The sequence below is a fragment of the Coregonus lavaretus genome (assembly GCF_964263955.1).
Source record: "Coregonus lavaretus genome assembly, chromosome: 21".
NCBI lineage: Eukaryota > Metazoa > Chordata > Actinopteri > Salmoniformes > Salmonidae > Coregonus > Coregonus lavaretus.
In genome coordinates, this window is record NC_140008.1 from 4,943,028 (window position 1) to 5,015,116 (window position 72,089).

General features: G+C 45.7%; 3 protein-coding genes across 3 annotated transcripts; all 3 read left to right on the forward strand.

Annotated features, from left to right (window-relative positions):
• Positions 1–5,535: 5,535 nt before the first annotated feature.
• On the forward strand, positions 5,536–19,762 carry LOC311148710 (E3 ubiquitin/ISG15 ligase TRIM25-like; the record flags this gene model as incomplete). The annotated part of the gene is made up of 4 exons (XM_084185689.1): positions 5,536–6,165; positions 6,587–6,682; positions 19,268–19,501; positions 19,691–19,762. Exons 1-4 carry the CDS (start codon positions 5,569–5,571, stop codon positions 19,760–19,762), a joined length of 999 nt encoding a protein of 332 aa, XP_084041815.1. The 5' UTR covers positions 5,536–5,568.
• A 7,896-nt stretch (positions 19,763–27,658) lies between these two features.
• On the forward strand, positions 27,659–51,934 carry LOC311148711 (tripartite motif-containing protein 16-like; the record flags this gene model as incomplete). The annotated part of the gene is made up of 6 exons (XM_084185690.1): positions 27,659–28,240; positions 28,663–28,758; positions 50,458–50,691; positions 50,816–50,975; positions 51,101–51,160; positions 51,397–51,934. 6 exons carry the CDS (start codon positions 27,659–27,661, stop codon positions 51,906–51,908), a joined length of 1,644 nt encoding a protein of 547 aa, XP_084041816.1. The 3' UTR covers positions 51,909–51,934.
• Positions 51,935–65,248: 13,314 nt separating this feature from the next.
• Positions 65,249–65,882, forward strand: LOC311148712 (E3 ubiquitin/ISG15 ligase TRIM25-like; the record flags this gene model as incomplete). The annotated part of the gene is made up of 1 exon (XM_084185691.1): positions 65,249–65,882. Exon 1 carries the CDS (start codon positions 65,259–65,261, stop codon positions 65,880–65,882), a length of 624 nt encoding a protein of 207 aa, XP_084041817.1. The 5' UTR covers positions 65,249–65,258.
• Between the last annotated feature and the right edge of the window lie 6,207 nt (positions 65,883–72,089).

Here is a 72,089-nt window from a genome sequence, read left to right on the forward strand (position 1 = left end):
GAAAAACCATCACGTAAAAGCGCGTTGATCCTTCTGTGCAATCATCCTAATCCTTCCCCATTGATTTCAGATCTGCTCTCTTATTTCTACATATGTCCATCAACCGACGAAGTGTCCGGAGCAGGTGCAATTTGGACAGAGGCTCAGTTCAAGACCAAACAAACGTATAACCCCTGGCTTGTCAAGCAACATTCAAAGCTTATAATTGTAATAGCCAGTTATAATTGTAATGGCTTAGCAGATAATAACAAAAGAAGAACAATATTTACATGGCTCAAAGAGAAGGAATATAATATCTATTGTTTACAGGAAACCCATTCAACAATTCTAGATGAAGTTGGGTGGAAAAAGGACTGGGGGGCGAAATATACTTCTCCCATGGGCTAAGAAACTCAAAAGGGGTGATGATATTAATTAACAGTAATTTCGATCCGAATGTGCAAATTGTTCAAACAGATACGCAAGGTAGATAGATTATTTTAAATATGTTATTGGACCCTAAACAAATATGTCTCATTAACCTTTACGGACAAAATAATGATGATCTGAGGATGCCTCCCGCGACGGCATGACCCGTCAGAGCTATAGTGGCCTTGCCATGCGGATATCCTCGCATGCATTTGTTAACAATCTAGGTCTTAGTTGTTGAAGTGCATCACACATATCTGAATTGTCACTCGAGCTCCAAAAGAGAGACACACAGGGCAGTCACCAGGGAAGTGAGGGTGTTATTACTGCACACAGGGCAGTCACCAGGGAAGTGATGGTGTTATTACTGCACACAGGGCAGTCACCAGGGAAGTGAGGGTGTTATTACTGCACACAGGGCAGTCACCAGGGAGGTGAGGGTGTTATTACTGCACACAGGGCAGTCACCAGGGAAGTGAGGGTGTAATTACTGCACACAGGGCAGTCACCAGGGAAGTGATGGTGTTATTACTGCACACAGGGCAGTCACCAGGGAAGTGAGGGTGTTATTACTGCACACAGGGCAGTCACCAGGGAAGTGAGGGTGTTATTACTGCACACAGGGCAGTCACCAGGGAAGTGAGGGTGTTATTACTGCACACAGGGCAGTCACCAGGGAAGTGATGGTGTTATTACTGCACACAGGGCAGTCACCAGGGAAGTGAGGGTGTTATTACTGCACACAGGGCAGTCACCAGGGAAGTGATGGTGTTATTACTGCACACAGGGCAGTCACCAGGGAAGTGAGGGTGTTATTACTGCACACAGGGCAGTCACCAGGGAGTGAGGGTGTTATTACTGCACACAGGGAAGTCACCAGGGAAGTGAGGGTGTTATTACTGCACACAGGGCAGTCACCAGGGAAGTGATTGTGTTATTACTGCACACAGGGCAGTCACCAGGGAAGTGAGGGTGTTATTACTGCACACAGGGCAGTCACCAGGGAAGTGATGGTGTTATTACTGCACACAGGGCAGTCACCAGGGAAGAGAGGGTGTTAATACTGCACACAGGGCAGTCACCAGGGAAGTGAGGGTGTTCAGTGCCATGGCAGAGCAGCCAGGCCGACACACAACTCAGCCAGAGAGGGATTCAGGAGAACTCTTTCCAAGGAGTCAAACTGAATGGTGGAAGACCCAGCGACAGAGTCCTTAATCAGAGGGAGTTTTTCGAGAGCTTGGCGAGGAACATGGAGGCTAGAAGGTTCTCTCAAGGAGGACGGGCGGTGGACAATACAGGATACAGCCAGTTCATAGAGGAGCTGAAGGTGCTTTATGCTCAATACTGGCCAGAGGATGCAGGAGCACTGTATGGAGAAACAGTGATAGAATCTCTCTGCCAGAGGTTTGGCATTGACAGTCCACGTACGGTCATACGGGCCTACAGGCAGTACAGGGACACTGATGGTAATGATAAAGGAGACTTTCCAGATGGACTTAAATAGATGTTGATGGAGGTCAGCACCATCCCCATCTCCAGATGGACTTAAAGAGATGTTGATGGTGGTCAGCGCCATCCCCATCTCCAGATGGACTTAAAGAGATGTTGATGGTGGTCAGCACCATCCCCATCTCCAGATGGACTTAAAGAGATGTTGATGGTGGTCAGCACCATCCTCATCTCCAGTGCAGAAGGCCAGCAGGGATTTTCTCAAATGAATCTGATTTGCACCTCAACCCGCGCCTCTCTGCATACCTCCACCATATCAGGGCTACTCTATCTGAACCTTGTTGGCCCACCCCTGACCAAATTCAACCCAGTCCCCTATGTGAGGTCATGGATTGCTAAAGGACCCAGATGTATCACAGACACCAGGAGCAAAACAAGAGATAGGGAGGAGAAGACGCACCAGGAAATGGCCGTGTTGTGGAAGGTTCTGGAAAACTTTACAAACTTGTTCTGTACTGTGAAGTTAATCTGAATATGCGCTTCATATTATCAGATATGCAGGAGGCCTATATACTATAATATGTGTTCTGCTGTAGCATACATTGATTTATTTTATTTGAAGTATATTCTGATATCAAATCAAATGATTGTGATATGTTTGTCCTACAGTGATGTCTTGAAAAGTATATGAAATGTGAGTCTTGTAAGCCCCACCGCTGAGTATATGAAATGTGAGTCTTGTAAGCCCCACCTCTGAGTATATGAAATGTGAGTATTGTAAGCCCCACCTATGAGTATATGAAATGTGAGTCTTGTAAGCCCCACCTCTGAGTATGTGTTCATATGCATATGGAGGGTGTTCTGCAGTGACACCTAAAAATGTTGCTGTACATTGATGTCTTGAAAATTAGGCTGTAAGAAATTCAGACTTGTAAGCCCCACAGCTACACTAGAGTATGTGGGCATAGTATATGTTGGAGACAAACGCGTGGCCGACGCGTGACGGTGGCTGTGTGAGAAGCACGCCTTTATCTCTCACATAACTAGAATGACTGTGATGAGTGTGGTGGAAGGAGGCAGGCGCAGGAGGGTAATCACAGAATACAGAGTTTATTCCTCTGTTGACACACAAATGCGCTCCAATAGCGATCAACGAAACAGGCACAGGGCAAACTAACATCCCTGGCAAATACACTGTAACGGAATCCAATAATACATAGGCACAGGGGGGAAATCTACCCTGGCAACACAATGTTATGAGTAGCTCCACCGAGCTACACTACTCTCACAATTAACAATCCCCCACAAGGACAAGGGGGTAGAGGGAACACTTATACACTGACTAATTAGGGGATAGGAACCAGGTGTGTGTGATTGACAAGACAAGACAATTGTGATGATGATTGGGGCAGCAGTGGTTAGTAAGCCGGTGACGACGAACGCCGAAGCCTGCCCGAACAAGGAGGAGAGGCAGCATCGGCCGAAGTCGTGACAATGACATTCACTTTCTACGATCTCTCTCCCTCTCTGCTCTGATAGACAGGAGCCTGAACTCTCATCTCTCAAGCGTTGCACTTCATTATTTATTTAGACTATGCTGTAGGCCACCAAAATATTTGATCAACTTCCAAATATTGTTTTACAAAAGAGAGAGAGAGAGATAGGCTTTTGGCACGAGTGCATCGGCCATCACCAGTGAGGGAGCTGTGCATCATTGGGTGAGTCAGTGAAACTGGAAAGCATTTTTAGGACTATAATTTCCTCCTCATATTGTAGCCTACAATATGTGTCTCCACACACCTAGGCCTCGGCTATTGATGGATTCAATACAAGGTCGTTTTTATTGATCTCTGATTCTCAGTTTGTCAGTGTAGTCTGCCATTTCCATCATTTGTGTGGTATTAACAAATACTCTACCAAAGTCTCGTCATGTAAAATGACATAGAATTGCATGAAATGCGTTTATAAAAGGCCAACATTTTCTCGGCCATTATGCTGCTAAAAATGTCCCCCATGTGTGCAACTTCTGTAAGTGCCTCTACTCTACTGCTCTATGCCACTACGCAAATGTGATGATATGAATGCAATGCTTTATTATAAAGGATATGTATATTTTAATGCATTCCAGTACCTCAGATCCCCAGGTCACCACCCTCTCGTGCTCACTGTTTGTAAAATAAGGTGCAGGACGGCAGATTAATTCCCTTCAGTGATATTACTTGCTGACACGTTTTGGAGAAAGCTTCTTCGTCAAAGCACTATTGTAAACAGGGTTAGAATGTTACAAATACACATTGACATTGAAAGGGAAGCATGATTATAGATTCATATTTTAAATCCTCAGAATTCATACAGTATAGAACACCATATAGAAGACATAGACATATCATTACATACAGTATAGAACACCATCTAGAAGACATAGACATATCATTACATACAGTATAGAACACCATCTAGAAGACATAGACATATCATTACATACAGTATAGAACACCATATAGAAGACATAGACATATCATTACATACAGTATAGAACACCATCTAGAAGACATAGACATATCATTACATACAGTATAGAACACCATCTAGAAAACATAGACATATCATTACATACAGTATAGAACACCATCTAGAAGACATAGACATATCATTACATACAGTATAGAACACCATATAGAAGACATAGACATATCATTACATACAGTATAGAACACCATATAGAAGACATAGACATATTATTACATACAGTATAGAACACCATCTAGAAGACATAGACATATCATTACATACAGTATAGAACACCATATAGAAGACATAGACATATCATTACATACAGTATAGAACACCATATAGAAGACATAGACATATCATTACATACAGTATAGAACACCATCTAGAAGACATAGACATATCATTACATACAGTATAGAACACCATCTAGAAGACATAGACATATCATTACATACAGTATATCATAGATGACATGTATAAATCCTTCCTTTATATTTCCTGTAACACTTTCCATTACAGTAGCCTTATTACTGGCTAGGGTTACTGCTGCTAGTACAGTGTAAGAATGAGGCATCACAGTACTTTTACACCACTGTACTAACAGGAATAATTACACACCAATAAACACACTGTAATGTAAAGTGTTACATCATTCTCAATGATCAGTCAATACATACGGTATTCATTTCAGCTACAGTACATTGTATCCATTTCAAGTCCCCCCTCCCCCATTGTAGCTAATTATCTTTAACACATTGTACAGTTTTACAACCACGTATTAGTTATTATGGATGGTTATAGTTAGTGTCATAGCACATAAGTTTAAGGCATTACACAATTCATTAAAAGCATTATACATATGTACTTCATAGAAACTGTAACCCTTTATATATTCTAACCACTCTATTTAATTTATTCCATATTAAGGGCCCAAACCTAGGAACACAAATCTTAGTCTCTATTAACATTGCGTACAGTTCTCTCTCTCTCTCTCTCTCTCTCTCTCTCTCTCTCTCTCTCTCTCTCTCTCTCTCTCTCTCTCTCTCTCTCTCTCTCTCTCTCTCCCTCTAACCCCTCCCTCCCTCTAACCCCACCCTTCTGGCAGAACCAGGAAGTCCCACAAACTTTCTTCTGAGGAAACTAAACTGATCTGAGTCTCTGTGTCGTCTGTCTGTGTGAGAGTGAACAACCGTCCAAATGGCTCAGCAGGGAGTTCTGCTGGACCAGGACCAGTTATGTTGTTCTGTCTGTCTGGATCTACTGAAGGAGCCGGTCACCATCCCCTGTGGACACAGTTACTGTAGAAGCTGTATTGAGGACTGCTGGGATCAGGATGTTCTGAAAGGGGTCTATAGCTGTCCTCAGTGCAGAGAGACCTTTACTCCAAGGCCTAATCTGAGGAAAAATAACATGTTGGCTGAAGTGGTGGAGAAACTGAAGAAGACAGGACTCCAGGCTGCTCCCCCTCCTGCTCTGTGCTATGCTGGACCTGGAGATGTGGCGTGTGATTTCTGCACTGGGACCAGAAAGCAGAAAGCCCTCATGTCCTGTCTGGCATGTCTGGCCTCTTACTGTGAGACTCACCTCCAACCTCACTATGAATCTCCTGCTTTCAAGAAGCACAAGCTTGTCAAAGCCACCGCACAACTACAGGAGAAGATCTGCTCTCATCATGACAAACTGCTGGAGGTTTACTGTCGTACCGATCAGCAGTGTATCTGTTATCTGTGTACAATGGATGAACATAAAGGTCATGATACAGTGTCAGCTGCAGCAGAGAGGACTGAGAAACAGGTAAGACCAGAACTACTTGTTGGTGACTGTCTAATAAACAAATAGTAATTACAGTAGGAACTAAGGCTGTTTGAATATGAGATCACACAAATGAAATCAATCCACGGCAGAACAAATATGAACACAAACCTTGAGTATATTGGATTTGCTCCCAATGTATCACCATTTTCTGAAGTCAAACACTATTATCATTCCGAATGCCCTTTTAGGAGTTCAAAGTTCAGTCTCTACCCCTTGATACATGTACACCTACCATAAAAACTATAATCATTAACATAGCAACATAGAAAATGTCATATGGTAAAGGGACTTCCTCAAGATTTTAGACCTTCCTCTCTATGTGCCCTATGTCACATTACTATACTATTGATCTAGTGGACAAATAAAGCTTGGTAGCTCATTGAAGAGTGATTCTCCACAGAGGCAGCTGGGGATGAGTCAGCAGAAGGTCCAGCAGAGATTCCAGGAGAGAGAGAAGGAGCTGAAGGAGCTCCAACAGGCTGTGGAGTCTCTCAAGGTGAGTATTGTTGACCAGAGGAGACACACCATTTCACTTCTCTCCTCCAGTCAGAGAGAGAGGGAGAGGGGCCCCTATCCAATCCCACTGTTGGGAACAGTCTGGACCCCTGTCAGAGAATAGACTGCTTAATGTAACTAACTGGTTATGAACCCGGGTCTACTGCCGGAGAAACCATCATCTTTACCAAAAGGACATTCCCTATTGTTCTGACTGATTTAAAGTCGCAAGCGGCTCTACCTCTTCACATAACCATGAGTAACCATGAGCGACTCATGTCTGCTATACATTAACAGCGAGCTCTCTCTCTCGATTCAATTAAATGGGCTTTATTGGCATTGGAAACATATGTTACATTACCAAAGCAAGTGAAATAAATAATAAACAAATCAGAAATGAACAGTAAACGTTACACTCACAAAAGTTTCAAAGGAATAGAGACATAAAAATTAATAAAAATAAAAATCAAATGTTATAATTCAAGTACAAACAGAGTGAGCCGTGCAACAGACTGAGTTCTGGAGGTGAAATGGAAATGAATGAGGGAGAGTTAAGTGAGGTAGAAGGTGTGGTGATGAGCTCAGAAACAGAGCCTGGCATCAATGGACATGATAAAGAAGAATATGGTGCAGTAGGAGTTACATTGTTGGAGAAAGTGGATCCATTCCTTTTGGTAGATCCATTTGTAGTTTCAGGGTGGGTGGGAAAGGAGTTGGGTGCAGTTGAATCAGTGAAGGTAACCTGTAGTGGACTTGTGATATTTGTTTGTGTTTCTTCTGACCAGAGGGAGTGGGCGCTCCGTGTCACGCAACTTGGGTCAAGATCTGTTTCTTGCTTTGCTCTTAGGAACAGGGCACCATTGAAAGGAGTGATTTCTGGGGTAGCGTTAAGTGTGGAGGTGGAGCAATTGAAGATGAAGATTCCTGGTGTTTGTGATTCCCGCCGTTTGGTGCAACACAGACCTGGTGGTGTGCTTGGTGAAACATAGGAGTCACTGTCAGTCCTTTTGAGTGTTGAGTCTTTACCCGATAAAGTCATGTTAGGATATATCATTTATCCTGTTAGAACTTTGTGCCGAATCCACTGCTCTCTTTCAGGTGCAACGTTTATGGTTATGTTGCAGCAGTTTGTAGGAGGGACAGTGGCGGCTCCTGAAAAAATTCTCAGGAGGGGCAATTTTTCTGATGATTTAGGTGACCTACACACATTTTAAAAAAGATATGTCCAGCAACAACATGAAGACAGGGGCAGCATATAAGTCAATACCAGAAGCATTTATTGACTGATCTGGGGAGATGGATTCCAGTTTCTGTGACAGATTATAAATAATCTCTGATGCCTTTGTTATATTAGCTTTTGGTTGAATGTACTGTCGTAGTAAATATATAATGTTATAGCTTGGTCTGACTAAAATCTTGTGCATGACCCATTTTGTGTTGGGCGTTTGTTTTCAATCAATGCTGTTCCTATCCTATAACAATGGACAAAAGAGTCCTATCTTGTCAGCCTTGTCAGCAGGTGGCCAAGGACAACACCCACGCCATAGGTCTCTCAGTTCTTCCAACTCACGAGTTCTTGCTCTGAGGACACACACACACACACACACACACACACACACACACACACACATCATCACTGATAACACACACACACACACACATCATCACTGTTAAACACACACACACACACACAAAAATCCCCTCTCTTTAGGCTGAACATTTGAAGACAGAGAACCCGACTCAGAGCCAATGCAACAGTGGAGGGGACCTCGCCCAACTCATCAGGACCAATCAGAAGATCAGAACTACTAGATTCAACCTACATCATTTATTGTATAAAATGTCTGCACACAATGTTTTCGGGGCTCTCTTCTCCCTAAGAGTTTGACGAACGAGTCCGTGCACGCGATTCCAGATATCTTTACCTCTGAATAAACTGCCTTTATTATACCATATCCACCCTGTCCAAAGTCTCTACTTGGTCTCAGTTCTCCAGTAAACTTGTGATTATCAACAGTACACAACGGTAACAAACAATTGGGGGAACTCACGGGGCAGATAGTAAGGTTCAATGACACAGAAAGCAGTTCAATGTCGGGGTACAGAGTCGCTCTCTTACCAGGATCGCGGTCCGCTCTGACCAGGGTGAAGCCGGCCGGCTCCACTTCTCTGTCCGGGACTCTGTCATCCAGCCAAGTCTCCCAGCTGTATTGGGATTCCGCTGCCAGCAGCGTTTTCATTATTTAGTCCGTTCGTAGCGGGTATGTACACGATCAACAAGATCAGTCCAAAACCAACCACTGGAAATCCATGGTTGGCAGAATGTTTGTAAACTAAGTCTACAAATTAAAAACATAAAATAACGCCACACTGCAGATCGCAACAGAGACGCTGCTAGCCGCTATTGTCTTAGTTACGTTCATGGTGACGTCACGTATGACGAAAGCGCGTAAGTGCAAGCCCACAGACACCCATAGAGAATGTATTGAAAGCTTTGAAATGTGAAAAAAATAGATTTTACATGACAGGCTATGAGAGACTTCTGGGCGATTTTCAACCTGACTGAAATCGCCCAAAAAACAGGCGGGGACATTTGAAGCACGACTTTAGCCTGATTTGACATTTAGTGGCTGGCAGATCAGACGTGAACACTGATAACTGCTGTTGCCGTGATATAATTGATTAGAAAAAAAATCCCTTCCTTTTCCCGTTTGGCAGTGCGTCGCCCATATCGCCCTATTGAACAAGCCGTCCCTGAGGAGGGAGATTCCAAGATGTGGGAAGTGTGCAGGAGGGCATGGGATAGAGGATTGTGTAGTTTCGGTGGATAAAGTTGTGTGTGTCAACTGTTGGGATGCCCATGTTGCTGGGGATCGGAAGTGTCCGGTGCGAGAGAGGCAGGTTGAGGTGCCTAGAATCAGAGTAGTGCAGAAGGTTTCGTATGCTGAGGCAGTGAAGAAAGTAGAGGAGGATGGGTCAAGGGTGAGAGATCCTGAGAGGATCCCTGTGAGTAGTAGATCTGTGCCAGCACAGAGGGATAGGCCAACGAGTGATATATGCTTTAGTAAAGATAGCTTCTTAGCATTCATAGCAATGGTTATCAACTGTACGGCACAAATGGAACGTAAATCAAAGAAAAAAGATGTTGTGGTGGCAGCTGCAGAGAAGTATTTGGGCATACAAGATTAGACTTCAGAAGATTTGTTGTTTTGTTGTTTTTATTTTTTTATTTTTCCATGCCAACCGCCGTTAAACTCCAAAAAAGAAGAAGAAATGCTAAATTATGGCTATGTACAGTGTTGTAACGATGTCTCTGGCTCTCTCATTCCATCACTTTTACGGTAGTTGGTTGTGTGGGTCTCTGATTATGAATGGGTTGCTGACATACAGTCGTTGATGGATATTTATAGAGCTCTGATCAGGACGCCAACTGATTACTGGTGTACAGTTTATGGAACAGAGGTAAAGACTTGGCTTCAGAAGCTGGACAGAATCCAGTATATAGCTTTAAGGATATGTATTGGTGCATTTAAATCAACATCTGTATGTGCCTTACTGGTGGAGGCAGGTGAGATGCCTTTGTATGTACGGCGTAAAAAATGGTCATTATCTTATTAGGTTGAAAGGCTGTGAGGTTGAGCATCCCACTGCTACTGTTCTAGATGATTTGGGAATATACTAGTAGACAAGGCAGTGGTTTTGGTTGGGCAGTTGGAAAGCTTGCTGATGAGAGTGGTTTGAGGGAGTTGGAGGTTGGCACTTCTGTGGTGATAGGGGATGTTCCTCCATGGTTACTCCCAGACCCTGTTGTTGATCTAACCCTGGTAGAGAAAAGGAAAGATTGGTCAGAAGTCAGTGATATAGTGAAACTGGTTGACAATTACATTGGTGGAAGTTTTTATGCTTTTTTACTGCTTTTCACAGATGGATCCAAGGACCAAGATAGTGGGCTCACAGGAGCAGGTGTTTACGTTCCTGAATTTGATGTGCAGATATGTAGAAGACTAACAGATGAACTGTCAGTATACTCAGTTGAACTGTTGGTCAAAATAGTTGCCCTCCAGTGGGTGGAGGACGTACAACCTGGTAGAATTATAGTATGCTCAGATTCTCTGTCTGTATTGAATAGTTTATCATCTGGTATGGAAGGTGTGGAAGGGAATGAAATTGTAGACTAGTTAGCTAAAAGAGCTTTGAAACAAGATATAATTGATATTAATGTTCCACTGGGTAGAGGTGAGGCCAAATGTAAGATCAGAGCCATTTTGATAGATGTGTGGCAGAAGAGATGGTACTCTGAGCACAAGGGCCGACATTTATATGAATAGTTTACAGTTTTACAGAAAGGTCGATGGACCAAGATTCAAAAGTCAGATTAGGAAGGAAGAGGTGGTGTTTACTCGATTGCGCTTAGGACATTGTACATTGATCTCGTCATTACATCTGGTTGGCAAGCATGTGAATAGTTTGAGTCTGGAGGGTACGATCGATGAAACGGTGGAGCATGTGTTGTTATATTGTTGTAAGTATGTTGAAGAGAGGGAAAGATTGAAGTGTAGGGTCATTGAGGTTGGACGGGGTTGGGGGGGTTTGGAAGGGATTTTGGGGATGGGGGAGGGTCTATTAGAAGTTAGTAGGGCTCTTCTTTATTTTCTCAGAAGTACTGAGTTAGGTAGGAGGATTTAGAAATGATGGAAACCGTGATTGACCACACACTCCAGCACAGTAGGTGGCGGCATGCGCCTTTAACGTTGGTTTGTGGACCGCCATTATATCATAGAAGAAGAAGTTGCTTGTGTGAGAGTTTTGTGGTTCGTGAGGAGGGCTACTATTCTTTTTTCTTTTGGTTCTTGCTTATTTTCTGAATTTATTTTCTCATGGTGGAGGGTTTGTTTATTGGTTTCCACTGTTTATCGTTTAGAGTTGAGGGGGGAGTAGGGGTAGTTTGTTAGGGCGGCGTGATGGCCTCAACCGAGTGGAGAAGAAACGCTGTCGCTTCTGGTGCGTTCCGGAGAAAGGTGTGGAGGAAGTTTTGCTCATGGTCGGCGAACAGGTTGGAGCGGAACATCTGCATCCAGAATGAACAAGGCGGTGGTTGTGTTAATGAAAAAGGTTTGTCTTGTTGCGAGTGGGATTTTTGTGAGGGGTGTGTCGCCTCTTTCGACAAGAGTTGTGGTGGCTAATCTGCCTCCGTTTATTACGTACGAACAGACAAGTAGTTGGTTCGTTTTGGTAATTTTGCAAGTGGTTTTCGTGTGCTCTCGGCTGGGTGGCAAGTGTAGTCCGTTAAACATGTTGTCTCTTTTCGTAGACCAATGTTTGTTTCTTAACAATCTTCAAGGTTACACAGGGGAGGGGTGGAACGCAGGGTTTGCTAGCCCAGATAGTTTTCGGTGTTTCTAGTGTGGGGATGTTCGGCATAATGCTAGTGCAGACAAGGGCGACCAGCCGGCAGCAGGGGCTAGGACTAGGCTGGACACAATACATTTTTAACGCCTTTTTCTGATAAAATTACTTAATTGCATCCGCCATGGAGCCCAGTTTCATAATATTACCATATGTCCCAGATGCTTGCCGTAGGTTAGAAATAATAGGGCATGTTTCACCCTGCCAGCTCCTATTAGTTGTATTGAGCTCTGTGGCACCAACTCGCCTAATGAAAGTTCTATTCCCAGCCCATTGTTCTGCGTCACAATGCCAGCTTCACTATTGTTGGTAATGAGACCAGCCCGTATTAACATTGTAGCTTTACCTCAGGTAACTTATTATTAACAAGGTTATGACTACTTGGTGAGCAAACTCACTGTTCACCTGGGTACACGTTGTGGTGACCCACAGTGCTACATATGGTTGGTACATAGCAATCAAACATTAAACATTTTCTGGTCACAGTTAATCATATTTCTTTCAGAAAAAGGTGTATAACCTAAACAAAACGCATATCCGTCCTCTTTTTCAAGATGTGGTCGATTTAAACAGCCAGAATACATTTTTTCAATTAAGAAATAACCTTTTAATTGTTGTTATTTATTTATTGTTTCTATATTACTGCTGGGTAATTTGATATGCGTCGAAATCTGTAAGTTCGTTGGCATTGAATTGAGCTAATGCTGCGCAGGTTCACTGAGTTGTAAACTAAATGGATAGGTGTAGCTCATTGATTTATAGATCTGACACAGTTGCTACCTCAGATGATGAGCCTAGCAAGTGTTGTGAATGAGGTATGTAGTACCCACAGAATGCCACAGGGTGGAGCAAGAGAGCTATAAACCTATTCATTTTCTTTGCTTTAAATACCCTAAACCTAACAATCAATCAATCAAATGTGTTTATAAAGTCATTTTTACATCAGCAGATGTCACAAAGTGCTATACAGAAACTATAACCCTACTTATAACCTATTTTAGCCTTAACTCTAACCCCTAACCCTAATTCTAGGGTAGGGTAGCCTAGAACACGTTTTAGAAACTATTTTAGTAATAATTTTATGTTAGTAAATACCATTATAGTACTAAAAAGCATTTATTGTTATTTTTTAAATAAAACCTATGTAACCTTTTATTAGTCATTTTATGATATGTATTATTGCAAGGCAGAACACTTGATAAACAACACATTTGTTTTATTTTTTAAATATGGTTTGAACTGGGTGTGACCTAGTAACCTCTATGTGAAAGTCCAGCAATTGGCATGTCATAGGTGGGGCAGGTTTGAGACTGATCTCCAGAATTAATAAGAAAAATACACTTTATTTCTCAGCTGCCTCACCAATGTCTTTACGTGAATTAATAATTTTTTATTGCTAAATATTTCCAATAGATGGCTGCATAAGACCACAAAGCATCAGTTATAGGCTACAAGCATAAAATAGCATGCAACCAAAGACTATGTCCTATGATTTTCTAAAAAGGTCACTCATTACTTTACAGTTAGCTATATATCTCGTATTAGGCCTGTGTTGCTTTTGGGAGATTAACAAAATATTAACTCTAGCAGGTATTGAACCCCGGCCAAATAATCACTAGTCAGATGTGCTAACCTCAACCCTAGTAAACATGCATTATGACATCATCTTAATATCTCATAGATTCCAGCCCACCAATAAATCATGCAACCATCGCGGTTAGAAAATGTACCTCAACATCCCCCTCACTTGTGCTAGAAGGCAGAGTGCTCACTGCCGCTGACGGCACAAACTTTTTGCGGGGCTTGTTGAGTTGGCTACTTGTTCGAGAAGGCAGAGTGGCTCTGTGCTGGTTGATGAATTTGACAATTAATGTACTAGAAAAATACATTTTTGTCGACCAGAGGTGACTGAATTAATGTTCGCGCTTTTTGATAATCGTTATAGTAATGAGGTATAATTTTAAAACATTAGCATAAAAACAGGTAATAATAAACATGAATCATCATTATATTACTTCACAGTAATGTGTTTTCAGTCCTTCCTCTTGCGTTAGCAGTGTGGAAAGGGACATTAAAAAGCTCAGGCAGGAGTTTTCCTGTGAGGTGGAGTGGTGGTGTATCCAGGGAGAGAACTAAACTAATCTTCTGAAATGTCATTTATGCTGCCATCTATTGGAATTATTTAGCAACAGCAGTAGTACTGAATAAAGTGTATATCCTTACTAAGTGTATCCTTACTAAAGTAGTAATTGCTCAAAATTGCTAAATATAAAATGTTCTAGTTCATTTGATCACTTACAACCATAAAATAACAATTCATAGCATAACAAACAATGAAACTGACATAAACCAAAAACACCATACATTTAGTTAATTATCTAAAAAATAATATATATATTTAGATGGGTGACATTATCTGCCAAAGTAACACCCCCTTAACATATAAACAGACACTGGACACACACTGAAAATGAGCTTTTTTATATAAATCTGGTAGCTCTCAAAAGAGCCTTTACTTTGCTGAGCAGTTAGTTTTCAGGAGTGTGCTGCCTGCCTGCCTTCAGAGGAGTCTGTCTGTGAATAATGTAAAGTTAATAAGTTATTGCCACGCTTTCACAGAGGCCTAGTTTACATTTACATGTGAGTCATTTAGCAGACGCTCTTATCCAGAACGACTAGGGTTAAGTGCCTAAATCTGTCGATGTAAAAACGTAGTTAAAACGTACAAAAAAAAACATGTACTTCTGGAACTCTGAGGTTGTTACCATTGTTTCCTTTATGGGAAATATAGGTATGTCTCTTTATTTCACAAAATATCTCACAATGGTATATTTCAAGTCAGACAGAATCTCCTCTTTCTAATGACATCAGGTTGGGCAGTGTACTCTGCTGTCATCAATCGCTAGACCAGAAATAGTCAGAAGTTTAAAAAAATTCCTACTTCCTGGTAATGCAGACATAAGCACACTTTTCGTCCTAAAAACAGATTGTAGTGGTGAAATAAAAAGGTAGACATTTTTTGGTGCCATTTAGGGAAAATTGAATTCTAAGGATCATTCCAGTCAGAAGAGGCTCAGTGATGGTTCGCTTCAATTCATTTGCTTTGGCCTCAGGCTAGTGTTCCAGCTCAGTCAATGTTCTTTGGCCGTTTTACAGCCTTCAGTGAATTTTGACTTGTTCTATTTATTGAATTCTAAGGATCATTCCAGTCAGAAGAGTGTAGAGCAGGGTCAAGTGGTGGTGGTACCAGGAAGGAGGAGAGTAGAGCAGGGTCAAGTGGTGGTGGTACCAGGAAGGAGGAGAGTAGAGCAGGGTCAAGTGGTGGTGGTACCAGGAAGGAGGAGAGTAGAGCAGGGTCAAGTGGTGGTGCGCAGGCCGTGGAGAAAGCGGTGGTGGGGAGGTTGCAGCTGGGCTACATGAGCTGAGGCAGGTTTCTGTAGTAACAGAGACTCCGGTGGGCAAAGGCTTTGTGGGCTCATCCCAGGAAATATTGCCTGTCATTGGGGAAGAGGCACTGATCAGGGGGGAAGTGCAGGGAGGCAGAGACTGGGGAGGAGGACAGTACCTTGCCAAAGGAGGAGGAGGAAGAGGAGGGAGGTGAGTCTGCGGGAGCGGAGGACAAGGCGTTCTCGTTTTCAGACGGCTCATTGGATCCAGAGCTGACAGCCAGTCAGGCTGAGGGCCCAGTATATACGGTGAGAGAACTTTCTAGGTTCCTGATGGAGACTAAAGGGGAAAAATAAGGTTCTGCTGGAGTCTTATTTGATTGATCCTGGAAGGTTTGTAAGGTCAGTACAACACGTGATGAAGAATGAGGGGTTTAGTGTCCTCTCACCCAGGAAGCGGTATAGGCTGAGAAAATGGGTCATGGGTTCTTAAGGGCATGTCTTCAGAATCTGCTAAAATTGATGTTTTTTTCTGGCATGGCGGCTTTATGGGCTTCTCTACTGGTTTCTGATTGTGGTGATTTCCCTCCCACCTCTTATGGAGATTTAGATTTTTTTGCAAGAGACAAACAGTGATGTGATTAATGAAGTGTATTGGGGGTCTGGTGGAAGGGGGCGCAGGTGCTGAGCCATGGCACAAATCTTATTGCAGGGGTAGCAAAAGAGGTGTGTAAGGGTAGGTTGTTAGTGGTTAGAGCCAAAATCAATGACCTTGTCTTTGCTTTCCAAAATGTGTCTGCACCTAGTACAGGGCTCAGTTCTCTGTTTCACCAGGGCCCAGGCAGGTGTCCTATTGGAAATTCCATGTAAAGCTCTTCCAAGATGTCACTTTTTGCTCAAGCTTCCAAGGCTTTTGGGAGACGTGGGGACAGCAGAAGGGGGAGTAACTTCTGTTGTGGGGAGATGAGGGAGCCTGATGGGTGGGTAACTTCTGTTGTGGGGGAGAGGAGGGAGCCTGATGGGTGGGTAACTTCTGTTGTGGGGAGATGAGGGAGCCTGATGGGTGGGTAACTTCTGTTGTGGGGAGATGAGGGAGCCTGATGGGTGGGTAACTTCTGTTGTGGGGAGATGAGGGAGCCTGATGGGTGGGTAACTTCTGTTGTGGGGGAGAGGAGGGAGCCTGATGGGTCGGTAACTTCTGTTGTGGGGGAGATGAGGGAGCCTGATGGGTGGGTAACTTCTGTTGTGGGGAGATGAGGGAGCCTGATGGGTGGGTAACTTCTGTTGTGGGGGAGATGAGGCAGCCTGCTGTGGAGTTGTACTCTGATTTATAGAGGGCAGAACTCTGTGATCCTGGGTGTTCTCAGGTTCTGCTCACAGACCTTTCCAAACTCTCTGTCACAGAGAAATCAAATTGACATTTCCCTGGCCTTTCACAAACTCTCAGCTGCCGTCTCTCAGACGGTCTGCCTCTGATTTTTTTTTAAAAGGTCTGGGAAATTATTGGACAGGACGTGTGTTGCTACTGTACCCTACGGAGGTGGGCTGGAGGGAACCAGCATGTGCTCTGTTGAGGAGGGCTGGTGGTTTGGGTCTGGATCAGCAGCTCTTCATTAACATTTAACATTTAAGTCATTTAGCAGACGCTCTTATCCAGAGCGACTTACAAATTGGTGCATTCAACTTAGGATAGCCAGTGGGACAACTACATCTCGATCACAATAAGTACATTTCTTTAAACAAGTCAGTGCTAGCAGGTGAAATAAGTCAGGTGTTAGTTTAGACAAAAGACAGTGGTAGTAAAGGGGGGGTAGAAGGATAACTATTATACTATTCCAGGTATTCCTTAAAGAGGTGGGGTTTCAAGTGTCTCCGGAAGGTGGTCAGTGACTCCGCTGTCCTGGTGTCGTGGGGGGAGCTTGTTCCACCATTGGGGTGCCAGAGCAGCGAATAGCTTTGACTGGGCTGAGCGGGAACTGTGCTTCTGTAGAGGTAGGGGGGCTAGCAGGCCAGAGGTGGATGAACGTAGTGCCCTCGTTTGGGTGTAGGGTCTGATCAGAGCCTGAAGGTAAGGAGGTGCCGTTCCCCTCACAGCTCCGTTGGCAAGCACCATGGTTTTGTAGTAGATGCGAGCTTCAACTGGAAGCCTGTGGAGTGTGCGGAGGAGCGGGGTGACATGAGAGAACTTGGGAAGGTTGAACACCAGACGGGCTGCAGCGTTCTGGATAAGTTGCAGGGGTTTAATGGCACAGGCAGGGAGCCCAGCCAACAGCGAGTTGCAGTAATTCAGACGGGAGATGACAAGTGCCTGGATTAGGACCTGTGCTGCTTTCTGTGTAAGCTAGGGTTGTACTCTGCAAATGTTGTAGAGCATGAACCTGCAGGATCGGGTCACCGCTTTGATGTTAGCAGAGAATGACAGGGTGTTGTCCAGGGTCACGCCAAGGTTCTTTGCACTCTGGGAGGAGGACACAATGGAGATGGCGAGATCATGGAGCGGGCAGTCCTTCCCCGGGAGGAAGAGCAGCTCCGTCTTGCCGAGGTTCAGCTTGAGGTGGGGATCCGACATCCACACTGATATGTCTGCCAGACATGCAGAGATGCGATTCGCCACCTGGTTATCAGAAGGGGGAAAGGAGAAAATGAATTGTGTGTCGTCTGAGTAGCAATGATAGGAGAGACCATGCGGCCGGAGAGACTCAATACAGCAGGGGTCTCTGATTTCCATGCTGCAGTACTGAGGGCCTGGCAGCTGCTGAGGCCCACACCAGAGGGGGGTGTGGTGCCTGGGCCGTGGGTATGGGAGGAGCCCATCTTCCACAACCCACTGATCCTGTTGAGGTCCACTCATTCAGCCATCCTGCAGGGACCTTTAATGGCAGCAGGCATCAAGAGACTAGCAGACCTGCGGCTGCCGGGTTGTGGAAAACCCCCCAAGAGTCGGCACAGCAGGCGGGACAAACGTCTCTTAGGCTGCTGGAGAGAGTCATGGGGGAGGTCCAGGAGGCTCTGCCTGACCCAGTGAGGAGGGGGCTGGAGCAGCCTGAGGAGGGGCCACCACCGTTTCCACCACTGCAAGTGACAGCAGAGACTGGGGACTGGCAGGAGAGTCCGGAGCACTTACTGACTTTTAACACTCTGAGCCTGGGGGAGTTTGAGGAGGTGGGGGGTAAGGTGCTGTACACCCTCAGTGTCAAGGTTAGACACATCAGGAGCTTAGCGGGAGTGAAGGGGCATCAGTGGCAGGGGGTTGTGGGGGCTGAGAGCATGGCAGGGTATAGGTGGAGGGTGCTCTATAAGCTCCCAGTGCTGGAAAGGTCAGGGGTCCTCCAGTGGAGGGTATTACATGGAGCCCTGGACACCAATAGCTGGTTGGCTCGGGTTGACCTGGGAGTTGGGGAGGGGTGTCCGTTTTCTGCAATGACAGACTGTTCATCATCTTTTTTCTGTGTTGCCAGAGTAATGCCATTACTGTTGACGCCTTAGGGTTGTGTTTGAGTTGTACAAAATTATCAACAGTGTGGAGATGTTTCAGGAGGTATGGGGGCTCAGGGGGGCTGTCTGTACGGCTGGAGAGGAGGGGTTGGATGTACGGTTGGAATGTGGTGCTGGTTGGTGTATTGTACTGTGGTGTTGGGTACTGTATAATGTGATTGTGTGGAGGTTGTGGTGTCACGCAATGTGCTTTTAGAGGTGGGGGTGTTAGTGTAATGAGGATGGCTCATTAAAGTAACACAAGTCAGTCTATCTCTCTCTCTCTCTCTCTCTCTCTCTCTCTCTCTCTCTCTTAATAGCTCTCTGCACAGGCAGCAGTGGAGGACAGTGATAAGATCTTTACTGAGCTGATCCGCTCCATTGAGAGAAGGCGCTCTGAGGTGAAGGAGCTGATCAGAGCCCAAGAGAAGGATCAAGTGAGTCAAGCTGAAGGACTCCTGGAGCAACTGGAGCAGGAGATAGCTGAGCTGAGGAAGAGAAGCACTGAGCTGGAGCAGCTATCACACACAGAGGATCACATCCATTTCCTCCAGGTAAATAAACTGTCCTGTTACATGTGATATGAAATTAAAACTCTCAATCATTTGGTTCTGTTCTCTCTCTCTCTCTCTCTCTCTCTCTCTCTCTCTCTCTCTCTCTCTCTCTCTCTCTCTCTCTCTCTCTCTCTCTCTCTCTCTCTCTCTCTCTCTCTCTCTCTCTCTTCCCCCCCCCCCCCCCCCCAGAGTTATCAGTCTCTCTCCAGACTTACCCAGCATCGTTGTCCGTCCTCTTCAGTACTTTGGAGATGTGAGTAAGACTGTGTCTGAACTGAGAGAGAAACTAGAAGACGTCCTTAAAGGAGAATGGACCAAGATCTCCACTACAGGTGTGTTGAAAATAATAACAACATCAACTTTAGACCATCGAAAGTTCCCTACTAGTCATATACATGTGGAATATGGTGTCTGATTTGATCTCTGCTGTGCTCTAATCAAAGACAGGGTAGATACAGTATCTGACTTAACTTATTGTTCTAACTCCCCTCATTGGTCTTTGCTCTGCACTTCTCCCAGATTCCTGTCAGCTCACACTGGACCCAAACACAGCACACACACTCCTCTCTCTGTCTGAAGGGAACAGAAAGGTGACCGTTACAGGCCAAGTCCAACCATATCCTGACCATCCAGAGAGATTCACAAACTACTACCAGGTTCTGTGTAGAGAGGGTCTGTCTGGACGCTGTTACTGGGAGGTGGAGTGGAGTGGGGAGTGGGTTGATACAGCAGTCTCATATAAAGACATCAGCAGAACAGGGAGAGATGGTGGATTTGGACTCAATGACAAGTCCTGGTGTTTAGTGTGCTATAGAGGTGATTATTGTTTCATACACAATAATGTTGAGACTAAAGTATCAGGCCCTCAGTCCTCCAGAGTAGGAGTGGACCTGGATCACAAGGCAGGTACTCTGTCCTTCTACAGTGTCTCTGACACAATGACCCTCCTCCACAGAGTCCAGACCACATTCACTCAGCCCCTCTATCCTGGGTTTAGGCTCAATAATAGTACTGCTGAGCTGGTTAAACTGTAGTAGGGTCCACATAGATACTAGTCATGCTGGTGTAGTCTATAGCTGAGCTGGTTAAACTGTAGTAGGGTCCACATAGATACTAGTCATGCTGGTGTAGTCTATAGCTGAGCTGGTTAAACTGTAGTAGGGTCCACATAGATACTAGTCATGCTGGTGTAGTCTATAGCTGAGCTGGTTAAACTGTAGTAGGGTCCACATAGATACTAGTCATGCTGGTGTAGTCTATAGCTGAGCTGGTTAAACTGTAGTAGGGTCCACATAGATACTAGTCATGCTGGTGTAGTCTATAGCTGAGCTGGTTAAACTGTAGTAGGGTCCACATAGATACTAGTCATGCTGGTGTAGTCTATAGCTGAGCTGGTTAAACTGTAGTAGGGTCCACATAGATACTAGTCATGCTGGTGTAGTCTATAGCTGAGCTGGTTAAACTGTAGTAGGGTCCACATAGATACTAGTCATGCTGGTGTAGTCTATAGCTGAGCTGGTTAAACTGTAGTAGGGTCCACATAGATACTAGTCATGCTGGTGTAGTCTATAGCTGAGCTGGTTAAACTGTAGTAGGGTCCACATAGATACTAGTCATGCTGGTGTAGTCTATAGCTGAGCTGGTTAAACTGTAGTAGGGTCCACATAGATACTAGTCATGCTGGTGTAGTCTATAGCTGAGCTGGTTAAACTGTAGTAGGGTCCACATAGATACTAGTCATGCTGGTGTAGTCTATAGCTGAGCTGGTTAAACTGTAGTAGGGTCCACATAGATACTAGTCATGCTGATGGTGATGGTCCCCAGATGTGATGATTCATTCTGCTCTGTTTTTATGTACAATTATTTGATTGATTTGATCTTCAGAAGATGTTATGAATTACAATTCAATGCATTCATATTATTTGTAAGTGCAACGTTTTAATCTTATACATTTACATTAATCATGATGTATGCTGTTAATGTATGTTGGTTTGCATTCAGAACCATTGATATGTTTTCTCAATTGGTTCTCTGTCTCAATGTCATTTTCCTCAGTATCATGGAACAGGTAGTGTTACTTACTTGCTAATTGAACTATATGGGCTGGTTTCCCGGACACAGATGAAGCCTAGTCCTAGACTAAAAAGCATGTTCAATGGAGATGTCCGGGAAACCGACCCTAAATTTGGCATCTTTTATTCTCCCGTACTGCTCAGTCAAGCAACATTAAACCTGTCCAGCAGGTGGTGCTATTAACCAAACAATAAAAACATCAGCTATCTTGACTTGTCACTCAGTATATCAGTAATGTTCAGAATTGTACTTTACTATCATTGGAGATTGATGGTCTTTTTAATCCACTTTCCAGAGTCAGGAACAGATGAAGTTAGGTCTGCTACTGTTCAGTTATTAAATATGATTCATGGTGATGGGAAATAAAAAATACATCTAGTAGTAGTTTTCCTTTGCTATTTATTCCAAGGTGTGTCTTTAACTTGTAAATGGATTGTGTTGAAGCTGGCATGTGGTGTGGATGATAGAATAGAGTGAATAGAGGAGAGAAGAGAGGAGGAGAGGAGAACATAATATAGAAGACAGATAAGATAGAGAGAGAATTCATACCCAGGGGAGTTACTGACTCTGGCCCAAATGACACCCTGCTCCCTACGTAGTGCACTATGCTACTTCTGACCAGATCTAAAGTAGTGCACTACATAGGGAATAGGGTGGAGATTGGAGATTTGCTCACTGGCATTAGAATATTAGACTATCATACTGTAATGTTAGATGTTGCCTCATTCCAATATTAGAATATCATACTGCAATGTTAGTGGTTGCCTCATTAGAATATTAGAATATCATACTGTAATGTTAGTGGTTGCCTCATTAGAATATTAGAACATCATACTGTAATGTTAGTGGTTGCCTCGTTAGAATATTAGAACATCATACTGTAATGTTATTGGTTGCCTCATTAGAATATCATACTGTAATGTTAGTGGTTGCCTCGTTAGAATATTAGAACATCATACTGTAATGTTAGTGGTTGCCTCATTAGAATATTAGAATATCAACTGTAATGTTAGTGGTTGCCTCATTAGAATATTAGAACATCATACTGTAATGTTAGTGGTTGCCTCGTTAGAATATTAGAACATCATACTGTAATGTTAGTGGTTGCCTCATTAGAATATCATACTGTAATGTTAGTGGTTGCCTCATTAGCATATTAGAATATCATACTGTAATGTTAGTGGTTGCCTCATTAGAATATTAGTTTTTTACAATCACTTTGGCACTAATTTCAGAACCTTGACGTCATTTTTCAAAACTCTAGACACAAAAGTCACAACCAATGATCAAAATGCAAATTTTTCAAAACTCTAACACATTTTTCAATTGCTTGGATACAATACACATAAAACTAAGATCATTTGTTCATTTAACAAAAATCACCTGTTCAATATGACACAACGTAACATCAAAGTACTACTATTTCAAAAGGCAATTCACACATTGCATTTCAGATGAGTGTCTATTCATTTCATTACAATTATCCAACTATCAATTGATACAACTGCTCAAAATGATAAGTAACTTTTGCATTACTCTTAATGCATAGTTGTATGGAAACAGACAAACAATATTCCATGTTTAGATCATGAAAGTTTCAAAGTAACGAGATTCATTGTCACCAATTAGCGTGGAGCATGAACCAATTAGACTACATTATCTATGGATGTAATATTTAATCATCATTCTTTATCAGACACCGTTTCTATGGTCCCATGTACCACCTTTTCAGACTATTTACAGTATTGACAGTACTGCACTGTATGGATACAGGCCCTTGTAATTGCTTATCCAATTCTGCCAACTCGTTACTGATGATTGAGTTCACTTTGTGGAACGAGTATATAAAGAATTGATTGGGATCCACTTGCAACACCATAGCGATACGTACTGTAACATGGAGCCGGCAGGTGATCCAGGTCTCAATAGAGGTCAAGCAGTGGTGGGAGGAAGACGTGTTGGTCAAAGGAATGGCAGGGGACAAGCACCACTTCTGAGAGGTGTTCGTGGACCTCGTTTGAGAGGTGTGGGGGAACGTGGTAGAGGACAAGGCCACGGACCAAGACAGCGGCAGCAACAGTAAAGAGTGCAATGAAATCCGAGCAATAGTTGTAGACCATGTCATAAATCATGGCATGACAATGAGTGAGGCCGCTACAATGATACAACCAAACCTCAGAAGGTCAACCGTGGCCTCAATAATCAGAACTTTCCGCAATGAGAACCGGTAAGTCGTCAGCATGCACTAAACATTATGCTACTCTCAATTGTCAAATGACTGCATACCAATGTGTATCACAGAGTAGGTGATGTGACCAAGTGTCTTCTTACTGTAATGTTCCCTGTAGAATTGAGACTAGGCCAAATAGGGGAGGCAGAGGCAAAATTCTGACTGACCAACAAGAGCAGGCTGTGGTCGATTTGGTTCGGGCCAGAAATGATATTCGCCTTACAGAAAATCGCCAGCATATCTTTGACAATGAAGATATGTTTAACAATGTGGAATCCATAAGTTTGCCGACCATTGCACGCATGCTGAAAAGGCACCAGGTGTCTTTAAAACAACTTAACCATGTGCCTTTTGAAAGAAATGCAGACAGAGTGAAGAAAATGAGGACTGAGTATGTTCAGGTATGTTCAGTTTCAAGATGACTGTTGTAATAAAATTCCCTAATAATTCTACATTGTACAGTAATCAGTAAATCTCTTTCCAAAATGTATTTTTAGAGGGTGATGGAGCTGGATGCTGATGACAACCATCACAAATTCATATATTTGGATGAGGCAGGCTTTAACCTGGCCAAGACAAGGAGAAGAGGTCAGAATTTCATTGGCCAGCGGGAAACCATCCCAAGTACCTGGACAACGTGGGGCCAACGTTACCATGTGTGCGGCTATATCAGAAGATGGTGTGGTGGGACGCAGACCTCGTATTGGATCATATAATGAAGCTCTCCTTAACCTTCCTTGATGAGCTCGATCAGGTCTGTAGAGCTGATGGTGTGACCTATGTCATTGTGTGGGATAATGTCAGGTTCCACCATGCTCATATGGTGCAAGCATGGTTTCAGGCCCATGCACAATTTACCACCCTGTATTTACCCCCATACTCTCCTTTCCTTAACCCGATTGAGGAATTTCTCTCCACATGGAGATGGAAGGTTTATGACAGGCGCCCTCATGAACAAGTCACTCTTCTCCAGGCCATGGATGACGCATGCAATGACGTCACGGCAGACCAGTGTCAGGCCTGGATTCGCCATGCCCGAAGGTTTTTTCCAAGATGTTTGGCTAATGAAAACATCCATTGTGATGTAGATGAGAACCTGTGGCCAAATCCACAAGACAGAGTTGATGAAAATGTAGAAGTACAGTAATCACTCCTATGTTTTGCTTTTTACAGTACAAGCAAGCAAGTTGAGGAACACTGCATTTGATGTTTTACAGTACTGTATTGTTTTTCATCAATATATTTCAGATTTTGTTCAATGATTCCACTGTGTCTGTAGTATTCTCTCTATTACTGCAGTACTTTTACAGGGATGTATTTACATGTAGTACCATAATGAAACATGTATCACTTATTTTGTACTACAATATTTAATGATTGTTCGTACAATGACACAGTGAAACTATCGGTTGCTTGTGTGTGGGTGATCTAAATTAACGTTTCATTGGTATTTCACAATACATTAGTTTTTTGAACCAATGATTGTGCAAGTGCAAGAGTTCTTTAAAGATATGAATGCACAATGCAATGTTTTGAACATTGGACAGCCTGTGTTACAAGTGATGACCGTTTTGAGTTTTGTGTCTAGAGTTTTGAAAAATGACGTCAAGGTTCTGAAATTAGTGCCAAAGTGATTGTAAAAAACTGTAACAGTCTTCCAGTAGGGCTATGATCTGGTTCAATTCCCCTTTTTTAACAGTATTGTAAGAAAATAAATCTTTAGACATAGCACATTCTTTGTAGCCTGGTCCCAGATCTGTTAGTGCTCTTGCTAAACAGATGGCATGATAGCACATACAGACTGACACTCAGGCTTCAGACTGTTACTGTCTACCTGATCAGCTGTTGCAATCCTCTGTAAATGTGTCTCTTTTTCTCTTGATGTAAACTGTAGTACTGGCAAACCAGTCAAATCAGAAACTGGGATCATTGTTGATCCATTTATGATCAGATGAGAATATTTAAATCACCCATGTCCATGTATGAATCCAAACAATTCTGAATCAATGTGATCTTTCAAAATAAAACTCATCATCATGACATTGGAATTTCTCTGTTATTGAATTGATTGACACAATGAATCAGCTATTTCCAGTCATCTATGTAGCAGTATATCCACAGGGGGAGGAAGTGCAGGGAGATGCCTCTGATATGACTGGGTGTCTGGTGGAAGGAGATCACAGAGCCTGGAACAGAGAAGAGAGGAAGGCTGGGAAGAGAAAGAAGCATTCATTTGTTTCAAACGTCTCTTGTCTGTCTCTAATACACCAGTAGGGGGCATCCTAACCCTAGCTTCCAGAGGTCAGAATACTATCCTCCATGTTGGCAGTTGGTTCCAACACTCCACATTTTAACTTCATCCCAACTACATATGGTGTCCATTGACATTCTAAATCTCAAACCCAGTTTGTCTCTGTGTTCGAACAGTGTAGCAGCAATAGGTGTGTCAGAAATACGTGCTGGCTCTCTGTCACTCACAGGCAGGGGTGACGAGGGCCTCAGCCAGCCCCAGTAGGATGTACTGGGGAGCCAGCTGGAAGCAGGCCATGGAGGACACCTGGAGCACCTTCCCTGACAGGGCCTGCTCCGTCAGAGGATAGCCCTTCCTGTGGACCTCAGACAGGCCCGCTACCAGGACAGACTGGGCCGCACACGCATGACCCAGCACTGAGAGAGGAGAGGAGGGAGGGGAGAGAAACAGAGAGAGAGAGGGAGAGAGAGTAATTAACATTGACTGGCTCATTGATGTGGATGGTATTTGTGCATGTGTGTCTGTGTGTGTCTGTCTGTGTGTGTGTGTCCTTACTGATGACTCTGGCGGGGGAGAAGGGTGTTTTCTCCATGGACAGGTAGCAGGAGGTGACACACTCCATGAGAGGGGCCAGCAGCAGCAGAGGTAGGATGCTGATGACATCATGGCACCGATGAGCAGGAGGAAGCTGTTCAGGTGCAGGTTAGAGTTCATGGTCTGAATGTAGTAACCTGATGGAATCTGTGGGAGAGGTCAGGTTAACAACAGATTCTAGGACAACTTTATGGAGCATAAATAAACATTATAGATTTGCCAGTTTTACTCCCATCATCTGAAAAATCATGTATTTGGACTTTCCACTGAAATTATACAAGGAACTGAAAATGTTCTAAAAATCAATGAATGAATGGAACCATTTATTTGTCTCTACAGTTTGAAGGAAGTTTCTAACTAACATTAGCACTATGAAGTCTATAGTAACTGCTAGCATGCCATAGACTTCCAGTCATTGCTCTAACGCTAGTTGGCATTGGCTCCCAAAACGACCTCTAACTTCCTTCATACAGGATGCAGAGACATTAAAATGGTATCCATGAGCTCATCTGACTCTGGGGAAGTAGATAAAGGGCTTCACTGCCTAAATCCTGAAGTAAATCTTTAAATTGAGTTTTTAAGTGATTGCAATGATACATTTTTACATGTACATTTACATTTTAATCATTTAGCAGACGCTCTTATCCAGAGCGACTTTCAATTAATGCAAAATGTGAACCTCTATTTTAAAAAATGGTACAAAAGAGTATTTTGTATTTTGAAAATAAAAATACATTGGAGTGTAGTTCAGCCCAGTGTGATTAAAATGACAAAATACTCAGAAGTAGTTAAAATACATATTTCATATAGATGTAACATAAATACTAACCATCTCTGGCTACTACCCAACACTCTGTCACATTTCCTTATCAAATAAACCACACCCCCTCTACATACAGAGTACACTGTTAAGTAGGAAGCCACTTCCTGTCCTCTGGTGTAGAGTTTCATGAAACACAAAGTAATCTTTGACACTGCCATTGATTAACCTACGGGAGAGAGCACCAAAATGGCAGAGAATCAGGGCCTGTTCCATTGCTCCATCTGTCTGGATCCACTGAAGGATCCGGTGACTACTGCCTGTGGACACAGCTACTGTATGGACTGTATTAAAGAAAGCTGGGATCAGGATCGTCTGAAAGGGGTCTATAGCTGTCCTCAGTGCAGAGAGACCTTCACTCCAAGGCCTAATCTGAGGAAAAATAACATGTTGGCTGAAGTGGTGGAGAAACTGAAGAAGACAGGACTCCAGGCTGCTCCCCCTCCTGCTCTGTGCTATGCTGGACCTGGAGATGTGGCGTGTGATGTCTGCACTGGGACCAGAAAGCAGAAAGCCCTCATGTCCTGTCTGGTGTGTCTGGCCTCTTACTGTGAGACTCACCTCCAACCTCACTATGAATTTCCTGCTTTCAAGAACCACAAGCTGGTCAAAGCCACCCCACAACTACAGGAGAAGATCTGCTCTCATCATGACAAACTGCTGGAAGTTTACTGTCGTACCGATCAGCAGTGTATCTGTTATCTGTGTACAGTGGATGAACATAAAGGCCATAATACAGTGTCAGCTGCAGTAGAGAGGACTGAGAAACAGGTAAGACCAGAACTACTTGTTGGTGACTGTCTGATAAACAAATAAATAAAGATACAGTAGGAACTAAGGCTGTTTGAATATGAGATCATTCAAATGATATCGATGCACGGCAGAACAAATATGAACACAAACCTTCAGTATATTGGGTTTGCTCCAAATGTATCACCATTTTCTAAAGTCAAACAACATTATCATTCCGAATGCCCTTTTATGAGTCCAAAGTTCAGCCTCAACCCCTTGATACATGTACGCCTACCATAAAACTATAATCATTCACATAACAACATAATAATATAAATTCACACAGACTCTTCCTCAACATTTTAATCCCTATCTTCTATGGGCCCTATGTCACATTACTATACTATTGATCTAGTGGACAAATAAAGCTTGATAGCTCATTGAAGAGTGATTCTCCACAGAAGCAGCTGGGGATGAGTCAGCAGAAGGTCCAGCAGAGATTCCAGGAGAGAGAGAAGGAGCTGAAGGAGCTCCAACAGGCTGTGGAGTCTCTCAAGGTGAGTATTGTTGACCAGAGGAGACACACCATTTCACTTCTCTCCTCCTGTCAGAGAGAGGGAGAGAGACAGGCCTCTATCTAATCCCGCTGACCCCACTGTTGGAAACCGGACCCCTTTCAGAGAACACACGGCTTAATGTAACTGACGGGATATGAACCCGGGTCTACTGTGGGAGAAACCAACATCTTGGGGGTTCGATCCCCGGGACCACCCATACGTAAAAATGTGTGCACACATGACTGTAAGTCGCTTTGGATAAAAGCGTTTGCCAAGTGGCATATTATATATTATTATGTTACACAAGAGGAGATTCCCTACTGGGCCGACACTGATTTTAAAGTCACAAGTGGGGCTACCTCATCACATAACCATGAGTAACCATGAGTGACTCATGTCCGCTATACATTAACAGAGCTCTCTCTCTCTCTCACTCTCTCTCAATTCAATTAATTGGGCTTTATTGACATGGGAAACATGTTACATTACCAAAGCAGGTTAAATAAATAATAAACGAAAGTGAAATCAATGATCAGAAATTAACAGTAAATGTTACACTCACAAACGTTTCGAAGTAATAGAGACATTTCAAATGTTATAATTCAAGTGAAAAAAGAGTGAGTCAGACCGAGTTCTGGAGGTGAAATATAAATGAATGAGGGAGAGTTAAGTGAGGTAGAAGGTGTGGTGAAGAGCTCAGAACCAGAGCCTGGTTCAATGGACATGATAAAGAAGAATCTGGTGCAGTAGGAGTTACATTGTTGTAGAAAGTGGATCCATACCTTTTGGCAGATTCATTTGTGGTTTCAGGGTGGGTGGGAAAGGAGTTGGGTGCAGTTGAATCAGTGAAGGTAACCTGTAGTGGACTTGTGATATTTGTTTTTTGTTTCTTCTGACCAGAGGGAGTGGGCGCTCCGTGTCACGCAACTTGGGTCATGATCTGTTTCTTGCTTTGCTCTTAGGAACAGGGCACCATTGAAAGGAGTAATTTCTGGGATAGCATTAAGTGTAGAAGTGGAGCAATTGAAGATGAAGATTCCTGGTGTTTGTGATTCCCGTCGTTTGGGGCAACGCAGACCCGTTGGTGAGCGTGGTGAAACAGAGGAGTCACTGTCAGCCCTTTTGAGTTTTGAGTCTTTACCCAATAAAGTCATCGTAGGATATATCAGTTATCCTGTTAGAGCTTTTGTGCCGAATCCACTGCACTGATTCAGGTGCAGTGTTTATGATCATGTTGCAGCAGTTTGTAGGATGGAGATTCCAAGATGTGGGAAGTGTGCAGGAGGGCATGGGATAGAGGATTGTGTAGTTTCGGTGGATAAAGTTGTGTGTGTCAACTGTTGGGATGCCCATGTTGCTGGGGATCGGAAGTGTCCGGTGCGAGAGAGGCAGGTTGAGGTGGCTAGAGTCAGAGTAGTGCAGAAGGTGTCGTATGCTGAGACAGTGAAGAAAGTAGAGGAGGATGGGTCAAGGGTGAGAGATCCTGAGAGGATCCCTGTGAGTAGTAGATCCATGCCAGCACAGAGGGATAGGCCAACGAGTGATATATGCTTCAGTAAAGTTAGCTTCTTAGCGTTCATAGCAATGGTTATCAACTGTACCGCAGAAATGGAACGTAAATCACAGAAAATTTATGTTGTGGTGGCAGCTGCAGAGAAGTATTTGGCCATACAAGATTTGACTTCAGAAGAGTTACAGGGTGTGTTGAGTGGTGGTGTCCCGTCCTCCCAGGCCGTTGGCATGGTGCAGGAGCAGATAGGGTCAAATTAGTGGAATGGGGTACTGGGTATTTAATGTGTAGGGTTAGTTGGAAGGGTGTTTTTTAAAATTATTATAGTTTCCCCTTTTCCCATGTTGTATCACCAAGTAAAATGGATTTATATTATAGTCCAGTAGGGGCGGTAATGCAACATATTGGATACCAACCGCCGTTGAACTCCAAAGAAGAAGACATTTTAAATTACGCTATGTACAGTGTTGTAACGATGACTCTGTCTCTCTCATTCCATCACTTTTGCAGTAGTTGGTTGTGTGGGGTGCTGACAGACAATCATTGATGGATATTTATAGAGCTCTGATCAGGACGACAATTGATTATGAGTGTATATTTTATGGAACAGCAGCAAAGACATAATCCAGTATAAAGCTTTAAGGATATGTATTGGTGCATTTAAGTCAACATATGTATGTACCTTACTGGTGGAGGCAGGTGAGATGCCTTTGGATATACAGCGTAAAAAATGGTCATCATCTTATTGGGTTGAAAGGCTGTGAGGTTGAGCATCCCACTGCTACTGTTCTAGATGACTGTTGGGAATATACTAGTAGACAAGGTAGTGGTTTTGGTTGGACAGTTGGAAAGCTTGCTGATGAGAGTGGTTTGAGGGAGTTGGAGGTTGGCCCTTCTGTGGTGATAGGGGATGTTCCTCCATGGTTACTCCCAGACCCTGTTGTTGATCTAACCTTGGTAGAGAAAAGGAAAGATTGGTCAGAAGTCAGTGATATAGTGAAACTGGTTGACAATTACATTGGTGAAAGTTTTTATGCGTTTTTAATGCTTTTCACAGATGGATCCAAGGACCCAGATAGTGGGCTCACAGGAGCAGGCGTTTACGTTCCTGAATTTGATGTGCAGATATGTAGAAGACTAACAGATGAACTGTCAGTATACTCAGTTGAACTGTTGGCGATAATAGTTGCCCTCCAGTGGGTGGAGGACGTACAACCTGTTAGAATTATAGTATGGTCAGATTCTCTATCTGTATTGAATAGTTTATCATCTGGTAAATCTAATAGGAGTGACCTGCTATTGGAGGTATTCATGTTATTATGGAGAATTGAGAGAATGGGTTTAGTAGTGAGATCCAGCATTTATATGCCCTCCAAAGAAAGGTCGGTGGACCAAGATTCAAAGGTCAGATTAGAAAGGAAGAGATGGTGTTTTCTTGATTGTGCTTAGAACATTGTACATTGATCTCGTCATTACATCTGGTTGGCAAGCATGTGAATGGTTTGTGTCTGGAAGGTATGGTCGATGAAACGGTGGAACATGTGTTGTTATATTGTTGTAAGTATGTTGAAGAGAGGGAAAGATTGAAGTGTAGGGTCATTGAGGTTGGACGATGTTGGGGGGGTTTGGAAGGGATTTTGGGGATGGGGGAGGGTCTATTAGAAGTTAGTAGGGCTCTTCTTTATTTTCTCAGAAGTACTGAGTTAGGTAGGATTTAGAAATGTTGGAAACTGTGATTGACCACACACTCCAGCACAGTAGGTGGCGGCATGCACCTATAACGTTGGTTTGTGGACCGCCATTATATCATAGAAGAAGAAGTTGGTTGTGTGAGAGATTTGTGGTTCTATATCGTGGAGCTCCGCCCCATTAGGGATCTCTGCTCCTAGTGGTTTACCCTCTGCCCTAAGGCAGCAACAGCCTGAGACAAAATTATGCACACACCTGCAGCCAATAGGAGTACAGGTGTCTCTATAAGAGGGGATGCCTCCCCTCAATCAGCCTCCCTTTATCTTCAGCGACTGGACTAGACTGAAGAAGCCAAGAAGAGACGAAGAAAAGAAGACTCAGGAAGAACCCGCCATCGATGAGCCAGCCATCGACGTCTTCTAAAATGAGCACTCCTGGAGATTTTCCACCCCCAAAAGCCCTTTTCAGGGCTCAGTGCCGATGCACCTCCATGGCATTTACGGACCCCCACGACCTCTGTTTCGTGTGTTTGGGGCCGCAGCATGCCAAGGACGGGACCGGCAATCCCCCTAATTGTTCCTCCTGCGCCCTCCTTCCTATGAAGGAGAGGAAGCAGCGTTGGGCGTTCTTTAGGGAGGATATCCCTTTAGAGGATGTGCTGTCTCTACTCGCCTCTGCTTCAGAGGCGTCGTCGGACAGTGCAGACTCAGAGGATGACAAGGAGAGAGACGCAGAGATGGATGTTCCAATGGAACAATCCGACCCTCTGACGCCAACCTTCAAGACCCCCTTCCCTTTGGGGAGTGAGAGGTCTTATGGCTCCTTGGGCGACGACGACACGGGCTCTGACACGTCAGTAGCCCTGTCCTTCGCAGCGGCCTCTCTGCGTTCAGACTTCCCTGGACTCATTGAGAGAGCCGCTAATCGACTGGAGATAGCGCTGCCCCCTGTTCCCCCCCCTGTGGAGGTTGATATGATGGAGGGCGGCCCTTACTCTCGACCAAGAAAGGCAGCGGAGCCACTGGCTCCTGCTATGCCTTCTCTTGGTAAGTATGTCGAGGGCTCGTGGGAAGCACCCCTGGCGGCGCGTTCGCCGGCCAGGGTGTACTCCCCATTCACGAGAGTGGCTGGACATGAGTGGGCTGCCAAGGGAATCCCTAGACTCGAGAGCGCCATGGCGGCGTATCTAGTGCCGGGTTCGAGTCTCTGGGCGGCCTCCAAGAAAGCCACCTTGCCAGTGCAGAAGGACAGACTCACAGCACAGCTGGCTGAGAAGTCTTTCACGCTGGGAGCCCAAGCTGTGTCAGCAGCAAATAACATTGCTCTCCTCGCGGCCTCCCTATCCCGTCTAACAACGGGAAGGTCTGAGTTGACCAGCGAGGAGGTTGAAGAGGCGTCCAGGATTTCTGGCGCTATTCTTCATCTGACACAAGCGTCGGCGATATGCGCAGGCCGGTCCATGGCCACTTCGGTGGTCATGGAACGTCACCTCTGGCTGTCTATGACGGCCATGAAGGAGACGGACAGAGCCTCGCTGCTGAACGCTCCCCTCTCTAGCGAAGGCCTCTTTGGGGTCACCGTTAAAGAGGCGACGGAGCGATTTGCTAAGCTTGACGAGTATAGGAAGCACCTGGCTAGACACCTGCCATTGGCAAGGAAGCCTAGCCAGGCGCCTGCTAACCCACCACCCTCTAACGCCCCCAGTAGAACTACAGGGGGGCGACGGGCCAGGCGACAGACGCCGACCACTGACAGCAGGCGAGCGGGCTCGGCCCCCCCAGCGGCGACAGTGGTTGCGACGATTCCGCCGGCGAGAGAGTTCGTCATGAAACCGTCCTGGCAGCACCAGAAGGGCAGCCAGAAAAGACGACGCCCATGACGGGACGAGGGGAAGAGGACGGATGACGGCTCGGCGCTGGACGCAATAGAGCCCACTGTTCCCCCCCACCCCATTGTTCAGGGCGTGGAGGGAAATGATTGTTCATGTTTGAATAAGAGTTGGCTCCTACTGACATTGTCACAAAAGAGCCCCTATTCCATGACACGTTGCAAAACGTTCAGAGTACTTCACGCCTCATGATTTTCTCCCACCATCCTGAGTGTAGCTCAACCCACCGAAGGTGCGTAGTTGAACACACACAGGAGAGGAAGGAGAAAAGGGCAGCAAGGCGTAGCCTTAGCTCACTAAATAAATACCTTACACTACAGACTCCTAGGAGCACTGTAGTAAAGGTCTCACATAGCAGGCAGCTGTCTCAGTCTAAGTATGGCATGAAGACGCAGCCGCTAGCTGGGAATGACGCTTTGCCTCAGGCTAATGCCTCAGTCAGCGCAGTTCAGACCCGTGCGACGTTCACGGAGGGCCGAAATACTAGAGTTACAGGTGTAACCTATGTATTGGCGCCCCCGGTTAATTCAGAACGTAACAATACCCACTACTCTGAGTACAGCTCACCACACCTAGAGTGTGCAGTTGAGCAATCTCATGAGACTAGTGAAAAATAGGTATTGTGGCGCCACCTTGTGGTACCAGTTAGAGACCACACTTTCCAGACTCTTATGAGTACTGTAGTGGACGGCTCTCATGGCAAGCAGCAGTCTCGGTCAGACAATGGCATGACGACGCAATTGCTATCCGGGGAAGGCGCTCTGTCTCAGGTTAATACCTCAGTCAGTGCAGCTCAAACCCGTGCTACGTTCACGGAGGGCCGGAATACTAGAGTTACAGACGTAACTGACGTATCAAGGCCTCCGATTCTCTCAGAAAGTGCTGATTTTTCCTCTCCCTTTCGAGGGGGGCCCGCCTTGGGCTATTCCACCAACCCAGTGCTGGGGAATAGCGGCGGCGAGGGCCATAGAGGAATACAGGTCCTTCCTACTGAATGCACCACAGCTTTGTGCGCGCCCGCTTTCTCTGCATTGCTGACAGTGGCAGCGAAGCTGTACCCTCTCACGCTGGCTAGAACAGACGTTGCAGAAGGGTTATGCCCTCCAATTCCATCGAACCCCACCCCCGTTCAGGGGAGTGGTAGAGACGGTGATGAAAACGCCGGAAAAGTGGCCGCTCTGATGTCAGAGATTACGGAACTTTTGGCGAAGGAGGCGGTCACAGTAGTTCCCCGGGAGCAAAGGAACAAGGGGCTATATTCGCCCTACTTCCTAGTGCCCAAAAAGACGGGGGGAGTGAGGCCGATTTTGGATTTACGCATTCTCAACGAGAGCATAACCAAACGGCCCTTCCGAATGCTGACGACAAAACGTCTAATGGAATTTGTCCAGAAAGGAGACTTTTGTACAAGCATAGACCTAAAGGACGCGTACTTTCATGTGCCGATACAATCGCGTCACATGAAGTTTCTGCGGTTCGCCTTTCAAGGGGTGGCGTACGAGTTCACGAGGATGCCATTCGGGTACGCCCTGGCACCTCGAACGTTTTCCAAATGTGTGGAGGCGGCATTGGAACCGTTGCGTCGTCAGGGGAATCGGCTATTAGCCTACCTAGACGACCTGCTTGTTCTCGCCCCGTCAGCAGAGCTGGCGTTCACTCACACGACACAGACAGTGATGCATCTCACACGTCTGGGGTTCGCTGTGAATTGGAAAAAGAGCGCGCCCTGGCCCAGTCATCAGATTGTCTACCTGGGGTTACAGCTAGACACTGTAATGATGAGGGCTCGAATTTCGGACCCTCGAAGGGTAGCATTGTTGCTAGCCCTGAGGAAGTGTCGTCCGAATCACACGGTGACGGTGCTGTCGATCATGTCACTTTTGGGTCTCATGTCGTCAGCCCACTCTGTGGTTCCGCTGGGACTTCTGCACATGCGCAGAATACAGCGATGGTTCGCCCAACTAAGACTAGACCCAGTGCGTCAACGTCATCGGTTGGTGGTGGTTCCTCTCTCGCTAAGAGAAGACCTGGACTATTGGAGGAATCCGAGCGTTCTCACGCACGGAGTCCCGATGGGCAAGGTGTCATCCTACATTCCAGTGTTCACAGATGCTTCTCTGACTGGATGGGGAGGGACATGTCAGACTCAAGCGATAGGAGGTGTGTGGCCTCAATTGAGCCGTCACATAAACCTCTTGGAGTTGGAAACGGTTCGACTGGTTCTGACCCACTTCGCGTCTACCCTTCGGGGTCGCGATGTGCTGGTCTGGTCAGACAACCGGACCACAGTAGCTCACATAAATCGGCAGGGAGGAGTCAGGTCTCCTGTTCTCCACCGGGCGGCAGAGGAATTGTGGCTGTGGGCTCACAAGCACCTTCGCTCGTTGAGAGCAGCACATATTCCGGGCTACTTGAACGTAGGAGAAGACCTCATGTCAAGAGGGGGTCCTCAAGACGACGAGTGGTGTCTGCATCCGGACATTGTTCTCCAAATTTGGGAACAGTTCGGGAGAGCCGAGGTGGATCTATTCGCGTCACGCGTGAAGTCGCAATGTCCCCTATGGTTCTCTCTGAGGGAACAGGACGAACCACCACTGGGAAGAGACGCATTCGCGCACTACCCGTGGCCGAGAGTTCTTCTGTATGCATTCCCTCCGCTGTCTTGCATTCTCCCACTGCTAGCCAGGGTGAGATCAGGAGGGCTGCCAATAATATTGATAGCCCCCGAACGACCAGGGGCTCCGTGGTTTGCGGAGATGAGTCAGATGTTGATTGTGCCACCTTGGCCAATTCCACATCGACGGGACGCGTTGACCCAGGCGGGGGGCTCGATAGGGCGGTTGCCCATAATCGGCCAACCACTGAAGGCTTGGTTCCTGAATGGGACAGGTTGAGGCACCGTGGGTTATCTGATGCAGTGATCAGAACCATACAGGGTGCACGAGCCGGTTCCACTTCTAGGATGTATACCAGCAGATGGAACGTTTTTTCACGATGGTGTGACACACAGGGTGTGGACCCCATGAGCTGTCAGGTTGAGAGTGTGCTCTCTTTTCTGCAGTTTATGTTTGATAGGCAGAAATCGCCCTCCACCATTAGAGTGTTTGCAGCGGCGATTTCAGCTGGTCATGAGGGTTTTGGCGGAACGAACGTGTTTAGCCACCCTCTAGTGAAACGTTTCTTATTGGGAACGCGGCGGCTTAGGCCAATGCCTAGAGCTACGCTGCCCCAGTGGGATTTGGCTTTGGTACTCGAGGCGCTATGTAAGTTGCCGTTCGAGCCATTGAATCAAATACCCCTTAAGATGCTGTCTATCAAGACGGCACTGTTGCTCGCTTTGACTACCGCTAAGCGTGTCAGTGATTTGTGTGCTCTGTCGATGAGACCCGACTGCCTTGCCATTAATGGCGATCTGAGCAGAGCGGTGTTACGTCCTAACCCGGCTTTTGTGCCGAAGGTTATTAGCAGTTCATATAGATCACAGACCGTGGAGTTGTGGGCTTTTCTCCCCCTCCTCATAGGGAGAGGAGTGAGGAAAAGCTTCATTGCTTGTGCCCAGTGCGCGCTTTGGCGTGCTACGTTGAGCGCACAGCAGCGATTAGGTCATCGCCTCAGCTGTTTGTGTGTCACGGTGCGGCAGCACTAGGTAGACCACTTTCAAAACAGCGATTGTCTCATTGGATTTGTGAAGGCATTGAGACAGCTTACGAGGCAGCGGGGCGACAATTGCCTCAGGGTATCAGAGCTCACTCCACTCGTGGAGTAGCAGCTTCTACTGCCCTTTTCAGAGGAACAGGGGTAGAGGATATTTGTAGAGCAGCGTCATGGTCGACGCCGTCTCCATTTATCCGTTTCTATCTCTTATATATGTCTTCTAACTCTTTGGCTCGATCTGTACTCAGCGTGGCTGAAGGGAGATCTTGAGCAAGAAAGAGAGGAAAAGCAGGACTGTGGACACAGGTTTCCATCAGGTCTGCTTTGGTTAGGAAGACGTGTTTTTGATAGATATGCTTTCTAACTCTTTGGCTCGGTCTGTACTCAGCATAGCTGAAGGAAGATATTGAGCTAGGAGGAGAGGAAAAAGCAGGACTATGGACACAGGTTTCCATCAGGTCCGCTTTGGATAGGAAAGCATATCTTGTGGCATGACTCCTGACTGACAGGTTCAGCACAGTAGAGGCATGTATTGATTTGACAGAATGTGAGGTCATCTATCTGCTTGTTCAGTTTAGTATGACCCATGTTTTGTTCCTGCCCACTAATCTTTGGGATCCATTGAGTGAGTGAGGCGGTCTACCGTGTACACAATGTAGAGTGACACTTGGTGTCATTCTATTAGTGGTCGGTAGTGTTTTCACAGGATATTGAGGCACATCTATCTGCTAGTACAGATTAGTATGGCTTCTATTCTGGTGATCTGCCCACTAGTCATTGGCATTGCCATTGGACTAGGTGGGGCGGGTCTTTAACCGATGACGCGGTATATTGTGACGCCCGTATGGGTTTTTAGTTGCAGTACTGCGGGAATTGGTTGCAGCCATTGCTAGGCCTGACCTATTCATTTTTAATGGGAAGTGTTAGGCTCGGCAGGGAGTACATTTTGGAGCGCTATGCTCCGCCTTAAACCACTAGGAGCAGAGCTCCCCTATGGGGCGGAGCTCCACGATATAGAACGATTAGTTACCGGAGTGTAACTCCAGTTCTATGAGTGGAGTGGAGCCCCATAGGACTTAAGGCCCTGCCGACCCTCTCTAGTCTCGCTGAAGATAAATATCTCGGGAGGCTGATTGAGGGGAGGCATCCCCTCTTATAGGGACACCTGTACTCCTATTGGCTGCAGGTGTGTGCATAATTTTGTCTCAGGCTGTTGCTGCCTTAGGGCAGAGGGTAAACCACTAGGAGCAGAGCTCCCCTATGGGGCTCCGCTCCACTCATAGAACTGGAGTTACACACCGGTAACCAATCGTTCGTGAGGAGGGCTACTATTCTTTTTATTTTGGTTCTTGCGTATTTTATGAATGTATTTTCTCATGGTGGAGGGTTTGTTTATTGGTTTCCACTGTTTATCGTTTAGGGTTGAGGGGGGATTAGGGGTGGTTTGTTAGGGCGGCGTGATGGCCTCAACCAAGTGGAGAAGAAACGCTGTCGCTTCGGGTGCGTTCCGGAGAAAGGTGTGGAGGAAGTTTTGCTCATGGTCGGCGAACAGGTTGGAGCGGAACATCTGCACTCTGCATCCAGAATGAACAAGGCGGTGGTTGTGTTAATAAAAAATGTTTGTCTTGTTGCGAGTGGGATTTTTGTGAGGGGTGTGTTGGTGCTGATTTCGCCTCTTTCGACAAGAGTTGTGGTGGCTAATCTGCCTCCATTTATTACTAACGAACAGACCGCAAGTAGTTGGTTAGTTTTGGTAATTTTGCAAGTGGTTTTCGTGTGCTCTCGGCTGGGTGCCAAGCGGAAACCGTTAAACATGTCTCTTTTCGTAGACAAGTGTTTGTTTCTTAACAAACGTCAAGGTTACACAGGGGAGGGGTGGAACGCAGGGTTTGTTAGCACAGATAGTTTTGGGTGTTTCTAGTGTGGGGATGTAGGGCATAATGTTAGTGCAGACAAGCGCGACCAGCCGGCAGCGGGGGCTAGGACTAGGCTGGACACAATACATTTTTAACGCCTTTTTCTAATAAAACTACTTCATTACATCCGCCATGGAGCCCAGTTTCATAATATTACCATATGTCCCAGATGCTTGCCGTAGTTTAGAAATAATAGGGCATGTTTCACCCTGCCAGCTCCTATTAGTTGTTTTGAGCTCTGTGGCACCAACTCGCCTAATGAAAGTTCTATTCCCAGCCCATTGTTCTGCATCACAATGCCAGCTTCACTATTGTTGGTAATGAGACCAGCCCGTATTAACATTGTAGCATTGTAACAAGGTTGTAACATTGTAACAAGGTTATGACTACTTGGTGAGGAAACTCACTGTTCACCTGGGTACACCTTGTGGTGACCCACAGTGCTACGTATGGTTGGCGCATAGCAATCAAACATTAAACATTTTCTGGTCACGGTTAATCATATTTTCTTTCAGAAAAAGGTGTATAACCTAAACAAAACGCATGTCTGTCCTCTTTTTCAAGATGCGGCCGATTTAAACAGCCAGAATATTTTTTTTCAATTAAGAAATAACCTTTTAAAATTTGTTTTTACATTTATTGTTTCTATATTACTGCTGGGTAATTTGATATGCGTCGAAATCTGTAAGTTCGTAGGCATTGAATTGAGCGAATGCTGCGCAGGTTCACTGAGTTGTAAACTAAATGGATAGGTGTAGCTCATTGATTTATAGATCTGACACAGTTGCTAACTCAGAAAATGAGCCTAGCAAGTGTCGTGAATGAGGTATGTAGTACCCACAGAAGGCCACAGGGAGGAGCAAGAGAGCTATAAACCTATTCATTTTTTTTGTTGTTGCTTTAAATACCCCAAACCTAACAATCAATCAATCAAATGTGTTTATAAAGTCCTTTTTACATCAGCAGATGTCACAAAGTGCTATACAGAAACTCTAACCCTACTTATAACCTATTTTAGCCTTAACTCAAACCCTAACCCTAATTCTAGGGTAGGGTAGCCTAGAACACGTTTAGAAACTATTTTAGTAATAATTTTATATTAGTAAATATCATTATAGTACTAAATAGCATTTATTGTTATTTTTTAAATAAAACCTATGTAACCTTTTATTAGTCATTTTATTATATGTATTATTGCAAGGCAGAACACTTGATAAACAACACATTTGTTTTATTTTTTAAATGTGGTTTGAACTGGGTGTGACCTAGTAACCTCTATGTGAAAGTCCAGCAATTGGCATGTCATAGGTGGGGCAGGTTTGAGACTGATCTACAGAATTAATTAGAAAAATACACTTTATTTCTCAGCTGCCTCACCAATGTCTTTACGTGAATTAATAACTTTTAATTGCTAAATGTTTCCAATAGATGGCTGCATAAGACCACAAAGCATCAGTTATAGGCTACAAGCATAAAATAGCAGGCAACCAAAGACTATGTCCTATGATTTTCTAAAAAGGTCAGTCATTACTTTACAGTTAGCTATATATCTCGTATTAGGCCTGTGTTGCTTTTGGGAGAGCAACAAAATATTAACTCTAGCAGGTATTGAACCCCAGCCAAATAATCCCTAGTCAGATGTGCTAACCTCAACCCTAGTAAAAATGCGTTATGACATCATCGTAATATCTCATATATTCCAGCCCACCAATAAATCATGCAACCATCGCGGTTAGAAAATGTACCTCAACATGCCCCTCGCTTGTGCTAGAAGGCAGAGTGCTCGCTGCCGCTGACTGCACAAGCTTTTTGTGGGGCTTGTTGAGTTGGCTACTTGTTCGAGAAGGCAGAGTGGCTCTGTGCTGGTTGATGAATTTGACAATGAATGTAGTAGGAAAATACATTTTTGTCGACCAGAGGTGACTGAATTAATGTTTGCGCTTTTTAATAATCGTTATAGTAATGAGGTGTAATTTTAAAACATGAGCATAAAAACAGGTAATAATAAACATGAATCATCATTTTATTACTTCACAGTAATGTGTTTTCAGTCCCTCTTGTGTTAGCAGTGTGGAAAGGGACAGTAAAAAGCTCAGGCAGGAGTTTTCCTGTGAGGTGGAGTGGTGGTGTATCCAGGGAGAGAACTAAACTAATCTTCTGTAATGTCATTCGTGGTCTTATGCTGCCATCTATTGGAATTATTTAGCAACTGCAGTAGCACTGAATAAAGTGTATATCCTTACTAAGTGTATCCTTACTAAAGTAGTAATTACTCAAAATTGAGGTGTGGATGTTTACTTTCTACACCAGTTGTTATTTATAACTTATTTTTTTCTGTTTCGTCCTAAGAACAGATTGTGGTGGTAAAATAAAAAGGTAGACATTTTTTGGTGCCATTTAGAGAAAAATTGAATTCTAAGGATCATTCCAGTCAGAAGAGGCTCAGTGATGGTTCGCTTCAATTAATTTGCTTTGGCCTCAGGCTAGTGTTCCAGCTCAGCCAATGTGCATTGGCCGTTTTACAGCCTTCAGTGAATTTTGACTTGTTCTGTTGTCCAGCCTACTAGGACTCAGGGGACAGAGGCTGGGTCTAGCTCTGCTAGGGGGCAGGCTACTGGAGGGGGTACCAGGAGGGAGGAGAGTAGAGCAGGGTCAAGTGGTGGTGGTACCAGGAGGGAGGAGAGTAGAGCAGGGTCATCACATGGAAGGTGACTCAAGGTGACTCAGGGAGGTTGTTGGATAGGGGGCTGGGCTGTTATCCGGTGGTTACATACTAGCGTGTCGCCCTATTCATGCCATTTTAACAGTAACATTTTAATCAGAAATGTTAATATATATGCTTTATGTCATGGAGTAGACCTCAAACAGCAATTGCGCAAAAACAAGGGCTCTATTTCAATATTTTGATTTCATGGAAAAAGTATAGACTGTGGCTTTAATTTAGTTTGATTTGACACTTTTGCGACTATTCCATTGGTTCCATGGTACCAGGCAAACTAAATCAAACTTTCTCTCTGGCTTGTGTATTTAAAAAAACTAAAAACTAAATTATGTTTATTTAAATTGCAGTAGCCTAATACTAACGTTTTATCAAACAACTCTAATGTCCACTTTGAATGTGAACAAATAAATGTCTGATCATGATCGTATCCATTCATCCGATCTCAGACTGAAAAGCCATGCTTACTCATCCATGCCTCTGTGAATGCCATGCCATTGATGTTGTGCTAATGGGTCAGTCTCTCCTGTGAATGCCATGCCATTGGTGTTCTCTCCTGTGAATGCCATGCCATTGGTGTTGTGCTAATGGTTCAGTCTCTCCTGTGAATGCCATGCCATTGATGTTGTGCTAATGGTTCAGTCTCTCCTGTGAATGCCATGCCATTGATGTTGTGCTAATGGTTCAGTCTCTCCTGTGAATGCCATGCCATTGGTGTTGTGCTAATGGGTCAGCTTCTCATATGGTGTTGAGTAAAGCTTAACCATGTATTAGATCGTAGGTAGGTAGTTAGCTGTAGTTAGGTATTGTATTTATTATAGGTTAGTATTGCTGTTATTGTAGGTTTCCGTACGTAATTGTAGGTTAGTATCGAAGCACGAGGCTAGCTAGCTAGCGGGTAGCTACTGGTATCGATTAGCAGCGCTGGAGAGCTGTTTCCAATGTTAATGTATTCCTAGCCATCGTTTAATTTTTGCTGCGTTATGCGCTATGAAAGGAACTAGACACGGACTTGAATTATCTGTTTAGTGTGCTAACACACTCCTGGCAGTTTGTTGTAACCAAGTATTGATGCTAAATTGTGTGTTAATGGATGCTAGCTTGCAAGTTAGCTACGGCGTCATAGCTAGGAATCGTGGGTTGTTGTGGGTAGGTACTGTGTCTTGGCAGTGCCGGCTGTAGCACGAAGCGAGCTACCTAGCCGTTTTTTCGCACAGAGTCAGAGTCAACACAATAGCCATTGTGTGCCGGGTGTAGCACGAAGCTAGCTAGCTAGCCGTTCTTCAAACAAAGTCAACACAGTGGCCATTGCTAGCTTCCCAACATGACCAGCTAACTGTACGGTAGTAGCTAAATACAATATACTTGTCCTAGCTAGCCAACGTCTAATCATTGCTGCGTCATGAAAGGAACTTGACACAGACACGAATGATCTGTTTAGTGTGTTATCACACTATTGGTGGTTTGTTGTGACCAAGGGTTGGTGCTATACGGTGTGTTATTGTTATTGGATGCTAGCTTGCTAGTTAGCTATGGTGTCATAGTTGAATAAAGTGGGCTGAGTCTATTCCTTTAAACATTGAACCGCTGTGGTTCACAACAATTCTGATTTCTAAAGGTGGAAGTTGGGAGAGTTTTTGTTCGGGTGGTTCAGTGAAACAATTTTAGTTTCTGAGGTAGAAGTTTTTTGGTGAGGGAGGCCCTGCTCTCTCCGCTCCCAGATGCTTAGCTCATTTCATTCCGATCTCCTCTGCATTTTTGTAGCCATTCTCTCCTCTCTGCACAGGCTACACAAACGCACCACACCGCGTGGCTGCTGCCTCTCTAACCTGGTGGTCCCTGCACGCACCACCCACGTGGAGTTCCAGGTCGCAGGCAGCCTCTGGAACTGCCGTTCTGCTGCCAACAAAGCTGACTTCATCCCAGCCTATGCCAACCTCCAGTCCCTCGACTTCCTGGCGCTGACGGAAACATGGATCACCACTGAAAACACTGCTACTCCTACTGCTCTCTCCTCGTCTGACCATGTGTTCTCGCATACACCGAGAGCATCTGGTCAGAGGGGTGGTGGTACAGGAATCCTCATTTCTCCCAAGTGGACATTCTCAATTTTTCCCCTAACCCATCTGTCTATCTCCTCATTTGAATTCCATGCTGTCACAGTCACTAGCCCATTTAAGCTTAATATCCTTGTCATCTATCGCCCTCCAGGTTCCCTTGGAGAGTTCATCAATGAGCTTGACGCCTTGATAAGTTCCTTCCCTGAGGATGGCTCACCCCTCACAGTTTTGGGGGATTTCAACCTCCCTATATCCACATTTGACGCATTTCTCTCTGCCTCCTTCTTTCCACTCCTCTCCTCTTTTGACCTCACCCTCTCACCGTCCCCCCCTACTCACAAGGCAGGCAATACGCTTGACCTCATCTTCACTAGATGCTGCTCCTCTACTAATCTCACTGCAACTCCCCTCCATGTCTCCGACCACTACTTTGTTTCCTTTTCTCTCTCGCTCTCCTCCCACACTACTCACTCTGCCCCTACACAGATGGTAATGCGCCGCCGCAACCTTCGCTCTCTCTCTCCCACTACTCTCTCCTCCTCCATCCTATCATCTCTTCCCTCTGCTCAATCCTTCTCCCTCCAATCTCCTGATTCTGCCTCCTCAACCCTCCTCTCCTCCCTTTCTGCATCCTTTGACTCTCTTTGTCCCCTATCCTCCCGGCCGGCTCGGTCCTCCCCTCCAGCTCCGTGGCTTGATGACTCATTGCGAGCTCACAGAACAGAGCTCCGGGCAGCGGAGCGGAAATGGAAGAAAACTAAACTCCCTGCCGACCTGGCATCTTTTCACTCCCTCCTCTCTACATTTTCTTCATCTGTTTCTGCTGCTAAAGCCACCTTCTACCACTCTAAATTCCAAGCATCTGCCTCTAACCCTAGGAAGCTCTTTGCCACATTTTCCTCCCTCCTGAATCCTCCCCCCCCCCCCCCCCCCCTCCTCTCCCTCCTGAATCCTCCCCCCCCCCCCCCCCCCCTCCTCTCTCTCTGTGGATGACTTCGTCAACCACTTTGAAAAGAAGGTTGACGACATCCGATCCTCGTTTGTTAAGTCTAATGACACTGCTGGTCCTGCTCACACTGCCCTACCCTATGCTTTGACTTCTTTCTCCCCTCTCTCTCCAGATAAAATCCTGCGACTTGTGACTGCAGGCTAACCAACAACCTGCCCGCTTGACCCCATCCCCTCCTCCCTTCTCCAGACCATCTCCGGTGACCTTCTCCCCTACCTCACCTCGCTGATCAACTCATCCTTGACCGCTGGCCATGTCCCTGCCGTCTTCAAGAGAGCGAGAGTTGCTCCCCTTCTCAAAAAAACAACACTCGACCCCACTGATGTCAACAACTACAGACCAGTATCCCTTCTTTCTTTTCTTTCCAAAACTATTGAGCGTGCCGTCTTTAGCCAACTCTCTTGCTATCTCTCTCAGAATGACCTTCTTGATCCAAACCAATCAGGTTTCAGGACTGGTCATTCAACTGAGACTGCTCTTCTCTGTGTCACGGAGACTCTCCACACTGCTAAAGCTAACTCTCTCTCCTCTGCTCTTGTCCTTCTAGACCTGTCTGCTGCCTTTGATACTGTGAACCATCAGATCCTCCTCTCCACCCTCTCCGAGCTGGGCATTTCCGGCGCGGCTCACTCCTGGATTGCGTCCTACCTGACCGGTCGCTCCTACCAAGTGGCGTGGCGAGAAGCTGTCTCCGCACCACGTGCTCTCACCACTGGTGTCCCCCAGGGCTCAGTTCTAGGCCCTCTCCTTTTCTCCCTATACACCAAGTCACTTGGCTCTGTCATATCCTCACATGGCCTTTCATATCATTGCTACGCTGACGATACACAACTAATCTTCTCCTTTCCCCCTTCTGATAACCAGGTGGCGAATCGCATCTCTGCATGTCTGGCAGACATATCAGTATGGATGACGGATCACCACCTCAAGCTGAACCCTGGCAAGACGGAGCTGCTCTTCCTCCCGGGGAAGGACTGCCCGTTCCATGATCTCGCCATCACGGTTGACAACTCCGCTGTGTCCTCCTCCCAGAGTGCGAAGAGCCTAGGCGTGACCCTGGACAACACCCTGTCGTTCTCCGCCAACATCAAGGCGGTGACCCGATCCTGCAGGTTCATCCTCTACAACATTCGGAGAGTACGACCCTGCCTTACACAGGAAGCGGCACAGGTCCTAATCCAGGCACTTGTCATCTCCCGTCTGGACTACTGCAACTCGCTGTTGGCTGGCCTCCCTGCCTGTGCCATTAAACCCCTACAACTCATCCAGAATGCCGCAGCCCGTCTGGTGTTCAACCTTCCCAAGTTCTCTCTCGTCACCCCCCTCCTCCGCACACTCCACTGGCTTCCAGTTGAAGCTCGCATCCGCTACAAGACCATGGTGCTTGCCTATGGAGCAGTGAGGGGAACGGCACCTCTGTACCTTCAGGCTCTGATCAGTCCCTACACCCAAACGAGGGCATTGCGTTCATCCACCTCTGGCCTGCTGGCTCCCCTTCCTCTGCGGAAGCATAGTTCCCGCTCAGCCCAGGCAAAACTGTTCGCTGCTCTGGCACCCCAATGGTGGAACAAGCTCCCTCACGACGCCAGGACAGCGGAGTCACTCACCACCTTCCGGAGACATTTGAAACCCCACCTCTTTAAGGAATACCTGGGATAGGATAAAGTAATCCTTCTAACCCCCCCCCCCCAAATTTTAAAGTGGTTATCCCACTGGCTATAGGGTGAACGCACCAATTTGTGAGTCGCTCTGGCTAAGAGCGTCTGCTAAATGACGTTAATGTGCCCTTGAGCAAGGCACTTAACACTAATTGCTCCTGTAAGTCGCTCTGGATAAGAGCGTCTGCTAAATGACTAAAATGTAAAATGTAATGTAATGTCAAGTGGTGGTGGTACCAGGAGGGAGGAGAGTAGAGCAGGGTCAAGTGGTGGTGCGCAGGCCGTAGAGAAAGCGGTGGTGGGGAGGGTTGCAGCTGGGCTACATGAGCTGAGGCAGGTTTCTGTAGTAACAGAGACTCCGGTGGGCGAAGGCTTGGTGGGCTCATCCCAGGAAATATTGCCTGTCATTGGGGAAGAGGCACTGATCAGGGGGGAAGCGCAGGGGGGCAGAGACTGGGGAGGAGGAGGACAGTACCTTGCCAATGGAGGATGGAGCAAGAGAGGGGAGGTGAGTCTGCGGGAGCGGAGGACAAGGCGGTCTCATTTTCAGACGGCTCATCGCATCCAGAGCTGACAGCCAGTCAAGCTGAGGGCCCAGTATATACGGTGAGAGAACTTTCTAAGTTCCTGATGGAGACTAAAGGGGAAAAAGAAGGTTCTGCTGGAGTCTTATTTGATTGATCCTGGAAGCTTTGTAAGGTCAGTACAACACGTGATGAAGAATGAGGGGTTTAGTGTCCTCTCACCCAGGAAGCGGTATAGGCTGAGAAAATGGGTCATGGGTTCTTAAGGGCATGTCTTCAGAATCTGCTTAAATTGATGTTTTTTTCTGGCATGGCGGCAATATGGGCTTCTCTACTGGTTTCTGATTGTGGGGATTTCCCTCCCACCTCTTATGGAGATTTCACGGTTAGACTTCCTTAACATGAACGGCGGCAGAGACTGGGGGAATATGTCAAACAAAAACATTTAAACGTGATTTTTTTGCAAGAGACACACAGTGATGTGATTAATGAAGTGTATTGGAGGTCTGGTGTAAGGGGGCGCAGGTGCTGAGCCATGACACAAATCTTAGTGCAGGGGTAGCAAAAGAGGTGTGTAAGGGTAGGTTGTTAGTGGTTAGAGCCAAAATCAATGACCTTGTCTTTGCTTTCCAAAATGTGTCTGCACCTAGTACAGGGCTCAGTTCTCTGTTTCACCAGGGCCCAGGCAAGTGTCCTATTGGAAATTCCATGTAAAGCTCTTCCAAGATGTCACTTTTTGCTCAAGCTTCCAAGGCTTTTGGGAGAGGTGGGGACAGCAGAAGGGGGAGTAACTTCTGTTGTGGGGTAGATGAGGGAGCCTGATGGGTGGCTAACTTCTGTTGTGGGGAGATGAGGGAGCCTGATGGGTGGGTAACTTCTGTTGTTGGGGAGATGAGGGAGCCTGATGGGTGGGTAACTTCTGCTGTGAGGAGATGAGGGAACCTGATGGGTGGGTAACTTATGTTGTGGGGAGATGAGGGAGCCTGATGGGTGGGTAACTTCTGTTGTGGGGGAGATGAGGGAACCTGATGGGTGGGTAACTTCTGTTGTGGGGGAGATGAGGGAACCTGATGGGTGGGTAACTTCTGTTGTGGGGGAGATGAGGGAACCTGATGGGTGGGTAACTTCTGTTGTGGGGAGATGAGGCCGCGGCTGTGGAGTTGTACTCTGATTTATAGAGGGCATAACTCTGTGATCCTGGGTGTTCTCAGGTTCTGCTCACAGACCTTTCCAAACTCTCTCTGTCACAGAGAAATCAAATTGACATTTCCCTGGCCTTTCACAAACTCTCAGCTGCCGTCTCTCAGACGGTCTGCCTCTGATTTTTTTTTTAAAAGGTCTGGGAAATTATTGGACAGGACGTGTGTTGCTACTGTACCCTACGGAGGTGGGCTGGAGGGAACCAGCATGTGCTCTGTTGAGGAGTGCTGGTGGTTTGGGGCTGGATCAGCAGCTCTTCATTAACATTTAACATTTAAGTCATTTAGCAGACGCTCTTATCCAGAGCGACTTACAAATTGGTGCATTCAACTTAGGATAGCCAGTGGGACAACTACATCTCGATCACAATAAGTACATTTCTTTAAACAAGTCAGTGCTAGCAGGTGAAATAAGTCAGGTGTTAGTTTAGACAAAAGACAGTGGTAGTAAAGGGGGGGTAGAAGGATAAATATTATACTATTGCAGGTATTCCTTAAAGAGGTGGGGTTTCAAGTGTCTCCGGAAGGTGGTCAGTGACTCCGCTGTCCTGGCGTCGTGGGGGAGCTTGTTCCACCATTGGGGTGCCAGAGCAGCGAATAGCTTTGACTGGGCTGAGCGGGAACTGTGCTTCCGTAGAGGTAGGGGGGCTAGCAGGCCAGAGGTGGATGAACGTAGTGCCCTCGTTTGGGTGTAGGGTCTGATCAGAGCCTGAAGGTAAGGAGGTGCCGTTCCCCTCACAGCTCCTTTGGCAAGCACCATGGTTTTGTAGTAGATGCAAGCTTCAACTGGAAGCCAGTGGAGTGTGCGGAGGAGCGGGGTGACATGAGAGAACTTGGGAAGGTTGAACACCAGACGGGCTGCAGCGTTCTGGATAAGTTGCAGGGGTTTAATGGCACAGGCAGGGAGCCCAGCCAACAGCGAGTTGCAGTAATCCATACGGGAGATGACAAGTGCCTGGATTAGGACCTGTGCCGCTTTCTGTGTAAGGTAGGGTCGTACTCTGACTAGCAGACCTGCGGCTGCCGGGGGGTGGAAAACCCCCCAAGAGTCGGCACAGCAGGCGGGACAAACGTCTCTTAGGCTGCTGGAGAGAGTCATGGGGGAGGTCCAGGAGGCTCTGCCTGACCCAGTGAGGAGGGGGCTGGAGCAGCCTGAGGAGGGGCCACCACCGTTTCCATCACTGCAAGTGACAGCAGAGACTGGGGACTGGCAGGAGAGTCCGGAGGACTTACTGACTTTTAACACTCTGAGCCTGGGGGAGTTTGAGGAGGTGGGGGGTAAGGTGCTGTACACCCTCAGTGTCAAGGTTAGACACATCAGGAGCTTAGCGGGAGTGAAGGGGCATCAGTGGCAGGGGGTTGTGGGGGCTGAGAGCATGGCAGGGTATAGGTGGAGGGTGCTCTATAAGCTCCCAGTGCTGGAAAGGTCAGGGGTCCTCCAGTGGAGGGTATTACATGGAGCCCTGGACACCAATAGCTGGTTGGCTCGGGTTGACCTGGGAGTTGGGGAGGGGTGTCAGTTTTCTGCAATGACAGACTGTTCATCATGTTTTTTCTGTGTTGCCAGGGTAATGCCATTACTGTTGACGCCTTAGGGTTGAGTTTGAGTTGTACAAAATGATCAACAGTGTGGAGATGTTTCAGGAGGAATGGGGGCTCAGGGGGGCTGTCTGTACGGCTGGAGAGGAGGGATTGGATGGACGGTTGGAATGTGGTGCTGGATGGTGTATTGTACTGTGGTGTTGGGTACTGGATAATGTGATTGTGTAGAGGATGTGGTGTCACGCAATGTGCTTTTAGGGGTGGGGGTGTTAGTGTAATGAGGATGGCTCATTAAAGTAATACAAGTCAGTCTCACTCTCTCTCTTAACAGAGCTCTGCACAGGCAGCAGTGGTGGACAGTGATAAGATCTTTACTGAGCTGATCCGCTCCATTGAGAGAAGGCGCTCTGAGGTGAAGGAGCTGATCAGAGCCCAAGAGAAGGCTCAAGTGAGTCAAGCTGAAGGACTCCTGGAGCAACTGGAGCAGGAGATAGCTGAGCTGAGGAAGAGAAGCACTGAGCTGGAGCAGCTCTCACACACAGAGGATCACATCCATTTCCTCCAGGTAACTCAACTGCCTTGATACATGTGATATGAAATTAAAACTCTCAATCATTTGGTTCTGCTCCCTCTCACTCTCTCTCTCTCTCTCTCTCTCTATCTCTCTCCCTCTCTCTCTCTCTATCCAGAGTTATCAGTCTCTCTCCGGTACCAGTGTATCTTCAGACTTACCCAGCATCGTTGTCCGTCCTCTTCAGTACTTTGGAGATGTGAGTAAGACTGTGTCTGAACTGAGAGAGAAACTAGAAGACGTCCTTAAAGGAGAATGGACCAAGATCTCCACTACAGGTGTGTTGAAAATAATAAGAACATCAACTTTAGACCATTGAAAGTTCCCTACTAGTCATATTCATGTGGAATATGGTATGATGATAACATTCCCTCTCTCTGTGAATGTGTTTGTGTGTCTGTAGTGAATATAGTGGATGTTGTACTGCCTCCAGAGCCCAAGACCAGAGAACAGTTCTTACAATGTGAGTCTCTTTATTCTGAAGTAACTAACAGTCTCTTTTTACTGACACTCCTAACAATCCCTCTAGAAATATATAGCAATAGTAGATCTAAGCAAAGACTGGGTATCTATCTGACTCCTCATATTTCTCTGATTTGATCTCTGCTGTGCTCTAATCACAGACAGGGTAGATACAGTATCTGTCTTAACGTATTGTTCTAACTCCCCTCATTGGTCTCTGCTCTGCTCTTCTCCCAGATTCCTGTCAGCTCACACTGGACCCAAACACAGCACACAAACGCCTCTCTCTGTCTGAAGGGAACAGAAAGGTGACCAATACAGGCCAAGTCCAACCATATCCTGTTCATCCAGACAGATTCACCAACTACAGTATGGTTCTGTGTAGAGAGGGTCTGTCTGGACACTGTTACTGGGAGGTGGAGTGGAGTGGGGAGGATGTTGATACAGCAGTCTCATATAAAGACATCAGCAGAACAGGGACAGATGGTCCATTTGGATACAATGACAAGTCCTGGAGTTTAGTGTGCTCTAGTGGTGGTTATAGGTTTAGACACAATAATCTTGGGACTAAAGTATCAGGCCCTCAGTCCTCCAGTGTAGGAGTGTACCTGGATCACAAGGCAGGTACTCTGTCCTTCTACAGTGTCTCTGATACAATGACCCTCCTCCACAGAGTCCAGACCACATTCACTCAGCCCCTCTATCCTGGGTTTTGGCTCTCTGGGACTGCTGAGCTGGTTAAACTGTAGTAGCGTCCACATAGATACTAGTCATGCTGGTGTAGTCTATAGCTGAGCTGGTTAAACTGTAGTAGGGTCCACATAGATACTAGTCATGCTGATGGTGATGGTTCCCAGATATAATACTCTGTTTTTCTGTACAATTATTTTTGTCTGACTGATTTAATCTTCAGAGTGTAATTAAAACTTAACGTATTTTTATCAAATGCAATGTTTTAATTGGCTACATTTACATGAATCATGATGTTTGCTGTTAATGTATGTTGGTTGTCATTCAGAACCATTGATATGTTTTCTCAATTGGTTCTCTGTCTCAATGTAATTTTCCTCAGTTGCATGGAACAGGTAGTATTACTTACTTGCTAATTGAACTATATCGGCCGGTTTCCCGGACAAAGATTAAGCCTAGTCCTAGACTAAAAAGCATGTTCAATGGAGATGTCCGGGAAACCGACCCTAAGTTTGGCATCTTTTATTCTCCCATACTGCTCAGTCAAGCAATATTAAACCTGTCCAGCAGGTGATGCTATTAACCAAACAATAAAAACAGCAGATATCTTGACTTGCCACTCAGTATATCAGTAATGTTCAGAATTGTACTTTAATATCATTGGAGATTGATGGTCTTTTTAATCCACTATCTAGAGTCAGGAACAGATGAAGTTAGGTCTGCTACTGTTCAGTTATTAAATATGATTCATGGTGATGGGAAATAAAAAATACATCTAGTAGTAGTTTTCCTTTGCTATTTATTCCAAGGTGTGTCTTTAACTTGTAAATGGATTGTGTTGAAGCTGGCATGTGGTGTGGATGATAGAATAGAGTGAATAGAGGAGAGAAGAGAGGAGGAGAGGAGAACATAATATAGAAGACGGATAGGATAGAGAGAGAATTCATACCCAGGGGAATTACTGGCTCTGGCCCAAATGACACCCTGTTCCCTACGTAGTGCACTAGGCTACTTCTGACCAGATCTAAAGTAGTGCACTACATAGGGAATAGGGTGCAGATTGGAGATTTGCTCACTGGCATTAGAATATTAGAACATCATACTGTAATGTTAGTGGTTGCCTCATTAGAATATTAGAACATCATACTGTAATGTTAGTGGTTGCCACATTAGAATATTAGAACATCATACTGTAATGTTAGTGGTTGCCTCATTAGAATATCATACTGTAATGTTAGTGGTTGCCTCGTTAAAATATTAGAACATCATACTGTAATGTTATTGGTTGCCTCATTAGAATATCATACTGTAATGTTAGTGGTTGCCTCATTAGAATATTAGAATATCATACTGTAATGTTAGTGGTTGCCTCATTAGAATATTAGAACATCATACTGTAATGTTAGTGGTTGCCTCGTTAGAATATTAGAACATCATACTGTAATGTTAGTGGTTGCCTCATTAGAATATCATACTGTAATGTTAGTGGTTGCCTCGTTAGAATATTAGAACATCATACTGTAATGTTAGTGGTTGCCTCATTAGAATATCATACTGCAATGTTAGTGGTTGCCTCATTAGCATATTAGAATATCATACTGTAATGTTAGTGGTTGCCTCATTAGAATATTACAGTTTTTTACAATCACTTTGGCACTAATTTCAGAACCTTGACGTCATTTTTCATAACTCTAGACACAAAACTCACAACCAATGATCAAAATGCACATTTTTCAATTGCTTGGATACAATACACATAAAACTAAGATCATTTGTTCATTTAACAAAAATCACCTGTTCAATATGACACAACTTAACATCAAAGTACTACTATTTCAAAAGGCAATTCACACATTACATTTCAGATGAGTGTCTATACATTTCATTACAATTATCCAACTATCAATTGATACAACTGCTCAAAATGATAAGTAACTGTTGCATTACTCTTAATGCATAGTTGTATGGAAACAGACAAACAATATTCCATGTTTAGATCATGAAAGTTTCAAAGTAACGAGATTCATTGTCACCAATTAGCGTGGAGCATGAACCAATTAGACTACATTATCTTTTGATGTAATATTTAATCATCATTCTTTATCAGACACTGTTTCTATGGTCCCATGTACCACCTTTTCAGACTATTTACAGTATTGACAGTACTGCACTGTATGGATGCAGGCCCTTGTAATTGCTTATCCAATTCTGCCAACTCGTTACTGATGATTGAGTTCACTTTGTGGAACGAGTATATAAAGAATTGATTGGGATCCACTTGCAACAACATAGCGATACGTACTGTAACATGGAGCCGGCAGGTGATCCAGGTCAAAATAGAGGTCAAGCAGTGGTGGGAGGAAGACGTGTTGGTCAAAGGAATGGCAGGGGACAAGCACCACTTCTGAGAGGTGTTCGTGGGCCTCGTTTGAGAGGTGTGGGGGAACGTGGTAGAGGACAAGGCCACGGACCAAGACAGTGGCAGCAACAGTAAAGAGTGTAATGAAATCCGAGCAATAGTTGTAGACCATGTCATAAATCATGGCATGACAATGACTGAGGCGGCTACAATGATACAACCAAACCTCAGAAGGTCAACCGTGGCCTCAATAATCAGAACTTTCCGCAATGAGAACCGGTAAGTCGTCAGCATGCACTAAACATTATGCTACTCTCAATTGTCAAATGACTGCATACCAATGTGTATCACAGAGTAGGTGATGTGACCAAGTGTCTTCTTACTGTAATGTTCCCTGTAGAATTGAGACTAGGCCAAATAGGGGAGGCAGAGGCAAAATTCTGACTGACCAACAAGAGCAGGCTGTGGTCGATTTGTTTCGGGCCAGAAATGATATTCGCCTTACAGAAAATCGGCAGCATATCTTAGACAATGAAGACATGTTTAACAATGTGGAATCCATACGTTTGCCGACCATTGCACACATTCTGAAAAGGCACCAGGTGTCTTTAAAACAACTATACCGTGTACCTTTTGAAAGAAATGCAGACAGAGTGAAGCAAATGAGGACTGAGTATGTTCAGGTATGTTCAGTTTCAAGATGGCTGTTGTAATAAAATTCCCTAATACAGTTTTTTACAATCACTTTGGCACTAATTTCAGAACCTTGACGTAATTTTTCAAAACTCTAGACACAAAACTCAAAACGGTCATCACTTGTAACACAGGCTGTCCAATGTTCAAAACATTGCATTGTGCATTCATATCTTTAAAGAAATCTTGCACTGCACAATCATTGGTTAAATTTTTTTTTTATTGTGAAATACCAATGAAACGTTAATTTAAATCACCCACACACAAGCAACCGATAGTTTCACTGTGTCATTGTTCGTACGATCATTAAATATTGTAGTACAAAACAGGTGATACATGTTTCATTATGGTACTACATGTAAATACATCCCTGTAAAAGTACTGCAGTAGTAGAGAGAATACTACAGACACAGTGGAATCATTGAACAAAATCTGAAATATATTGATGAAAAACAATACAGTACTGTCAGCTTCCTGCCTCCTGTTTGTCTCCGGGCCTCTAGAGGTCATCTGTGTTCCCCTCTGCCTTAGTTCTTCCTCGTGTGTCCTTATTAGCTTTATCCAGGTCACCTGTGCTTTGTTTCCCCTAGAGTATTTTAGCTGTGTTTTTTCCCCTTGTTCCTCACTTGGTTTTTGAGTCCTGGCTATGTGTCTCCTGCTGTGTCCCACAGAGTCTTTCCGAGTAAGCTTTTCTAAGTTATCTTTATTTTGTTTTTCTCCCCTCGTGGAGTTATTTTGTTTTTCCTCCTGTTTTGTTTACTGTACCTCTGTTAGTATACCTCTTTCTGAGAATAACTTTTGTTGGATTATTTTTGAAGTGCAAAGAACCTTTTTTTTATATTAAATCTACTTTGCCTGGAGTATTGCCTTGGGTGTTTCGTTTGGGTCCAACTATACCTCCTCTGTGGCTAAGGGGTAGAACACCCAACTCTCCACATCTGAGACCTGAGTTCAAGCCCAGTTTGTGACAGAAAAACCAAGTCAATCATGGACTCAGAAACACTCAGTTCCAAGGACCTGTTGGCGGTGATCGCTCGACATGAGGCATCTTTCCAGCGCCATGAAGCCGTTCTCAGCCGACAAGAAGAGCTGATGGCTAGTCATTCTCAACTCCTGGCCGATATGATGAGTTCCCTCCGCCAGCTCTTTGAACGCCTCCCTGGTCCTTCCCCTTCCTCCAGGTCACCCCCCAGTGACTACAGGCCTTCTCCAGTGGCGGAGCCCCGACTACCACCTCCCAAGCCCTTTTCTGGGGATCCAAGCTCTTGCCAGGGTTTCCTCACCCAATGCTCCCTCACCTTCGAGCTCCAACCCTCAATTTTTCCCACAGACCGTTCCAAGATTGCCTACATCATTACCCTTCTTTCAGACAAGGCGCTCTCCTGGGCCTCTGCGGTGTGGCAGTCCCAGGAGGCCTGTTGTGACTCCTACGCTGCATTTGTAGAAGAGTTCAAGCGGGTGTTCGATCATCCTGTCAGTGGGCGGGAAGCTTCCAAGTGCCTACTGTCTCTCCGTCAGGGTCCCCAAAGCACGGCAGATTTTGCCATTGAATTCCGGACCATAGCAGCAAGGAGCGGATGGAATGATGAAGCGCTGAGGGTCTGTTTTCAGGGAGGGTTATCTGAGCCCCTTCAAGATGAGTTAGCCACCCGAGAACCAGCTGGGGATCTCGAGTCCCTCATAGCCTTGGCCATCCGCCTGGACAATCGTCTAAGAGAGCGGAGAACGGCTCGCCGCCAGGTGTCTCAGTCCCAAGTTCCTCTGAGCAGCTCTGTTTCTCCTGTTTGGGCTCCGTCATTCAGAGCTTCCCCGGCTCCTGAACTGCTCCAGGATTCCCCGGAGAACATGCAGTTAGGCCGTTCCAGGCTTTCTCCCAACGAAAGGGAACGTCGCATGAGGGAGCGTCGGTGCCTCTACTGCGGGGTTGCCGGCCACTTCCGCTCCACTTGCCCCGAGCTTTCGGGAAACGCCTGTCCCCGCCTAGCTACAGGAGGGCTGTGATGGGGAAAATTAGAGCTCCTCCTACTAACGCTGTCCTAGCTATTCCAGCCACTCTGTCCTGGGAGGGCCACCAGCATCGGGTCCAGGCTATGATCGATTCCGGTGCCGCAGGTGATTTCCTGGATTTAACCTTGGCTAAGGAACTTAAGATCCCTACCCAACTACTTCCTCAACCCCAGGCAGTTACAGCCTTAGATGGCAGACCTCTTGAACCAGGAAAGGTTACAGAGGCGACTCAGTCCCTGCGACTTACCATCTTTCAACACCAGCAGGAGGAGACCTTCTATCTCATTGACTCCCCCGAGTATCCTATTATCCTGGGTCACCCTTGGCTATGCAGACATAATCCCCAGATCGACTGGCCTACTGGCACCATTCTAAGCTGGGGTCCCACTTGCCAACTCACCTGCATGCTTCAGAGTCCCTCAGCCCCTAGTACCCAGTTTCAAGAGTCTGTTGACGTCTCCCGAGTCCCCAGTGTTTACCATCGGTTCAAGGCAGTGTTCAGCAAGTCCCGGGCTACTTCCTTACCGCCTCACCGCACGTATGACTGTGCCATTGATCTACTCCCTGGTTGCTGCCCTCCTAGAGGTCGGATCTTTTCCTTATCCTCCCCCGAGCACTCAGCTATGGACACCTATATTAAGGAGTCCTTGGCAGCCGGCATCATCTGTGCCTCTACTTCCCCGGCTGGGGCGGGCTTCTTTTTTGTTGAAAAGAAAGACGGGGGTCTTAGGCCTTGTATCGATTACCGGGGACTCAACAAGATCAGGGTTCGGAATCGATACCCCCTTCCTCTCATGGCCACTGCTTTTGAGCTGCTTCAAGGGGCTTCCATTTTTACTAAACTGGATCTCCGCAATGCTTACCATCTCGTGCGGATCCGGCAAGGAGACGAATGGAAGACGGCATTCAACACGCCCACGGGGCACTATGAATATCGGGTGATGCCGTTCGGGCTCACCAATGCCCCCGCAGTATTCCAAGCCCTGATTAATGATGTTCTCCGGGATATGCTTAATCTGTTCGTCTTCGTGTACCTGGACGATATCCTCATCTTCTCGAGGTCACTGAAGGAGCATGAGGGGCATGTTAGCAGGGTTCTCCAGAGGCTCCTTGACAATCACCTCTACGTTAAACCTGAGAAGTGTGAATTTCATGTTTCCCAGACTCAGTTTCTCGGGTTTATTGTCACTCCCGGCCACCTAGAGATGGATCCCAAGAAGGTCAAAGCGGTCCACAGCTGGCCCACACCTGCCACGGTCAAGGAGGTTCAACGGTTCATTGGCTTTTCTAACTTCTATCGGAAGTTCATTAAGAATTTCAGCTCTGTGGTATCCCCCTTGACGACGCTTACCAAGGGAGGAGGGACCAAGATTCACTGGGGTCCGGAAGCAGCAGGGGCCTTCGAGGATCTCAAGCGCCGCTTCACTTCTGCTCCGATTCTGGTGATCCCTGACCCAGAGAGACCTTTCGTGGTGGAGGTGGACGCCTCAGAGGTGGGGGTGGGAGCCGTCCTGTCACAGAGGGGTGAGGATGGGAGATTACACCCTTGTGCCTTCATGTCTCGCCGCCTGTCTGAGGCCGAGCGCAACTACCACGTGGGGGATCGAGAGTTGCTTGCGGTAAAACTGGCCTTGGAAGAGTGGCGCCATTGGCTTGAGGGGGCTCAGCATCCTTTCCAGGTTCTCACAGACCACAAGAACCTGGAATATCTCCAACAGGCAAAGCGGATGAACCCTCGGCAAGCACGATGGTCCCTTTTTTTTTATCGATTCCAGTTTCTCCTGTCTTACAGACCTGGCACCAAGAACGTCAAGCCGGATGCCCTGTCTCGAGCCTATTCTCCCGAGATACAAGAGAAGCCCTTGGCATCGATTATTCCGAGGTCTAGGATCGTCGCACCTCTTCAGTGGGAACTAGAAAGAGGGGTACGAGAGGCCCTTGTCCATGAGCCCGATCCAGGCGGTGGTCCTGCCGGACGCCTGTACGTTCCTCTCTCTGTTCGGGCCCGCGTCTTGCAGTGGGGTCATGAGTCGCCCTTGACATGCCATCCAGGTAGTGCTCGCACACTGGAATTCCTCCAGCGGCGGTTTTGGTGGCCGTCCATCAAGAAGGACGTGCAGGTCTATGTTGAGGCCTGCCCTGTGTGCAACCAGGGAAAGTCGACACGTCAGCGACCCCAGGGACTGCTCCATCCCTTACCTGTTCCTCGCAGGCCATGGTCACACCTTTCTCTGGACTTTGTTACGGGACTTCCTCCATCCCAGGGCAACACAGTCATCCTAGTGGTTGTAGACCGGTTCTCTAAGGCTGCCCGGTTTATTCCCCTGCCCAAGCTGCCCTCGGCCAAGGAGACTGCTGAGCTCCTCATGAACCATGTCTTCCGGATATTTGGAATTCCCCTGGACGTTGTCTCCGACCGAGGTCCCCAATTCTCGTCCCGGTTTTGGGGGGCCTTCTGCAGGCTTATTGGGGCCACAGCCAGCCTATCGTCTGGGTTCCATCCAGAGTCTAATGGCCAAACGGAACGGATTAATCAGGATCTGGAGACCACCCTGCGGTGTATGGCGGCCAGTAATCCCACGTCTTGGGCCACCTATATCATTTGGGCTGAATATGCCCACAACACCCTCCAGTCCTCAGCCACCGGATTGTCCCCCTTCGAATGCCAGTTCGGATACACCCCTCCATTATTTCCAGAGGAAGAGGCGCAAGTTGGTGTTCCCTCGGCCCAGCGCTTTGTCCAACGCTGTAGGCAGACCTGGAAGAAGGCCAGGCGTACCCTCCTTCGGACCTCCCAGAGATACCAAAGTCAGGCTAATCGCCGCCGCCGGACGGCCCCTAGTTTCCGAGCTGGTCAGAGAGTTTGGTTGGCCACTAAGAACCTGCACCTCCGGGTCGAATCCAAGAAGCTTTCCCAGAAATACATCGGCCCTTTCCGCATAGCAAGGAAAGTTAACCCTGTTTCTTATCGTTTGGTTCTCCCTCGCTCCCTTAGAATTAACCCCACTTTCCATGTTTCACTACTAAAACCTGTCTTGTCTTCTCCCTTTGCCCCCCCACGCAGACCCCCGCCACCTCCCAGGATCATTGACGGCCAGCCAGCCTACACAGTGCGCCGGATACTGGACTCCCGGAGGGTCCAGAACTCTCTGCAGTATCTGGTGGACTGGGAGGGCTACGGGCCAGAGGAGCGCTCCTGGGTTCCAGCCAAGGACATCCTGGACCCAGGTTTGATCCGAGAGTTTCGCACCCTGAGTCCAGGGTGTTCTGGAAGGAACGTCAGGAGTCGTTCCTAGAGGAGGGGGTCCTGTCAGCTTCCTGCCTCCTGTTTGTCTCCGGGCCTCTAGAGGTCATCTGTGTTCCCCTCTGCCTTAGTTCTTCCTCGTGTGTCCTTATTAGCTTTATCCAGGTCACCTGTGCCTTGTTTCCCCTAGAGTATTTTAGCTGTGTTTTTTCCCCTTGTTCCTCACTTGGTTTTTGAGTCCTGGCTATGTGTCTCCTGCTGTGTCCCACAGAGTCTTTCCGAGTAAGCTTTTCTAAGTTATCTTTATTTTGTTTTTCTCCCCTCGTGGAGTTATTTTGTTTTTCCTCCTGTTTTGTTTACTGTACCTCTGTTAGTATACCTCTTTCTGAGAATAACTTTTGTTGGATTATTTTTGAAGTGCAAAGAACCTTTTTTTTATATTAAATCTACTTTGCCTGGAGTATTGCCTTGGGTGTTTCGTTTGGGTCCAACTATACCTCCTCTGTGGCTAAGGGGTAGAACACCCAACTCTCCACATCTGAGACCTGAGTTCAAGCCCAGTTTGTGACAAGTACTGTAAAACATCAAATGCAGTGTTCCTCAAGTTGCTTGCTTGTACTGTAAAAAGCAAAACACAGGAGTGATTACTGTACTTCTATATTTTCATCAACTCTGTCTTGTGGTTTTGGCCACAGGTTCTCATCTACATCACAATGGATGTTTTCATTAGCCAAACATCTTGGAAAAAACCTTTGGCCATGGCGAATCCAGGCCTGACACTGGTCTGCTGTGATGTCATTGCATGCCTCATCCATGGCCTGGAGAAGAGTGACTTGTTCATGAGGGCGCCTATCATAAACCTTCCATCTCCATGTGGAGAAAAATTCCTCAATCGGGTTAAGGAAAGGAGAGTATGCGGGTAAATACAGGGTGGTAAATTGTGCATGGGCCTGAAACCAAGCTTGCACCATATGAGCATGGTGGAACCTGACATTATCCCACACAATGACATAGGTCACACCATCAGCTCTACAGACCTGATCGAGCTCATCAAGGAAGGTTACAAGGGGACCATAGAAACGGTGTCTGATAAAGAATGATGATGAAATATTACATCCATAGATAATGTAGTCTAATTGGTTCATGCTCCACGCTAATTGGTGACAATGAATCTCGTTACTTTGAAACTTTCATGATCTAAACATGGAATATTGTTTGTCTGTTTCCATACAACTATGCATTAAGAGCAATGCAACAGTTACTTATCATTTTGAGCAGTTGTATCAATTGATAGTTGGATAATTGTAATGAAATGAATAGACACTCATCTGAAATGTAATGTGTGAATTGCCTTTTGAAATAGTAGTACTTTGATGTTAAGTTGTGTCATATTGAACAGGTGACTTTTGTTAAATGAACAAATGATCTTAGTTTTATGTGTATTGTATCCAAGCAATTGAAAAAAGTGTTAGAGTTTTGAAAAAAGTGCATTTTGATCATTGATGGTGAGTTTTGTGTCTAGAGTTTTGAAAAATGACGTCAAGGTTCTGAAATTAGTGCCAAATTGATTGTAAAAAACTGTAATTCTACATTGTACAGTAATCAGTAAATCTCTTTCCAAAATGTATTTTTAGAGGGTGATGGAGCTGGATGCTGATGACAACCATCACAAATTCATATATTTGTATGAGGCAGGCTTTAACCTGGCCAAGACAATGAGAAGAGGTCGGAATTTCATTGGCCAGCAGGCAACCATCCAAGTACCTGGACAACGTGGGGCCAACGTTACCATGTGTGCGGCTATATCAGAAGATGGTGTGGTGGGACGCAGACCTCGTATTGGATCATATAATGAAGCTCTCCTTGTAACCTTCCTTGATGAGCTCGATCAGGTCTGTAGAGCTGATGGTGTGACCTATGTCATTGTGTGGGATAATGTCAGGTTCCACCATGCTCATGTGGTGCAAGCATGGTTTCAGGCCCATGCACATACCACCCTGTATTTACCCCCATACTCTCCTTTCCTTAACCCGATTGAGGAATTTCTCTCCACATGGAGATGGAAGGTTTATGATAGGCGCCCTCATGAACAAGTCACTCTTCTCCAGGCCATGGATGACGCATGCAATGACGTCACGGCAGACCAGTGTCAGGCCTGGATTCGCCATGCCCGAAGGTTTTTTCCAAGATGTTTGGCTAATGAAAGCATCCATTGTGATGTAGATGAGAACCTGTGGCCAAATCCACAAGACAGAGTTGATGAAAATGTAGAAGTACAGTAATCACTCCTATGTTTTGCTTTTTACAGTATAAGCAAGCAAGATGAGGAACACTGCATTTGATGTTTTACAGTACTGTATTGTTTTTCATCAATATATTTCAGATTTTGTTCAATGATTCCACTGTGTCTGTAGTATTCTCTCTACTATTGCAGTACTTTTACAGGGATGTATTTACATGTAGTACCATAATGAAACATGTATCACCTGTTTTGTACTACAATATTTAATGATCGTACGAACAATGACACAGTGAAACTATCGGTTGCTTGTGTGTGGGTGATCTAAATTAGCGTTTCATTGGTATTACACAATACATTTGTTTTTTGAACCAATGATTGTGCAAGTGCAAGATTTCTTTAAAGATATGAATGCACAATGCAATGTTTTGAACTTTGGACAGCCTGTGTTACAAGTGATGATCGTTTTCAGTTTTGTGTCTAGAGTTTTGAAAAATGACGTCAAGGTTCTGAAATTAGTGCCAAAGTGATTGTAAAAAACTGTATTAGGGAATTTTATTACAACAACCATCTTGAAACTTAACATACCTGAACATACTCAGTCCTCATTTGCTTCACTCTGTCTGCATTTCTTTCAAAAGGCACACGGTATAGTTGTTTTAAAGACACCTGGTGCCTTTTCAGCATGCGTGCAATGGTCGGCAAACTTATGGATTCCACATTGTTAAACATATCTTCATTGTCTAAGATATGCTGCCGATTTTCTGTAAGGCGAATATCATTTCTAGGCCGAACCAAATCGACCACAGCCTGCTCTTGTTGGTCAGTCAGAATTTTGCCTCTGCCTGAAAAATGACGTCAAGGTTCTTAAATGAGTGCCAAAGCGATTGTAAAAAACTGTAACAGTCTTCGAATAGGGCTATGATCTGGTTCAATTCCCCTTTTTTAACATTATTGTAAGAAAATACATCTTTAGACATAGCACATTCTTTGTAGCCTGGTCCCAGATATGTTAGTGGTCTTGCTAAACAGATGGCATGATGGCACATACAGACTGACACTCAGGCTTCAGACTTTTACTGTCTACCTGATCACCTCTTGGCTGTTGCAATCCTCTGTAAATGTGTCTCTTTTTCTCTTGATGTAAACTGTAGTACTGGCAAACCAGTCAAATCAGAAACTGGGATCATTGTTGATCCATTTATGATCAGATGAGAATATTTAAATCACCCATGTACATGTATGAATACAAACAATTCTGTATTCTGAATCAATGTGATCTTTCAAAATAAAACTCATCATCATGACATTGGAATTGCTCTGTTTTTGAATTGATTGACACAATGAATCAGCTATTTCCAGTCATCTATGTAGCAGTATATCCACAGGGGGAGGAAGTGCAGGGAGATGCCTCTGATATGACTGGGTGTCAGGTGGAAGGAGATCACAGAGCCTGGAACAGAGAAGAGAGGAAGACTGGGAAGAGAAAGAAGCATTCATTTGGTTCAAACGTCTCTTGTCTGTCTCTAATACACCAGTAGGGGGCAGGTACACCAGTAGGGTGTGTGTGTGTGTGTGTGTGTGTGTGTGTGTGTGTGTCTTTCTCTGTGTGTGTGTTTGTGTGTGTATCTGTGCCGTGTGTGTGTGTGCTTACTGATGACTCTGGCGGGGGAGAAGGGTGTTTTCTCCATGGACAGGTAGCAGGAGGTGACACACTCCATGAGAGGGGCCAGCAGCAGCAGAGGTAGGATGATAATAATAATAATATGCCATTTAGCAGACGCTTTTATCCAAAGCGACTTACAGTCGTGCGTGCATACATTTTTTGTGTATGGGTGGTCCCGGGGATCGAACCCACTACCTTGGCGTTACAAGCGCCGTGCTCTACCAGCTGAGCTACAGGGGACCACGATGATGTTCATGGCACCGATGGGCAGGAGGAAGCTGTTCAGGTGCAGGTTAGAGTTCATGGTCTGAATGTAGTAACCTGATGGAATCTGTGGGAGAGGTCAGGGTAACAACAGATTCTAGGACAACTTTATGGAGCATAAATAAACATTATAGATTTGCCAGTTTTACCCCCAACATCTGAAAAATAATGTATTTGGACTTTCCACTGAAAACAAACAATGACCTGAAAATGTTCTAAAAATCAATGAATGAATGGAACCATTTATTTGTCTCTACCGTTTGAAGGAAGTTTCTAACTAGCATTAGCGCTATGAAGTCTATAGTAACTGCTAGCATGCCATAGACTTCCAGTCATTGCGCTAATGCTAGTTGGCATTGGCTCCCAAAACTACTACAAACTTCCTTCATACAGGATGCAGAGACATTACAATGGTGTCCATGAGTTCATCTGACTCTGAGGAAATAAATAAAGGGCTTAATTGCCTAAATCCCGAAGAATCCCTTTAAATTGAGTTTTTCAGTGATTGCAATTATTAATTTTTGCATTTACATTTACATTGTAATCATTTAGCAGACACTATTATCCAGAGCGACTTTCAATTAATGCAAAATGTGAATCACAATAAAAAAAATTGTATAGAAAAGTATTTAGTATTTTGAAAAGTTTAGTTCAGCCCAGTGTGATTCAAATGACAAAATACTCAGAAGTCATCAAAATACGTATTTCAAATAGATGTAAGAGAAATACTGAACATCTCTGGCTACTACCCAACACTCTGTCACACTTCCTTATCAAAGAAACCACACCCCCTCTACATACAGAGTACACAGTCAAGTAGGAAGCCCTTCCCTGTCCTCTGGTGTAGAGTTCCATGAAACAGAAAGTCATCTTTGACACTGAACAGAAAGTTATCTTTGACACTGCCATTGCTTAACCTATGGGAGAGAGCACCAAAATGGCAGAGAATCAGGAACTGTTCTGTTGCTCCATCTGTCTGGATCTACTGAAGGATCCGGTGACTACTGCCTGTGGACACAGCTACTGTATTAAAGAAAGCTGGGATCAGGATGATCTGAATGGTGTCTACAGCTGTCCACAGTGCAGACAGACCTTTAACCCAAGGCCTGTTCTGAACAGGAGCACTGTGTTGGCTGAAGTGGTGGAGAAACTGAAGAAGACAGGACTCCAGGCTGCTCCCCCTCCTGCTCTGTGCTATGCTGGACCTGGAGATGTGGCGTGTGATGTCTGCACTGGGACCAGAAAGCAGAAAGCCCTCATGTCCTGTCTGGTGTGTCTGGCCTCTTACTGTGAGACTCACCTCCAACCTCACTATGAATCTCCTGCTTTCAAGAAGCACAAGCTGGTCAAAGCCACCGCACAACTACAGGAGAAGATCTGCTCTCATCATGACAAACTGCTGGAGGTTTACTGTCGTACCGATCATCAGTGTATCTGTTATCTGTGTACAATGGATGAACATAAAGGCCATGATACAGTGTCAGCTGCAGCAGAGAGGACTGAGAAACACGTAAGACCAGAACTACTTGTTGGTGACTGTCTGATAAACAAATCATTATAGATACAGTAGGAACTAAGGCTGTTTGAATATGAGATCATTCAAATGAAATCGATCCACTACGATCTACTACTTGTTCGAGAAGGCAGAGTGGCTCTGTGCTGGTTGATGAATTTGACAATGAATGTACTAGAAAAATACATTTTTGTCGACCAGAGGTGACTGAATTAATGTTCGCGCTTATTGATAATCGTTATAGTAATGAGTATAATTTTAAAACATGAGCATAAAAACAGGTAATAATAAACATGAATCATCATTATATTACTTCACAGTAATGTTTTTTCAGTCCTTCCTCTTGCGTTAGCAGTGTGGAAAGGGACAGTAAAAAGCTCAGGCAGGAGTTTTCCTGTGAGGGGAGTGGTGGTGTATCAAGGGAGAGAACTAAACTAATCTTCTGAAATGTCATTCGTGGTTTTATGCTGCCATCTAGTGGAATTATTTAGCAACTGCAGTAGTACTGAATAAAGTGTATATCCTTACTAAGTGTATCCTTACTAAAGTAGTAATTACTCAAAATTGCTAAATATAAAATGTTCTAGTTCATTTGATCACTTACAACCATAAAATAACAAGTCATAGCATAACAAACAATGAAACTGACATAAACCAAAAACACCATACATTTAGTTAATTATATAAAAAATAATATATATATATATATATTTAGATGGGTGACATTATCTGCCAAAGTAACACCCCCTTAACATATAAACAGACACTGGACACACACTGAAAATGAGCTTTTTTTATATAAATCTGGTAGCTCTCAAAAGAGCCTTTGCTTTGCTGAGCAGTTAGTTTTCAGGAGTGTGCTGCCTGCCTGCCTTCAGAGGAGTTTGTCTGTGAATAATGTAAAGTTAATAAGTTATTGCCACGCTTTCACAGAGGCCTAGTTTACATTTACATGTGAGTCATTTAGCAGACGCTCTTATCCAGAACGATTAGGGTTAAGTGCCTAAATCTGTCGATGTACAAGGGTACAGATTTCTCACCTAGTCGGCTCGGGGATTCGAACCAGCCACCTTAATTCGCTAGATTAACAGCGTCTGCTAAATGACTCACATGTAAATGTAAACTAAATATAAACAATCCACAAAAAGGCAAATGGTCGTAGATAAATGGTCAGCTGGTTAAATAAAAGACTGCTCTTAGAACTTTCAGACTGCCATTGTTTTGGGAAATAGGGACATGTCTGTCTATTTCACCAATTATGTCAAATATATGTATTAATTTTAATGGTTTGAAGTTCTACATCATTTTAATCAAGATAACCTATTATTTCTAATGATGTAAGTTTGGGCAGCGTATTGCTGGTGGTTAAAACGTCCCAAAAACAACATGTACTCCAGGAACTCTGAGGTCGTCCCATTGTTTCCTTTCGGGGAATTATAGGTATGTCTCTTTATTTCACAAAATAACTCACAATGGTATATTTCAAGTCAGACTCCATTTTAATCAGGATAATCTCATCTTTCTAATGACATCAGGTTGGGCAGTGTACTCTGCTGTCATCGATTGCTAGACCAGAAATAGTCAGAAGTTTTTAAAAAAATCCTACTTCCTGGTAATGCAGACATAAGCACACTTGGCACCATCGAGGTGTGGATGTTTACTTTCTATACCAGTTGTTTTTTATTACTTATTTTTTTTCTGTTTCGTCCTAAGAACAGATTGTAGTGGTGAAATAAAAATGTAGACATTTTTTGGGGCCATTTAGGGAAAATTGAATTCTAAGGATCATTACAGTCAGAAGAGGCTCAGTGATGGTTCGTTTCAATTCATTTGCTTTGGCCTCAGGATAGTGTTTCAGCTCAGCCAATGTTCTTTGGCCGTTTTACAGCCTTCAGTGAATTTTGACTTGTTCTGTTGTCCAGCCTACTAGGACTCAGGGGGCAGAGGCTGGGAGGAGAGTAGAGCAGGGTCAAGTGGTGGTGGTACCAGGAGGGAGGAGAGTAGAGCAGGGTCAGGTGGTGGTGGTACCAGGAAGGAGGAGAGTAGAGCTGGGTCAAGTGGTGGTGGTACCATACATTTACATTTACATTTTAGTCATTTAGCAGACGCTCTTATCCAGAGCGACTTACAGGAGCAATTAGGGTTAAGTGCCTTGCTCAAGGGCACATTTACGTCATTTAGCAGACGCTCTTATCCAGAGCGACTCACCAATTGGTGCGTTCACCCTATAGCCAGTGGGATAACCACTTTACAATTTGTGGGGGGGGGGGGGGGGGGGTAGAAGGATTACTTTATCCTATCCCAGGTATTCCTTAAAGAGGTGGGGTTTCAAATGCCTCCGGAAGGTGGTGAGTGACTCCGCTGTCCTGGCGTCGTGAGGGAGCTTGTTCCACCATTGGGGTGCCAGAGCAGCGAACAGTTTTGACTGGGCTGAGCGGGAACTATGCTTCCGCAGAGGAAGGGGAGCTAGCAGGCCAGAGGTGGATGAACGCAATGCCCTCGTTTGGGTGTAGGGACTGATCAGAGCCCGAAGGTACAGAGGTGCCGTTCCCCTCACTGCTCCATAGGCAAGCACCATGGTCTTGTAGCGGATGCGAGCTTCAACTGGAAGCCAGTGGAGTGTGCGGAGGAGGGGGGTGACGTGAGAGAACTTGGGAAGGTTGAACACCAGACGGGCTGCGGCATTCAGGATGAGTTGTAGGGGTTTAATGGCACAGGCAGGGAGGCCAGCCAACAGCGAGTTGCAGTAGTCCAGACGGGAGATGACAAGTGCCTGGATTAGGACCTGTGCCGCTTCCTGTGTAAGGCAGGGTCGTACTCTCCGAATGTTGTAGAGCATGAACCTGCAGGAGCGGGTCACCGCCTTGATGTTGGCGGAGAACGACAGGGTGTTGTCCAGGGTCACGCCTAGGCTCTTCGCACTCTGGGAGGAGGACACAGCGGAGTTGTCAACCGTGATGGCGAGATCATGGAACGGGCAGTCCTTCCCCGGGAGGAAGAGCAGATCCGTCTTGCCAGGGTTCAGCTTGAGGTGGTGATCCGTCATCCATACTGATATGTCTGCCAGACATGCAGAGATGCGATTCGCCACCTGGTTATCAGAAGGGGGAAAGGAGAAGATTAGTTGTGTATCGTCAGCGTAGCAATGATAGGAGAGGCCATGTGAGGATATGACAGAGCCAAGTGACTTGGTGTATAGGGAGAAAAGGAGAGGGCCTAGGACTGAGCCCTGGGGGACACCAGTGGTGAGAGCACGTGGTGCGGAGACAGCTTCTCGCCACGCCACTTGGTAGGAGCGACCGGTCAGGTAGGACGCAATCCAGGAGTGAGCCGCGCCGGAGATGCCCAGCTCGGAGAGGGTGGAGAGGAGGATCTGATGGTTCACAGTATCAAAGGCAGCAGACAGGTCTAGAAGGACAAGAGCAGAGGAGAGAGAGTTAGCTTTAGCAGTGCGGAGAGCCTCCGTGACACAGAGAAGAGCAGTCTCAGTTGAATGACCAGTCCTGAAACCTGACTGGTTTGGATCAAGAAGGTCATTCTGAGAGAGATAGCAAGAGAGTTGGCTAAAGACGGCACGCTCAATAGTTTTGGAAAGAAAAGAAAGAAGGGATACTGGTCTGTAGTTGTTGACATCAGTGGGATCGAGTGTTGGTTTCTTGAGAAGGGGAGCAACTCTCGCTCTCTTGAAGACGGAAGGGACATGGCCAGCGGTCAAGGATGAGTTGATCAGCGAGGTGAGGTAGGGGAGAAGGTCACCGGAGATGGTCTGGAGAAGAGAGGAGGGGATGGGGTCAAGCGGGCAGGTTGTTGGGCGGCCTGCAGTCACAAGTCGCAGGATTTTATCTGGAGAGAGAGGGGAGAAAGAAGTCAAAGCATAGGGTAGGGCAGTGTGAGAAGGACCAGCAGTGTCATTAGACTTAACAAACGAGGATCGAATGTCGTCAACCTTCTTTTCAAAGTGGTTGACGAAGTCATCCACAGAGAGAGAGGAGGGGGGGGCGGGGGGGGGGAGGATTCAGGAGGGAGGAAAATGTGGCAAAGAGCTTCCTAGGGTTAGAGGCAGATGCTTGGAATTTAGAGTGGTAGAAAGTGGCCTTAGCAGCAGAAACAGATGAAGAAAATGTAGAGAGGAGGGAGTGAAAAGATGCCAGGTCGGCAGGGAGTTTAGTTTTCTTCCATTTCCGCTCCGCTGCCCGGAGCTCTGTTCTGTGAGCTCGCAATGAGTCATCAAGCCACGGAGCTGGAGGGGAGGACCGAGCCGGCCGGGAGGATAGGGGACACAGAGAGTCAAAGGATGCAGAAAGGGAGGAGAGGAGGGTTGAGGAGGCAGAATCAGGAGATTGGAGGGAGAAGGATTGAGCAGAGGGAAGAGATGATAGGATGGAAGAGGAGAGAGTAGTGGGAGAGAGAGAGCGAAGGTTGCGGCGGCGCATTACCATCTGTGTAGGGGCAGAGTGAGTAGTGTGGGAGGAGAGCGAGAGAGAAAAGGAAACAAAGTAGTGGTCGGAGACATGGAGGGGAGTTGCAGTGAGATTAGTAGAAGAGCAGCATCTAGTAAAGATGAGGTCAAGCGTATTGCCTGCCTTGTGAGTAGGGGGGGACGGTGAGAGGGTGAGGTCAAAAGAGGAGAGAAGTGGAAAGAAGGAGGCAGAGAGAAATTAGTCAAATGTGGACATAGGGAGGTTGAAATCCCCCAAAACTGTGAGGGGTGAGCCATCCTCAGGAAAGGAACTTATCAAGGCGTCAAGCTCATTGATGAACTCTCCAAGGGAACCTGGAGGGCGATAGATGACAAGGATATTAAGCTTAAATGGGCTAGTGACTGTGACAGCATGGAATTCAAATGAGGAGATAGACAGATGGGTTAGGGGAAAAATTGAGAATGTCCACTTGGGAGAGATGAGGATTCCTGTGCCACCACCCCTCTGACCAGATGCCCTCGGGGTATGCGAGAACACATGGTCAGATGAGGAGAGAGCAGTAGGAGTAGCAGTGTTTTCAGTGGTAATCCATGTTTCCGTCAGCGCCAGGAAGTCGAGGGACTGGAGATTAGCATAGGCTGGGATGAAGTCAGCTTTGTTGGCAGCAGAACGGCAGTTCCAGAGGCTGCCTGAGACCTGGAACTCCAGGTGTGGGGTGCGTGCAGGGACCACCAGGTTAGAGAGGCAGCAGCCACGCGGTGTGGGGCGTTTGTGTAGCCTGTGCGGAGAGGAGAGAACAGGGATAGGCAGAGGCATAGTTGACAGGCTGCAACAGATGGCTACAATAATGCAGAGGAGATCGGGATGAAATGAACTGAACATCAGGGAAAGGAGAGAGCAGGCCTCCCTCACCAAAAAAATTAATAAATATATAACTCTCCCAACTTCCACCTCAGAAACTATAATTGTTTCACTGAACCACCCGAATAAAACTCTCCCAACTTCCACTTTAGAAATTAGAATTGTTGTAAGCTACAGCAGACTGTTATCAGTAGCTGTAATTAAGTACAGCAGCTACCAACCACCTAACGTTAATGCCTCGGATGAGGTTAGAAAAACAGCTGAATGGTAGCAGCTAGCTGGCTCAATCACAGGTACTCTCAAGCATGAAATAACATTGGAAACAGCTAACCACAGTTGCTAAAAGTTACCGGTAGCTACCCTCTAGCTAGCTAGCTTTGTTGGTCCAGGTAGTGGGTAAGCTAGCCTCGTGCTTCGCCTGGGCTCCGCCGAATAAAAATCCTTACCTACAATAATTACCTACAATAATAACCTACCAGGAAGGAGGAGAGTAGAGCAGGGTCAAGTGGTGGTGGTACCAGGAGGGAGGAGAGTAGAGCAGGGTCAAGTGGTGGTGGTACCAGGAGGGAGGAGAGTAGAGCAGGGTCAAGTGGTGGTGGTACCAGGAAGGAGGAGAGTAGAGCCGGGTCAAGTGGTGGTGGTACCAGGAAGGAGGAGAGTAGAGTAGGGTCAAGTGGTGGTGGTACCAGGAAGGAGGAGAGTAGAGCAGGGTCAAGTGGTGGTGGTACCAGGAGGGAGGAGATTAGAGCAGGGTCAAGTGGTGGTGGTACCAGGAGGGAGGAGAGTGGAGCAGGGTCAAGTGGTGGTGGTACCAGGAAGGAGGAGAGTAGAGCAGGGTCAAGTGGTGGTGGTACCAGGAGAGAGGAGAGTAGAGCAGGGTCAAGTGGTGGTGGTACCAGGAGGGAGGAGAGTATAGCAGGGTCAAGTGGTGGTGGTACCAGGAAGGAGGAGAGTAGAGCAGGGTCAAGTGGTG